The sequence below is a fragment of the Perna viridis genome, chromosome 3 (genome assembly GCF_037379345.1).
Source record: "Perna viridis isolate PV_CMFRI_1.1 ecotype Kerala chromosome 3, ASM3737934v1, whole genome shotgun sequence".
NCBI classification, from domain to species: Eukaryota; Metazoa; Mollusca; class Bivalvia; order Mytilida; family Mytilidae; genus Perna; species Perna viridis.
The window spans coordinates 10,905,984-10,978,072 of NC_142447.1; the positions used below are offsets into that span (position 1 = coordinate 10,905,984).

At 32.6% G+C, this 72,089-nt stretch overlaps 2 protein-coding genes across 4 annotated transcripts; one reads left to right on the forward strand and one right to left on the reverse strand.

The window, feature by feature from the left end:
* The first annotated feature begins 3,607 nt into the window (after positions 1–3,607).
* LOC148620985 (BTB/POZ domain-containing protein 16-like) lies at positions 3,608–46,238 on the forward strand. 3 transcript variants are annotated; one of them, XR_015921050.1, is made up of 19 exons: positions 3,608–3,899; positions 5,334–5,400; positions 10,425–10,581; positions 12,688–12,841; positions 15,704–15,816; positions 19,425–19,626; positions 20,729–20,859; positions 21,932–22,046; positions 22,823–22,892; positions 23,366–23,428; positions 25,926–25,993; positions 26,400–26,519; positions 31,006–31,097; positions 32,421–32,503; positions 34,921–34,998; positions 37,004–37,102; positions 40,085–40,267; positions 41,090–41,294; positions 44,956–46,238. XR_015921050.1 is itself a non-coding variant. In XM_088574941.1 (18 exons), the coding sequence occupies exons 1-18, from the start codon at positions 3,787–3,789 to the stop codon at positions 45,022–45,024; spliced, it is 1,977 nt and encodes a 658-aa protein (XP_088431067.1). In that variant the 5' UTR covers positions 3,610–3,786; the 3' UTR covers positions 45,025–46,238. The 3 variants fall into 3 exon arrangements, 1 of the variants encoding a protein (XP_088431067.1); XR_015921051.1 differs by lacking the exons at positions 41,090–41,294; positions 44,956–46,238 and adding an exon at positions 37,561–37,658 and having other exon boundaries at positions 3,609–3,899; positions 40,085–40,224; XM_088574941.1 differs by lacking the exon at positions 41,090–41,294 and having other exon boundaries at positions 3,610–3,899.
* A 9,876-nt stretch (positions 46,239–56,114) lies between these two features.
* Positions 56,115–58,014, reverse strand: LOC148620986 (putative G protein-coupled receptor No9). The gene has a single exon (XM_088573951.1). The coding sequence runs from the start codon at positions 57,887–57,889 to the stop codon at positions 56,372–56,374; it is 1,518 nt and encodes a 505-aa protein (XP_088430077.1). The 5' UTR covers positions 57,890–58,014; the 3' UTR covers positions 56,115–56,371.
* Positions 58,015–72,089: the final 14,075 nt, after the last annotated feature.

A 72,089-nucleotide genomic window follows, 5' to 3' on the forward strand; every position in this document is an offset into this window, starting at 1 on the left:
TCATTATTATATTACTCCTATGTCTAATTTCCCAAAACGTGTTTGATATACTAGAAATAAACAAATTAATAAAGGAAAGACTTTTAATGTAACTTTATTATAACAATTTTATAGGAATAAATAGATAAATGAATACATTTGTAATAAATTGATAAAAAGATATAAATGAACATTCCTTGTACCACATGTACATATACAATGTAAAATGCTACCATCTGTTACATGCATCTCAAGTGATGGCATGTTGACGAGGTATGACTGTCGGGTTGCACAAAATGCACAAGTTGTCTGCCATTAGGACATATCAATATGCGAGTTCATAAATGATAATGTCATTTCAAAAATTCTGGAAGATCAAAAGACTACAAGCTGAGTTCAAGTTGAAAATAACATCTATTGTTAGTTTCTGTTTGAAAATATTACTGTTATAACAAAGTTGGTAATTTTCTATCAATTGATAAAACAATCACAATATTTCAAATAAATATAGATAATTAATACTTATAACTTGTTTATTTAACGATTTCCTTTAATTTATTTAATAAAGAGTAATCAAGAGAACCAAGGTTATTATAGCAGTAATCAAAAGAATGTAATCCAGGGACAAAGACCAGACATGGAAAACAGACATACACAACAAAGAACATAAAGTAACTAAAATCATACATACAAATTAACCAAGGCAAATGAGCAACTCGGCCTCCACTAAAAACTGGGAGCATGGACCAGGTGCACTGGTAGGGTAAGCGTCTTCTCCTTTTCTAGAAACACTAGCCAAGCAGCTCATAAAAAAGTCAAGTCCAGGGTAGACGAAAGAGGAAAGGAAAGCTATGACACGTTGAACAAAATTGGCTTTCATGACGCAGATGGATACAACCGTAACGATCCACGAGTTCATGATGACGACCGTAAAACTTCTGTAGTGATGACTTCAATCTTGTAGCAACATAGACCTGTTCCAGAAGCCTATTTGTTAGAATTCTAGCGCGATACAAAAAGTCTGCGTAGTTTCGGCAAGTTCTATCATTTACCTAATAATATACTGGGGCGAATCCCACCGACAAGTGCGAAACCACTCGGGCGAAACAACCTAGGCGAAACCACCCGTTACCCTAACCCTAACTCAATTGAGCGAATATTTTGATATCATTTTCACTCTTATTTGTGTGCTTTTTTGTAGGGGCCATGGGTGACAAACTGCTACAAAAATGTTAAGAGATCAGTACTATATAAATACAAAAATGCTGCTGTAGTTTTGATGGATCTGTCTAAGGCATTCGACTGCCTCCCCATGAAATTTTGCTTGATAAATTACCAGCATATATGTAGTTTCCAAGCTCCCAGTATCTCTCGTTTATTCCTACTTAACTAATCGAAAACAGAAAATCAAAATAAGTAGTTTTCTAAGTAGTTGGGCTGACGTCCGTAAGTGCGTGCCTAAAGGATCTATCATTGGCCTCGTCATCTCAATGTATTTATCAATGATATGTTTTACTTCGTCAAACTTGGCACACTATATAATTACGCAGATGATAACATCTGATCTTTTTGTTCACCTGGTTATGATGTATTAATATCCACTTAAGAAACTGACTAATTGATTGAATGGTTTAGAATACTGGTAATTAAAATGCAGGCTAATCCTGAAAAATTCCAGGCCCTAGCTAGAAACAGTTTGAAAAGCAACCATCGACATGTCTATATATTAAAATGCAAATTTATCAAATGAAAATACTGTGAAATTATTAGGTATTAAAAGTGAACTTAATTTTGATATTCATATTGGTAATTTAGTGTAGGAAGGTATCTCAGCAGCTTAATATACGAAAACGTTTGGGTCCATTTTTGAATAGACTCACAAGATTCACAATTTTCCATACTTTTATTCTTAGCAATTCTAATGTTTGCCCTTTGGCATGGCATTTCTGTACTGACAAAATTTCTAAAAACTGGGAAAAGTGCAAGAAAGAACACTCCGTTTTGTGTATGATGATATGTCTACCTTGAACGAGGAACCTATGGATCGTGATAGGATGCCTTCTCTGCATATTAGACACAATGACTGCATGTTAAAACCTTTAAACCTTGAATAATTTATCACCTATATGCCTACGTCATCTCTTATAAATATACCTGCAGGTACAAAAATATACTTGATATCCCACAGGTCAAAAGCAGTACATTTTCTTTTAGCTGCAGCTACAGTATGAAACGGTTTTCCAAACCATTTCAGAACAGAAATTAATTTTTTTTTTCATTTTAAGAGTTTAGTTCTGTCATGGAATAGCTTGGAATGCCCAATTATTGCATGCAAATAGATTCTATCATCATGAACTCGTGGATCGTTACGATGTTTCCATCTACACAATGAAAACTGAATTGTTGAATGGGTCGTAGTTTTCCTTTCATCTTTCGTCTACCATGGACTTAACTTTTTTATGAGTGACTCGGCGGGCGTTTCTAGAAAAGCAGAGGACACTTACCCTACCAGTACACCTGGTCCATGCTCCCAGTTTTTAGTGGAATCAGAGTTGCTAATTTACTTTTGTTACTTTGTATTGTATTATTCAGTATTTTATGTTCTTTGTTGTGTATGTCTGTTTCCATGTCTGGGTTTGTTCCTGGATAACATTCTTTTGATTTCGTTAGAATCTTGGTTCCTTTTATTACTCCTCCTTCAAACTGTATTTTTCGTGGTCAGAGATTTTGAGTTAAGTCATGCAGATGAAATATTTTTAGAAGGAACATGTAAATACAATGTTTAATTATATTTACTATTTTAAACTAAGTGTATTTGCACTTAAGTAGCACTCCAGCTAAGAATCATGCGGAATGTGATTCATGGATAAAAAGCCTACATATTTTTATTTTTGATATTTCGTTTGAATTGCCATAGTAAATAGAAATTAACATTCAGTTTTTCATACAACCCATGTCCTTAGAAGATAAAAATTGTATAGAATGCACCGTAGATTTCAAAATTAAGGGAGATAACTCTTCAAAATGACACTCAAAAACAATAAAATTATTGGATTTTAATGTTGAATATCTCCTAAGAGCAAACAGTTTGGAATGAATAATTACATATTTCTTAATATAAACCCACAAAACAACTTAATTACAAATATAGAAATATATAGCCTTTTTGGAGATGTATCACATTTTGTCAGATTTTGCATGATTCTTACAAAAACCGATACTTAAAAGTTTTTTCAAAATTTTAAAACATTTCTGTTGTGAAATTTAGAAGACATTCCATGTCACTTGGAATTCATTTGGAAGTTAGTCAAAGTAAGCATATGAAGAATTATTCGTTTTGAAATTAAACTTACAAGTTGATTATGGAATTTCCAAGACGCATTTGAAAGTTCTACGTACGGGCGGCACTTCTGTGAATTTACTCGTCTGAATATAGCTGAAATATTGCTACTCGGACGTTAAACCCCAACAAACAAAAATCTGTGAATTTATGGTAATGTCTAGGACTATTTACATTAAAATATAGTACGAAACACGTGGTAGTGTTTATAAAAAAGGTCTATTTTTGGGCACCACTAAACTTTGTGCATAGTTACCGAACAAAGCATTTCATATTCATACGCTTAATTAATAGGAATGTGGATTAACACCTAGTGTCCCAAACACGCTACGTGGTACATTAAAAAATAAAGGTATTTTAAATGTTGATAAAGCAACACACCGCATGATCAAAGTGAGATATACACGTTTAAAACTATATCGTCTGGCGCAACTTCATTCAGTTTAACAATTGACCGGCTGCTTGTTATGGCGGAGGTTATGAACAACGTTTATCTACCAATGTCGGGCAGACCCAGAACATCTTTGTACTTTCCAACGATTCCAAGGACGATTCCGAAAAATTCCATATCATACGTCAAGTAAGTGTCTCCATATGATTCAGCATAATATCCGAGTGAAAATGTATATTATTTTTTGTTGATAGTCCAGTGTACTCAGTAATTTGACGTTTAATAATAAACATAGTGAAAACTAACAATAAAAACGATCTTTTAGTAACGAAACCGTTTAATTTTTCTTCACCCGTTTTGTCAAAATACTTCAATAGGCGAAAATTTGATACATTATAAATACCCTTTTTCTGTAGTTTTTTTTTTTTTTTTTAAGAAACGACTAATTTTATCATCTTCAACGGGCTTTGAATAATTATAATTGCACTAAGGAAATTGTGTTATTGAAATTATCTAAAGAAAAACATATGTCTCCTAAATGGTACCTATAGACTAAATGAATAAAGTAGCTCTAAAAATACAAGCTTGTATTTAAGTAGCCAGTGAGCTAAAAATAGGATGGGGATTCCCCAACATTTAACACATTGAAGCGACAATTTGAGAAGGCTCTCCGCTAGAACAGGATTTACTTTTGCATAATTTATTGAAATGAAAATAAAGTTGTTTTTGCAATAAGTAAGGCGTATTTTCCATCTTCATAGAAGTCATGGAAGTACACTAACGCACTAAACTTGTGTGATTGACCGGGATACATGTATTTTTAAATTGTACATGTACATATAAATATAGTCAAGCAGGAGTTAACACCACAGATCTGTAGTGGACACAATTTGAAATGCATGCTATAGCAAGTTGTTGAAATTATAAATTACAGTAAATGAAAACAAAACATGGTCCTCTCTCCATCTAACGGAAGCCTGGCCGCACGCATGTACCTAAAAAAGCATAAAAAAAGAAAGCTTCATAGCTTCAGTTTGTGGTCTATAATATTATAATATTTATACTGTGTTTGTAGTCACGGAAGTGATGTTGAATTATTGTAACTTGCATGTAACAGTACGTACATTATTGTTCATTCTGATGTGGATAATTTTGGCGTAGACTGTTATGCATGGTTAAAATAACTAAAATGTACTGTACAAAAGAAATTGTAGCATGAAATATTCCATATCTCAATGCCTAAATTGATATTTGTTTTAGAAATACAAATGTATGTGAAAAGGCATTCATGTAGTTTTTTTACATGCTTTTATGCCTGTTTTTGAAGTTTTGTATAGGCACAATTTTTTGTGTTTTCAAAATTACAAAGCCCAGTAAATACAGATTTTGAAAATACTGTATGTTGTTAAACACCATTTTTCAGGGAAATGACATAAAATCGTCTATTTCAAACAATTTTTTAAAATATTCACGCACTTATGGATAAAATTACGACGTTGTTTAACACTACCAATTATTGATTACTTTAGACCAGTCATGGCGTGTACAATGTAAACATACTTACTGTTTTTTTTATTTCGTTTGTTTGGTTGGTATAAATAAGAATTTTAATTTTCATTGCAGATCTATAAACGATGCTCCTCACACTGCTTTGATGGGTGTGATTGTGAATGGAAAGCATCCAGAAAGGGTATGTAATTGACTATTTAATTTAGTAAAAATGTTTAGGTGATTTTGTGACGAATTGAATTGTCTAGATAGGCATTATTTCATAGAAAAACCTTACCGGTTGTGATGTAAACACCTATTTTTGCACATTAAAAATAATTTTCTTTTCTTCATGAAAACGACAACGTGTAAGCTGCACATTTTAAACAATCGCAAAACATTATAGTATAGTATAAATATGAGTACATTATATTTGTTCTCATTGTGGAGCTATGGTTAATACATTGTACCAGTTCTAACCTCTCCACTGATCTGTCATCCAGGACATTTATTCAGTAGTGGGGTGTTAGCATTATTTTTCTTGCTCAGGGAAACTTCTGACCTTGTCAAAAATCGTTCTGACCTGGAGTCGTCACAGATCGGTTTGACTTCGATCCGTCAGGAATCGTTCTAAGACTCGACGCATTAGTTGTCAAAAATCGCACTAAATTTGTCAGCAAGATAGTATATATATATAATGATCAACATCCTGACAATTTATGACAATTATGGAGAAAGGTTAGAAGTAATATCCTCCGGTATGTGCACTTCTGATGCTGTCTTGCATGTAAAACCAAGGTAACCAAGATTCGAGCGGAAATTTAAACTATAAACAGAGAAAACAGATACACACAACAAAGAATATGAACTGAAATAACACCTACAAAGAAACAGAAGTAAAAGAGCAACCCGGATTCAATTAAAAAAAAACTATGGTTTTCTTATAATAACTACCGAGATTCTCATAACATGTAACATGTACGTCCGGATAGACGATACTCTAGCAATTCTAGAGGTTGTCTGGCGAACTAATTTCTAGCTGCCTTGGTGCCTAGGGTAGACGAAAATTGAAAGACACGGTGAACAAATCGATTATTATGGTCAGATGTATACACCATAACGATTGACGAGTTCATGATGACAACCATAAGTTCTTTGGGGTGCTATGTATAAAATCTCCGAAACTAAGATTTTTTTATTTGACAATACGTCATCTATATGGCGGAAACTGAGATCAAGGGATCTTGCTAATAATATTCTTTCTCTTGGATGTATTACCGAACTACATAGATCTGGCACAAGATAACTGCATCTTTTTCTTTTTTTTTGGATAGGCCTTAGCGGTAAAAAAGTCTACTGAACAATGATTTGTTGTCCATTGATTTAAGTCATCACCCAAAACGTTCTATGTTCGTTACCATGACTTGATTGACCAAGTTGAATTGTCCGTTGTGTTGACATTACGACGGATGACAAATGATTCATCATCTTTCGATAGTCGCCTTTTATGAAGCAGGAACTACTCATCTTATGGGAACATCTGAACTCACACATTATATTTAATGTGGATTGTGCGTTTTCTCCTATGTGTGCGCACGCACGCCGTTTGTGTTGTGCGACTTGTTCAACGTATGTTGTAAAGTCAGTGTCCCAGGGCTAACTTGGTTCCTGCTATCCTGTCATTGTCCAAGGGCTATGCTGCTGATTTCCACTGGTTTGAACCATTGGTTTAATCAATGTCCCATGACTACCAATGGTTTGAACCATTGGCGTAGTCAGCGTACTATGAATGTCGTTACTTTTTCCTGGTTTAAACCGGCGGTCAAATCTATATCCCAGGACTATCCCTTGTTTGAACCATCAGTCTAATCGATATCAAAGGACAACTCACGGTTCGTTGCATTGGTCGGTCTAGTAAATGTCCATGGGCTATTTGTTGTTTATTTCCTCTGGTTTGTGCCTGACAGTGCTATCTTTTCAATTTCGAAGTGCCATGCTCACATTTTTACCCCGGTTTATAACCATTGGTCAAATCAATCGTAAAGTTTAAGGAGTGTCACTAGTTTGTACCATCGGTGTAGTCAGTATCCAAAGACTGTGTTGTTTATATCGCCTTGTTTGTGTCTGTTATCCTGTCAATGTTTCAGTGCTGCGCTTTGAACCCTCGGTCCTTTCGATGTCACAGGACTATCATTGGTTTGTACCATCTGTCTAGTTAATGTTCCAGGATTATTCAAGTTTGAACCACTGGTCTAGTCAATGTCCACTAAATAGACTAACCCTTCTTTGAACCATTGGTCTACTTTTCATGTCTCGGGAGTATTCCTGGTATGTTCCATCGGTCTAGTCAATGTCCATTGACTACCTCAGATTTGTCCAATCTGCCCAGTCAGTGTCCAAGGCTATCTATGGTTTGTGCCTTGGTCTACTCAATGCTCCGGGAGTATCCCTGGTTTATTCCTTCGGTCAAGTCAATGTCCTAGCACTATCTCTGGTTTGAATAATCGTTCTAGGCAACGTGCAAGGACTACCTCAGATTTAAACCATGGGTCTAGATAATGACCAAGGACTAGCTCTGGGATGTACCTTGCTCTAGTCAATGTCCAAGGACTTCCCATATTTTGCAACACCAGTCTTGTAAATGTTCCAGGACTATACCTGGTTTGTACCAGCGGTCTAGTTTATGTCCCATGATTACCTCTGGTATAGTAAATGTTTTAGAGATATACCTGGTTTGTATCATCGAACAAGAGTCCTGAATCATTAAATAGAACGTTGGTACAAACCTTATATAGTCCTGGTACATTGATTAGAACGACGGATCAAACTAGGAATAGTTCCTGGATATTGTCTAGACCGATGGTACAACGAAGGATAGTACTGGGACATTTACTAGACCGATGATACAAACCAGGTATATGTAGTTCTGGAACATTTACTAGACCGATGGACCAGAGGTAGACTTGGTACATTGACTAGACCGATAGTACAAATAAGGGATAGTAATTGAACAATGACTAGATAGACCGATTTAACAAACTAGGAATAGTCTTTGGACATTGACTAGAACGATGGTACAACTAATGATAGTCCTTGGACATTGACTAGAACGATGGTACAACCAATGATAGTCCTTGGACATTGACTAGAACGATGGTACAACCAATGATAGTCCTTGGACATTGACTAGACCGTTTGTACAATACATTCTCATGTACAAATACTATGCATCTATTGTATATTTTGGAAAAGCAAACAAAAAACAAAAAAAAAAAAAAACATTGCAATGTAGCTACAATTTGTCCGTTACAATGTACTCTAACAATACGACTTAAAATGTAATATGTTTATATATTACATTAGTGTGTGTGAATGATGTGGCAGAAAAATTCGGGGCCGCACACCCGTACTCTATTACCTGTTAAGTTACCCCCCCCCCCCACCCCGTGACTAAATTACTCATCACATTTCAGCGTTTTTTACACGAACGATCGAAAATTGAAAAGTGTTTCTCCTTTTGTGCCTAAAACTGTTCACATGTTGCCCAACGACATGAAAACCACCCGAAAGATTTTACCCAAACTTAAGAAAACATGGGTGTCAATGTTTTGTATCTTGATAAGGGTGTTGACTTGCTGTGAATGCTCTCAACAAGTGGTTCTTTTTATGGGTTGCTCATGTGACTACAGCTACACGAAGTTGCCATTGAAACTGTGTGGGGAAACACATTTGTACACAATTCTTTTCTAATGCTTTGGAAATCAAACATAGACTGATGTAAATATGAACCTCAAATAACTTTTAGTTACAGTTTTTCCAAAAAAAAAAAAAAAAAAAAAAAAAATTATATCACCACTCAGTTTCAAAATTTCTAGTTGCCAATGGGCGATAAAAGCCTCTAATTTCTTCAAACTTGTCTTCGTTGAATTCTATTTAATGGTGTGGCATCGTTTATGTAATTGACCTAACCACGCTGAGAAATTATCGGACAGATGATATGATAACTTAAATTTATTTGAATATTTCTAGCTCTATTTTTCTGTTTTCGCCTTAATATCATGTTTGTTTGTTAAAGTGGGTTACATGGTTGAAATCGGGATAGTAATTAGGACTATCGTATGACACAATAACTAAATGCTAGTCGTTTTTAGTACGACGTAACACCATCACGTTCCCTCACGAACCCCGGCTTGCGTGGATGGATATAAAACAAAACAAACTTAACATGTAATACCAGTAACACAAAATTATGCACAATCACGAAATACGCTGATCAAATATACTCAAACAATTATATATATTACTTCTTGGTGTATTTTTACTGTTTTATATTAACATCTAGGGCCACCTACCCCTTTTCATCCGCCTATGGGAACTTTTGTTGCACGGGTTACAGTCTTCATTCAGTTTGTTTACGGCATAAGTGCAATGATTGCAGAGTTCCAGCGCACCTCATGAACGGATCGTAAAAATCATGTGTGCAGTTTGCACATTAGGATCCGTTTCGGTGTACTCGTCTGCACAATGAGAACCGATTTGTTCAATGATTCAGTTTTCCCTTTCTCTTTCGCCTGCCCTGGACTCGACTTTTTATGAGCAACTCGGGGGGTTTATAGAAAGCGGAGGGCGCTTACCCTACCGGGTGTAACTGGTCGATGCTTCCAGTTTTTAGTGGAGTCCAAGTTGCTTATTTACTTTAGTTACTTTGTATGTATTATTTTGGTTATTTTATGTTCTTTGTTGTGTGTGTCTGTTTTCCACGTTTGGTCTTCACCCTTGGATTACATTCTTTTGATTTCGGTAGAATCTTTGTTCCCTTTATAACTCATTGACAAATATACTCCTCAGCTCTACGAAGAAAGGGATTATCAGGAGATTAAAGAACAAATAGGCGAGCAAAGTTAATTTCATGGAATATAAATGTTAAATACATGTAATAAAATAAAAAAAATGTGCAGCATTTAAAGTTTACGCGACTAATAAATATTAGGTTTTCGATAAAATATTCATTAGTTTCGGACTGTCAATTGTCTATCGGTGTTTAGTAAGGCGTAAAACATAACGAAATATGGTAGAAATGTATTCTGTCACAGTTGCATCGCTTATGCCGATCTTAGAAATTTTAACCCATTATGAAGAAGGAATGTTCATGATTTTTACCTTTAAACTTTTCGAATGATATTTCTTTCACTTTTCAAATAAAATTTCATTCATTTTCATATTTAGCATGTTGTGACACCAAGATGTCGCGTCAGAAAACAAGTTGGTGGCACTAACAGATGGCGCTTACCAGAGTCCCTTGGAAGTGATTTATTGGGAAGTCGGCAAGCCATCAAGTCCACTAATGTCACTTATAATACCAATATGATTAACATTTTAACTGGTAAGTAAGCAGCTAGGATAATCTACTGGAGCGGATACAGACAATTTGAAAGGGGGTGTGGTGCCAGCCGGAGTTCCTGCGAAAAAGGGTGTGCTAGAACATTTTTTGACATTTTTTTGTATTATACACAGGATAAGGCTTAACTGTATGGCTTGGGACATGCGCATAACGTTCAAACTTTATGAGGTTCTACTTATCAATATTACCGTGAGAAAATAATTTATTTCAAATTCATTCATTTTATTCATAGCTTCCATGTAATTGTGGACGTCTCATCAGAAAAAAAGATCCAATCGGGGTTTAACGTGATTTAGCACCTTCTCAACCAGCATAATTTATGGTTGTTAACGTTAAAGTAATCTTTCAATAAGCACAAGATGGTTGATATTATTGTTTTTTTTTTCAATATGTAAATGGAATCATTTGGAAACAATCCAAAGGACATGAACACGAGACCAAGTAGTTTTCTATATTGTATCCAGTATATATGATGCCAAATTTGTTCGTTTTTATCTGATTCATCACACAAACTTATCCACAAATTAAGTTGTACGATTTTGCGTTGTGTTGACCACTCGTAATTGGATAAAACCATTCATCCAAATTATGGTATCACACTGTTTGGTGATGAGGGTCAAACATTGAAGATATCAGATATTCAAAACTACTGTATTTATTCTCATAAAAATCTTGTACTGTAACAGTTCATTGAACATTTTTAGTTCAAGATCACAGCCAATATCTCGTTTAATCAAAAATATCGGCCTGGAAATAATGATCAACTGATGATCTCCAGTTGCTGAATGTTGTTTCATAATTCCACTCCCAAGAACAAATTAAAGTCCCAGATGGGTATATGTATGAATCACTCTTTCAGTCTTTCCACCCGTCTGTCTGTGCAGACTCGTTTCTGCAAACCATACCATATTCGGCACATGGGCGCATCTCCATGAGACGACGTTTGTGTTCATTCATGACCTCTTTATAACCCTGACTTTTGACATCAATGTCAAATTATAGGTTTTTAATTTGGATTCGTGTCCGAGCCTTAAATAAGTTCTTAGATATTGGCACACCATATTTGGTGCATCACTATGAGATGATGTATCGTTTACATTTATAACCTCTGTATGACATTGACCCTGGACTTAAGGACAAAATATAAGTATTTTAATGTGGATTGTATAGGCATACTAAATTTGACACATTTTTGCCTGGTACATTTGTTTTATGTAGGCTTTCCATTTTTGATGTTTTTGGGTGAATCACCATCAGACAATATGTCGGGTACATTTGTAACCTCTAAATGACCTTGACCAATGAACTCAAGTTAAAATTATTGGATTTTTGATAGTAATACCATATATCACCTGATTCTGTCCTTGAAAGTCCGCATATAAATAAGTTGTGCTGTTGGTGGAATATCCAATGTGAGTTCTATTCACAGTATTTCTAGATCATCTTGTAACGCTTACACTAGTTATTTGTAAAGACTTGTTATCATTGTCCCGATGCTGCATGCTTAAATGAATTGAGATCCGGAGATTTGATGGCCAAAGATGTTCCGAAACAATAGATTGGATTAATTTTTTTTGTTGATTTTACAGTGTTGGGCCGGACATTGTTGTGTCGAAATTTGACTCCATTTTATTGCATAAACGTAGAACATGGGGCATCGGTATTTCATCATAATACCACTGAGCTTTCAATTTCCCACATTTTTACACTTAACAATGACCTTTTGAATTTCAGTCCTCAGTAATTAAATGGATCAAGTGGTTACCCCCAAAAAATCTGTTATAGCATTGATGATATGAAATCTTGTAAAATATTAAGAGAGATTAAAGACGACGGGGATGCCGCTGACAATATAGTGTCGTAGCCATTGGTTCCAACAATAAACAGTTTACTGAACTGACAGATTATCAATTATACAGCATGACAACCAAACAAAACTGCAGTAATTATTTACATAATTAATACGTGCCAACACTTTACAGTTTCCAAATTAAAACTAGATACCGTGGTAAAGTTTACTCACCAAGTGTTTCATTCTATGCACGTTTAAGACTTTTCAAATAAGTTATATTCTTTGTCTGCTTTCAGCTGAAACTCCCCAATCTTGCTTACATCTTGATAGTGAAAAGCCGTATACTTTCAATCAAACAACAGATAGGACAAACACTGATTTTTTCAGTCCTCGCAGCAACAGAAGGAAAGAGTTGGATAATGTATCAAGTGTTACATCCAAAAACAAAAGGTATGCTATACGGTTCTGGCCTAAGTTTCATAAACAAAAATCTCAAGTTAAGAATTTCCTAAAATCCAGAGTTTGTTCCTCAAATTTTCAAATTCAAGTGTTCTAATTTGTCGAAATTTGAGTTGAGGAAGGAAAATCTCAATTTGAGATTTTTTTTATGAAATCGGGCACTGATCTCACGTACTCCTTGAGAGGTTTAGGTTCCCCACACGCACGATGCCTAAACGCACGAAAAATATTACCAAAGGCACGATAATCTAACGCTCTAAGGGCGCTTTAAACGCACGATGGACGAATTAAAAATGAAAAATTATAGCACTTACAATTTTCCTTTTTAGCTCACTTTGCCGAAGGCAAACTGAGCTATTGCCGTCACTTGGCGTCCGTCGTCGTCGTCGTTCACATTTTTTTCAAAACCCTTCTCGTCTGAAACTACTGGACTAATAAGAACTAAACTTGGAATGAATGTTCCTTAGGGTATTCTGCATAGAACTGATGTTGGGATTTGGGATCCACCGAATAACATGGCCACCGTTACTAAAAATAGAACATAGAAGTTTTTCTCATAAATCTTCAAAACAGTTAGGTCAAGTCAAATTCTTTCAATTGCCGAAACGATCCTTATAATACGACCTACAAAAGACGACATTGAATCAAAGATGTCGGACTACTCCTTGAAATGTGAAAAGTTACATTTCCAGCAGTTTTCATCCAGTATCTTGAAAGCGATATAGATAGAAAGAAACTTTCAAGAGATTAAATGATCCTTATGATATGTCCTACCTTAGTCTTCTTTTGAGACAAAATTGTCCAATCCCTCATTGTTAAGAGTTACTGCCATTGAAAGGCAAACAATGAACCTGGGAGCCTCTTTTTCATATTTTTCAAAGGGACGTAACCTTACAGCACACACAACAACCTTGTTGGCGGTCTCATTGTGGAAAGGAAGAGCATTAACACTTTTCTTTGAAACTTAAACCATTTACATTTCATTCGGTAAGTGTAGTTAAAAGGATTTAAAAGTATCCAAGTACTTACCGCAGCTACAATAAGTCAAATATTTGAATTTGAAGTCCATCGCTCTAATCGGACCATAAACCAGTCTATTGGGTTGGAGAGTTACTTCCCTTTGCTCAAAATTAAAAAAAAACTAAGTCGATATCGGGAATTTTGAAAAGGTCTCTTAATAAAGGAAGAAAGAAAAATTAAATAAATAAAATAAAGTAAAATAAAATAAAATAAATAAATAAATAAAATAAAATAAAATAAAATAAAATAAAATAACTTTTTTTAAAAAATTGTAAAAATAAAAAAAGCCTTTTTATTTAAAAATGGTAACCTAATTAGAATTACCCTTATTTTCACCGAGGCCCTCCTAAACACAAGTAAAATTTAAACAACTATTCAACACACATACGTGTATAATAATATACAATAATATAGGTTCTATACATGTAAGTGAATATACTATTTTCTAAATCATTACTATTTAAACTTTTGGGACATAGAAAAAAGTGTTGAAAACAGTATTTCGTAAATAATTCTTAAGATTTAGAACATTCTGTGGCTGCTAGTAGTTCATTCTAAAATTGTAACAGCCGAGAAATGGAAATATCTTTTATATTATGTGTAGGTAGAAATATGCAATTGCTTGATGAAGACTTTAGACTGTAATGTTGACATTGATCTTGTTACAGTAAGTAGTCGGACACTTATTCATAATGATTAACAATTCTGTACATCAATACATTAGATTTTTGGTAATTTATTCGATTAAGAAATGATAGTCATTTATGTAAAGAAAACACGAAAGAAGATGAAACAAAATAATCTCAATCCAATATAAATCTAGCGTCTCTTTTTGCGACTTTATAATTCTGTGAGAGTATTGTTTTGAAAAATATCCCCTAACTGTACTACAAAAATCAAATTTTATTAGATAAAACATAATTAAGAGTTGTAAAATAACAGTCGCATATGAGTTGGTTAATATACCTCTAATTTGTTTTAAATTGAAATTTTTGAGAAAATAATCTTAAAAATTGTGTTTACTTGCTAATTCCATTCTTGTTTTCATATATTTCTACACCAAGCAGTATATGGGAATGAAGATGTTTAATAACATTGTTATTGATTTTTAATTTCTATATTCGATAAGTTGCTACGTTTCTGTCTAGATCATAAATCTAAATGCTACAAGGTTCTTATCTAAGAATACTTATTTACAGTGTAGTGACACTGTCGTAGGTTGAATGGTTTACTATGTAGACACTGGGATATAATACAAGAATGAAAAGATACGAATAGAAAATGTAAATTAGTTTACGAATTTGATTATTGGGAGTACATTTTTTATTATTATTTGAAAATTAATTTTCTACTTACATCACTGTAATTCAAAAACAGTTGTGTCGTACGTTTTTTTTTACGTTTTTTTTAAAATTTTTTTTGCAAAATCAACAGACGTTTAATTTGAAACATCTACAAATTTGGTGAAAACTATGCTTTAATTTTGTGTAATGACACTGTCGTAGGTTTAGTGGTGGATTTACTCTGTACATGTAGACACTTGGACATAATAAACGTGTTCGTACATAAATGAAAAGATACAAATAGAAAAAAAATGCTGTGTATCGTTTACCACATATGCTGTGCGTAAACTATTTTACGAATTTGATTACTTACGGTTACCACTCTTGTCACCAGTATTAAAAACGTCCCAATGCTTCCTGAATTAACATCATAATTCACCACGAAGCAAATTGTAATTTTTTCACTCATATGAACTGTTTTTAGAATAATTTATAATGTTTTTTTCACTCATATGAACTGTTTTTAGAATAATTTATAATGTATCTACAGGTCAAACCTTACTACAACTTGCCCTGTACAGAAGTGTATTCCTACAATACCAGTTACTCCAAAAGATATACTCCTTTACCATTCACAAAAGAGCATGAGATTTATTGACCCAGGTAATTTATTTATTCAGAAATGTACTTATGCCTGAACCTTGTTGATTTAACGTAGATATCGTAACCTCAAACCGAAGCTGTGATGAATCTATTTATGTTCTTTACAATTTGATAACTGTAGAATCATAATAATTTTGTAATGACATCACTGCAAATAAAAAAGAGTTGTGTCGTGCGTTGTTTTTCAACTGCCGACAGTTGAGGTGTTTTATCTTTTATATTTTAAGCAAAATCAACAGACGATTCATTTGAAACATGTAAAATTTTGATGATTAATTTGCAAAATAAACAGATGATTCATTTGAAACATCTACAGTTTTGATGAAAACTGTACTTTAATTTTGTCTTATGTAAGTGTCGCTCTCTTTATATTTCTGAATAAAAAAATCAAACAAAAATGCATACATAAATAATACCTAAAGCAAAAGAAATTAGCTCATTTATACCTGTTTAATCACTAGGTATTCCAGAAAGTAAAAGAATGGTTCAGTACGAATGGTCAAAAATTGTTTATCATAAATTTATCTTTGTGTAGATCCTCAAATGTATGGTCCATTTTGAAAAACAGTCCAAAGAAAGCACGTTTGTCTTCATTCTTTAGTTTGTGGGGATACTCTATTCTATGGTCAACAGTTGTTTGTAATAAGGGAGATATATTCAATTATATATATATAATTTATAGAAACGTTTAACAATAAATACAACACAAAAGGTAAACGCCTCAAAAGAGCTGAGATAATGTGCATAATGTAACGAGAATAGGTATGGTGTATATATCAAAGAGACAACAACCCCACCTGAGTGAAAATATCAACCCAAGGCAACCCTTTGATCTTCAATGAACGACGTAAAAATTCTCATACCACAAAGTAGGTTGCAGTTGGTCCCAAAACATCATTATACACAGGTACAGGTAAGAGTTGCCCTATATAATCAAGTAACATAAAAATTAAACTGATGAAAACGAAAAAAAGAAATTCAGAGGCCAAAAATTCTTGACTTGGGACAAGCGCATACAATTGTATCCATGAAATTCCATAACAGTGATATCATCCTTTTGAATATACTCGTCACATTTTTTGTAACATTAATGCATATTCATAAAAGTATCTTACAATCTAAATATATGATGTATTGAAATCACTTTTCGGAAATTCTTACTATAGAAAAAAAAAACAAACAAAAGTATATAACCATGATGATTAAACGCATTGTAACATTACTTTGTGCCGTAGTCCGCCGGTTTTCTATGGCAGTTCGTATTTTAGAAAAAAATTACCATCCTACGAACAGTCCCGTTCTAAGTAAAAACTATCGTAGGGAAAGAGAGGAGTACTTGATACGCAGACTAGGTACTGCAATACCTTACGGAAGCAATGACAACATCAAAAGTATAGGAAACCTTTCAAGCAAATATAACAATAGCATAAATGTGATGAATTTATTTGACAAAAATCCACGACGGGAAAGGAGTCATGGTCATCGCCACTGTACATCACCTAAGTTACATGATGTCTCGATAGATGGTCTCTTTCCTTTCATACAAAAACCTCTTAGACTTCATCACATTAGAACCAAACTTTATTCTATACCTCTCACTCTACTTCACTTCCTTTACAAAACAAGTCTTGACACTTCTTTTTCTGACCCCACCTCATCATTATACAGACTTGTTGCCATCATTTTGGATATTGGTTTCCACAGACTCTTTGAACCAGTTTGTGTGAAAAGTCAAGATGAATAAAAACGATCATTTCTTCCACTACAGTTTGTCAACAAAGGTATAGATGCAATTAATTAGGCTAACATCCTCCATCACAAAGACGTCACCAACAAAATTCCCCCATATTTCAGAGACAAATCCATACCAATTATTTCATATTCCTATACTTCACCCATTGCATCTAAAATTTTCAATTATAAAAGACTATTGCAGAACCTCGAGATTGAGGATTTCAAGGCTAAACCGCCTGACTGTTCATGCAAAAACTCTCCATTCAAATATGGTCCTTCTGGTCACGTCTTTACGGGAGATTTAACCATCATCGAAAACGAATCTCTGCGTAATATCCTTTCTAAAGGTCCCAAGTGCCGTGAACCACGTTCCATAAATTGGAATTATAGCTTTAAAGTTCTTATGGATGCCGTCGAGGACTATGCAAGAAAATGGATAAAACGAGAACAAGAAGACATTGATTCTCTTTCAGAGTGGTTAAAGGCCGCGAGGTCTTTAATTTTGAAACGAATGAAAGTTTTAAGTAGGTCAATGAGTGCCAAAGCTACATCAGTTTTCAAAGACCCCAGTGTAGCAAAAACATTGTCTACTATACATGACACATATGTTGTCGCACCAGCAGACAAAGCCCAAAACAACATTGTTTTTGTCTGCAAAATGTTCTGCATCAAATGTTTATTATCAGAGCTATACGTAGAAAATAATAGCAGTGGTAAGACATATACTGCTACCACACTCTCCAAAGAAGAGATTGTGGAAAACCATAAATCTGTGCTGTCCTCTTTTAGTCTCTCTACCAAGGATGATGATTGTGCTTTACCGTTTATGTACTGGATTCCTAAACTCCACAAGAATGCAAACGAACAACCAACGTTTCATTACCACCAAACCTCTTTCAAAACTTTTAACTTCTTTTCTCCCAACTGTCAAAGATGGTCTGCAGTCCTACCACAACACTTGTTACTCCCGTAGTGGTATTAATTCAATGTGGATCCTGAACAATTCGAAAGATCTTATGGAGACAATCAGTTCAAGACTATTATCTGAATATAATAGCATTGAAACCTATGGTTTTTCAACACTGTATATTTCTATTCCACATACTCAGTTAAAATCCCGTCTTAAAAACATTATACATCGTTGTTTTTCCAAAAAAAAAAGATGGTGCACCTAAATACAAATTTATAGTTCTTGGTAGAGATTCCTCATACTTTGTAAGAAATAATTCCAAATCATCTTCCAAATGTACAGAGGAAGATGTTTACAAAATGCTGGAATTTTTAATCGACAACATATTTGTCCAGTGTGGTGGACGTAATAAATTGTGCTCCTTTACTTGCTGACCTATTTCTTCACTCTTATGAGGCTGACTTTATAGCTGATTTGATCCGATAGGAAGAATATCATTTGGCTAGATCCTTTAATCTCAGTTTCCGCTATATAGATGACGTATTATCTCTAAACAATCCTAATTTCTGGGATTTGATATATCGCATCTAGTTATTGTCATTATTTATTTGAAAACCAATCAAGAAATAAATTAAATGAAATGTAACTAAGACACTTGCTTACCCGTGTATCGGTTATTGTTATTTTTTTTTAACCAAAGTAAAGTCCTGTCGGCAATCTTCGGAAATAGCCGAAAAATAATTAGATCAGAGCTATCGATTTTCTTCGATTAAAAAAAACCCCAAAACACCGTTGTTATGGTACATATTATCTTTTTTGACCTAAGATCAAGCTTTAAAACATTCTTCTGGCTTTACAAAAAATCAAGATTAATATCTTATAAAGTTGATAATTGTGAGTTAATCTTTTTTTCTACTTAACATGATATAAACAAAAAAAAATCAAGATTTTTTTTGTGTTTTAGATGTAGTGTTGACATGTCTGGGTATAGACTGGGAATTACATCGCCCATACTTGAAAAAAGCTCAGGTGTTATCACAGCTTCTTCAATCAGCTGATCGTCCAAAGATGCAGAAGTATTATAGAAACTCAGCGTCAAAAACACTTGACACCTACATCAAGAAGAACAATGTCTATAGTAACGAGTATAAAGATATTAGTAATAGGTAACAGTTTTTGCATCATTTACTGCCAATCTCTAGCTCCCCAAAAAACGAATGAACGTAGTTTTGTAATTTTTGCCACTGCTTCCGCTCCTAAATATCATCATTACTGCTATTTGGTGGCAGTTTTCTGCATATAAAGCATATTTTCAAAATTTGAATACAGTTCGATTGTAAAATAAATTTGAGTTCTTCGGTAAACTTTACATTCTAAATTCAATAGCGGCATGTGATGTAGGCGTAAAGCGACACTTTTGCTTGTGTTACTGATTTCTGTGTTGGCATCCTAATACAACATTTCTTGTTATTATCCTTCTTTTGCCTAATAACCCGAAGTTGGCCGCAAGTGTCCTCTACAATGACTTAATGGACCAAATACACTTGGCACAAACGGAGAGCACTTTTTGAAGTTTTTTTTAACGGCATATTTAGAAAACTAGATAACTATTTCAAGATGGCAGTTTTAAAAAAAATGTAAAAAAGATAAAATAAAATCAATTGAAAGATGCTTGTTACATAAAATGTTTTAAAATAGAACTTGACAAGAGTTTACGATTCGTCATACTGGAAATCAAAGTTGACTCTTCTTGAAATTCAAATAAATAAAAGAATCTTTGAGGCTTTGAAATTATTATTGAAAGTTAGTATTATACTTGAGAGATTGGATAAACATTTGTGTGTATTAACTTATGTTACCACAATAGCATAGAGAAGATATGGTTTAATTTACTCCGTTTCTTATCATTAAAAGCATTCGTTATAAATTGGCAAAAAGGCATAAACTTGATACATGGTTTAAAATATGCCTAAACAAGGGCTCGCAAAATTAAGAAAATATGATGTGGTCTCATGTGGAAAAAGCATTTAGGCATAGAAAATCAATAATTTTCAATGATCTTGTGGCAACGAACAGTGCGAGCGAACATTTATTACTCTTTGTGTATATGTAACAGTTAAGTCTAGTTATGTTTCTAAACAAGACAGAATTTGGCTAGGTCCTTGAAAGTCTAACAAAAAACCGATGTTCAACTTTCATACGAACTTCTAAATTTATATTTGACGTTGTTGATAACTCTGAAAAGCAGTTATATCTATTTTTTGGCAGACTGAGTATAGACGAACTTGTAGAAGATAAACTTGAGAAGAAAGATAATTTGTCTCAATTTTCAGAAAAGAGTGTTTACAGTTTAGCAACGATCAAATTAGATGTTAGAGATCCTCTTCTTACAAAACGAGGTGTGTATAGTAACTTATATTTACAATAATACCCACTAAGTGTAATTTGTAGTTCCATAATGTCCTTTTCAAACACATTGTTTGTATCATGCAGAAAAAAACATTTATAATATGAAGTACTCTGAATTTGATGTTATAATATTGAAGTAACTGGTGGACAAAATCAGCGCTGTTATTGGCGGTATTTTTAACAAATCGTAAGGAGATAAGACTTTACAAAGTCTACTACAGAAAAAAATAGTTAATTGCTAAGTTCTTCAATTTCAATACCCGTTGTGTAGAAAATGCATTATCGGTAAATTGTCCTAATTCCAAGGATTATGTAAATTTGTCCTACCGACGACTGAATTTTAAATGAAAGAAACGACTATTCACTAGTACATATTCTGCTTACCTCATAAATTTATCCTTACAAAGATGACACTGGAAGTTTGAAATCAGAATGTTATAAAAAGCATGATGATTTAGACTTTTTAATTGAAAACTTCCCCTTATCACAATCGATGATCAAAAAAAGCTTTCCATTTATATTTAAATACATACATGTAACGTAGATTATTTTATTTCGGAAATTAAATCATCACAAAACGAATGCCTGTTTTCCAGCAATTACGATATCATATAACAGCATAACCAATATAATTTCAAAAGTTTAGTTAAAAGTACAATGTTTAAGTTCGATAAGAATGGCGCTTGCTTTAAGGAATTTTACGATTTTTGGCGATCTTGAATACAAAAAATTATACCAGGTTAAAGATTAATCATGTTCAGTAAGTAGCAAAATTTCGGCTACTTAATTAAAGTTGTTCCTGTTTTTAACTTTGCAGCATGACTTCATACAGCCGAATGGACAAAATTTGGCATTTGACTTTACAGTAACGTCTCTATTTTTGTCGGGAATAGCTTAAAGTCATAGCACTCAACTTGGCACAAACATAGGATATCAGAATTGAAGCTAAGAGGACTTGCATTTAAAGAAAATCTTAGAAAAAAGGACATGATCAAAATGTTATTAATGGTTTTAAAAGAAGATCGGCTTTGTTGAAAATAAAAAAAATGCCTTTTTTTTTAGGTATGGCTGTTGCCCTTGGTAGTTTGTACTGTGATGACATTTTTGTTTCCCTTGACGAAGTTACACAAGTTATGACTGCTGCTGCTTGTATTGGATACCAACCTCTTGTTGATGAGTATGTCAAGATTTCATCATATAAATTAAACTTACATTAAAGGCTTACGTAACACATCTTTTGCATCTTCCAACATGTTAACTCCAATATGATTTTATGTACTCTTATTTTTCTTATTGATTAAGCATAAAAATCCGAAGCATTATTGAGAAAAAAATAAGCAAAAACAGTGTTTCTCAACATTTTTACGAACCGAAGACAGTAAAGGTCCATATATAGAAATCAACATATTGCCTAACATTTCAGCTAATTTTAAATGTCTTAAGGTGATTTTCATTTATTGTCAAAACCAATCAAATGTTGCTTAACGCTTTTTTCGAGATTTCTATAAAACGTCGCGTAAATTAGCCATTAAAACCTATTGCACATCGATTGTGTCTTAAATGTGGTATCATTAGTTAGATATTTTAATTTTCCATTAACATGATAACTTCATTGTACTTTTATATTAGAATTGTCCTGATTACTGAAATACTACCCCTTCAACTGTACACCATGTTTCAGTGTGGATTACAATGCTAATCCACAGCGTGTCTGCACCGCAAAATAAATTTATATTTTGGTGATGGACAGCATCCAGTATGAGTATTTTTCTGTTGAAATACATTTTATAGGGCATTTATCAACCAACTGATATCATTGTAAAAAATCAAAAGCATTTTTGATTTATTGGTTCATTTTTATAATTTATTAAATATATCTTTTTATAGTTTTCTAGTTGTATATTGTACATTGTCACTGTACATATATTTCCTTCAATATTGTTCTTTTTTTAGATGTACAAAAATGATGTTGATGAATATAACCTGTATGACTGTTTGTAGATATTACAATGTATGCTCAAAGGTATGTAAAATACAAAGACATCAATCATACATACTGCAAAGTTCGATATGTTGTACACGTGTTTCAATGAGTACCACCATCAGTAGAATTAGAGTCAAAAATATAGAAAGATTTAAATTAAAAAATAATAATTGTATACAAGAAGTACTTAAAACAATTGAAAATAGAAATGAGGGTCAATGAGTTCTTCTAGGACATTATTTTTATATGGTATTATATGATGCTCTCCAAAAAGTTGCGTGTCCAACCGTCTATCCGTACCCGACGGTTTCATGATGATGACTTTGAAACTGCACATTTGTTTAGTGTCATAAAACACAGGTAAAGTAAAGTATTCAGCAAACTCTAAATTGTAGTTTTCACGGAAGGCCATTTTAAACATTTTGTCATCCCCCTTTCACTATTACCTGTCGGGGTATCTCTAAATGCCACACTTTTGCAGAATTTTACTTTCTTTGTTTCTTTTTTGTTAGATTCGCCAAATTGAAGTTGTCAAAGCATGTGAAAGATGGCTGGAACTGAATTTGTTAAAAGAGGTTATGCTCGTTTCAATCGTATATGTCGTATCATACATCATCCTCATACCTCTCATATTAGCTATACTAACATTCTTTAATTTTAATGTTAGTACATTAATGTTTATAATCGCATATAACTTCTTTTATACTAGTTCTTGAACAAAAGAACTAAAATTATAACCCCAAATTAAGGATGCATCGTCTCAAATTTTCATATAACGCCTGTAGTAATGTATTAATTGTTATTGCTTATGGGTTTGGCTGTGAATAACTCAAGACGTCTGATATTAATATTTTTCATAGTTATGTAGTGAAAAAAAGCCGTATATGTATTTAAGGATAAATTCATCCTACCCAATGCGATTATGCTACCTTGTAACATTTTACCGAAGAATGAAAACAGAATAATTAGCGACAGATGCAAACGTCCGTCAGTTTGTTACACATTATCAATGAAATTTCTAAATACCAAAGCTAGCGTTTCCACTGCACACTGTCGATAATACAACTTTTATTTTGTATTATTCCTGTACAGTTGAGATCTGGATATTCGGTAATAAATATCTTTTCACACTTACCGATATTATATAATCAATGCCATTCGGGTACATGTATGCATCATTTTCTTTTCTGTTCTTCAAGATTCCTTCTACTAATTTTTAATGGAATAACGAATCTGATACTAACGTCAGATTTCCGGTGTTCATCATAAACACTAAGAGTATGAATTTTCGGTTGGTAACTAAATGTAACATATCTTGATAGGCGACGAAAAACCTTTTGTTACGGTCACGTACTCTTGTGACGGAAATGGGCATTAATCGAAAACTCATAGACCGTTCATCATTCTGTCGTGCTGTATTTCTTATGAAATCAGTACATGATTTTTTTTTCAAATCCAAATGTGAAACAGGTATCCTTTCCTGAAGGAACATATTTAGGAATATTTGCTAGGAAAGTTGCATCCAACCATATTGACATAAAATTTTCCTTTTTGAGTTGCTTATCATTGTGAATTGTCCAATGAAATTTTGATATCAACGTTATAATGTTTGGATCCATTGCGTACATTAAAGCTGCATTAGCTGCCAAATTTGTTTAGTTCTGATTCTACTGAAATTTGCTGATTTAATAAAATAAGTTTGTAGTAATGCAGTTGATGCAATAAATGTCAATAATACCTACAGAATATTGTGAAAACAACGTTTTTATATTCAGAGAAGATCGATAGCTCTGATCTAATTATTTTTCGCCATTACTGCCGAAGATTGCCGACAAGACATTCACCTGGGTTAAAAATACGTTAACCTTGGTAAAAAATAACAATTTTTGGGTACACAAGTAAGCACGTGTCTTCATTTCATTTCATTTCATTTATTTTTTATATTAGTTTTCTAATAAATAATTACCATATGTAAGCCACATTATATCACAATACGTAATTTTCAAAAGGATCTTTGCGTTATATTCGAAGTTTTTTCCTTTATGGCTTGGGTCCGTCGGTCTTTCTTACCCGTTTTGCAGTCAGATTTGTTATTAAAGAAGCGACCCTTACCAGAAGTCACATGCATACGAATTTATCTAGGTCGATTGTTTTTGTCTTGCAAGACAATAAATATATGGGCACCTATTGCATGTATTTAATGCATTTTATTTGTGGATATCAAATAAAATTATACAGGAACAGTACAATTTAGTAGAAATGATTCAAAGTTAAGATATATTTCAACAGAAACAAATAATTACGAAAATGACAGCTAATGCAGCTTTAAATATTGAATGAAGTACATGCCACATTAAATCCAAGGTTTTGTTTCTCGTACATCTCCCGATATTCTAGATTGTCTTTCTAAATACTAAGATCAGATATTTATTTTAACTTGCATCTTTATTGTACCATGAATGCCTTACTAAATAATTGAATACATCATAAGTAAACTGTCGCTTCACATTTTCTCCACAAATGTGACAAAAATATGAAAAAAAACAACTTCACATAATTTTTGTTCAGATTTTTCATTCTTATCTTCTATAGAACCTTTTGGCTTTATGTCAGTAGAAATAACATTATATCACACATTAACATGATCGATTGAAGATATTCGTTCGTTGGGTTATTTTGTTTTTATAAACATAATAGTTGTAAATTTGATATGCAGCTTTCAATGTCTCGAGATTCCTCGCGGTAAACATCTGATTTTGATGACTATTCAATGTAAATTAAGCACAAACTTTACTGAAATGATTTTGATTTGGTATACTGTATACCATCATAAATTGAGCGATGTGACAGACTAAATCATAGACACATACCAACTACCCACTAACCATTACAAAAGCTTCCATTGTTTGGAATTGTAGTGCGTGTATCGAATGTTTTAAGTTTATTCAGTTGTACAGTATCAGTGTCAAACACATTTCAGTTTTTATTGAGAATTTCGGAGACAATTTCAAACCTTCTTGTTAGATTAATGTCGCTTTAAAATGATTATGATTTGTCTTTTTTCTTAATTAGTTGAACAACCAAATTCAAATTAGAGAAATCAGCTTGGATCTTCTGCAGAAAATTTTAAAATCAGATAGGTATCAGCAGTTATGTAAACTTCTTAAATGTATGGTTTTCATTTATTATTTCGGTAATTGCTGCATTCCAAAATCATGCAATGGCACCTTTCTATCCGTTATTCGTAATAATATGTCGCTTTTTCATCGATATGTGACATTTTTGATCCAACAATAAACGCAATGTAATTTTTCAAACAAATACGATGTAAAGTATTTTTATTGTTGGAATAAATGTTAATTCATAGAGTTGCCAAAGTAAAGCCAAGCGTTAATATATATTTATGCATACATAGTCACCAAGATAAAATACAATTTGCACAGAAAAACATTTTTTTAGATGACAAATAATCTTTGATTGTTATAATTGAAAAGTGTAATTAATTTTTAAGTTGTAATACTAAACAAGATTCCATCTTCATTTCAGATTGTTTGTGCCAACAGAATACAGTATATATAAGACTTTGTCCATTTGGCTTTTCCTTGTTTTGAATCCGGGAATTCAACTAATGCCGTCACATTGCACTGTCCTATCTTATTTCAACAGGTAAACAAAGACGGTCTTAATAGTTTATAAAGGATTGGTCTTTGATACATCAAGTTCATGGCAATATGATTCGTATTTTTTTTTTAAAATATGGAATAAATCTCAACTTTTACCTTTATTCCAAACAAATATATGTCTAGATATAGTATGTACCGTATATGATTCGTGGGGAAATGGTGGTTGACTTGTTTTACTCTGTAAATAAGTCTTTTGTCAAGTCTTGCACTTCAAAGTGTCGGGTGGCTATCGTTTTACTGCGGGCTTATGAAATAAAGCCCCTTTGAAAATACATCGTTTTTTTGTTCTGTGTCTTTCCTCTATATTACCCAATGAAGAGACTTCAATTGCGTGGGTTCCAAATTAATTGAAAAATATTCTTTTAAAACAAATATGTAAAAACGGCAAGTACAGTTGATCACTGCGAATTTCAAAAACCGTCTTTAGGGTGTTATAGGTTAAAAACGGTAAAAAAATTTCGACGGTCTATTGTAAGTAATGTATATAATAACAAAACCCCCTACTTAAAGTAAGTGTTCACAAATGTTCAATCAGACAGTCAGCTGTCTATCGGTTGTAAAGCATAAATGTAATAATGGGTCTTTGTCTTATTATCTGCCTTTTGAAAACATTTTCCCCGATCTAAACCGTATTATGAATGTGATACATCATTTGAAGCATATGTAATATAATATATTATTGTTTATTTCTGTTTAAATAAAAAAAAAGATATTTTTCTAAAAAAAATGTTCGTTTTAATGGTACAAAAGTAAATGTATGTAAATTGCAAACACTTTCTCCTCAATTCCGGGGTACGAAATATAGAAGTTTCAATATAGCTTTGGTAACTACAAATTTCATTTCCTTAGAGTAAAGCGATCTAATTTTCTGAAAGCTTATAGAATTTGTTTTGAGATCATTGTGAACCTTTAATCTATATTCAATGGTGTAAAAAACAAAAAGTAAAATAGCTTAGGGTTCGTTATTTTCGGTTTTGCAGATACAGAATTTGTCAGTATTATTATTATTTGCCGTAACCCGAAATATTTGGGGAATAAATATTCGGCGAATGCTATCGGAAATGGCTATATTGGATGACCCCAAATGCAAAATAAAAATAGAGCGCATTGTGGAGCTGCTGAACGTTGTATTACAAAATTTAACAATACGGCATGTTTGCACAGAAGAAGTGATATACTTATGTGTATGACTTACATTATAGAGACCCATAGAATTAAAAAGGAAATAAAATAAGCACACGAATCTTATACTGTTATCATTTAAAGATAACCGCTTGTCCAAAAGTAAACCAAAACATCCAAAATTAAATAATTTGTTACATGACGTGCTAAAAACGGACAATTTGGATACAAAAAAAAACGTGGAGCATGAATGATATCGAAATTACAAAGCTTCCTAGAGAATATTTACCAACATTCGGGAAAGTGCATATTGAAAATATCAAGAAAATGTTAGGAAGCATTTAGACAAAGTGGCCAATTGCGAGCAGTGTTTGCTGGAAAAGTATTGAATACGCTATCAAAAAGGAAATGTACACTTTATTGTGAAATTCGGGAAAGTGCATATTGAAAATAGCAAGCATTTAGTCATACAGACAGGTCTGTCCGATACCTTCAATTACTTATAAGTGCTTTGCTAATTTTATAAGGAAATTTTCGATATAACTGTTACATGTTATAATGACTTATACGATACTAACCTGTCAAAAAAGTACCTTGGATGGAGAATTAGACGTTTTGAACTTGTCAATGCCGGATTAATTTTGGTTTTGGAATATACGCAAGTCATGCATTATGACCAAAGAGTTTTGCGTTGCGATTTTCGGTTGATATTCTAAGACGATGAAGAAAAAAGTAATGTTTAAATTTCTTAGTCGTTTCTTTGTGCAGCCTCAGGATTTTATCCTGAGGATAGAAGGAACATATGGTACTAACCACCTTACCAAAGTACATGATCAACGTTGACTTATGTCAACTTTCAGGTACCAAAAGTGAATAAAAGGTTAGAAATTGAAAAGCTACAGGACAAAACGCAAATTGGTATGTTCAAAAAATTTATGAAAGAAATACTCAATTTTCAGAACTTTTTTTTATTAAAATAACATCATACGAAATGCAGAAGAACGTAAGATCTGACAGTATCATAAAGAATTTAAAATTGTCAAAAAGTCTATATAAAAAGTCCGATTTTGAACAGGACCAGGGTTACCAATATATGGACGTTTACAGCATGGTCCTTTCCATTAGGAGTTAGGGAAACTAATCACGGAAACTCCATTTTATTATTGTTTTGCCTCAGACTGACCGTTTATGTGGCATCGTTTCACCCGTAGCGATAGCCAGGGGTTAAAGAACGACAAAAAAATCATATATATATTGCAAATTTCGATATGCTGTACACGTGTTTCAAGGAGTGTCGTCAGCAATATTTATATAGAAATATTTAATCATGATTCTTTGCTGCATAGAATGGTGATGAGGACAAAAGGCAATGGTGGAAGGTAAAGGATGTTAAGTTGAAATACATACCATCCAGGAGCTTTGGTTTCTCTGTTAGGCATGCATGCCAATCAAGCCATACCGAACATTAATACACTTTACGTCATCAACTTTCTCTTGTTACCGTGACGAAGGATGTGTTTGAATTATCTACTCTTTGGTATGGTTCATTCCTGAAATTGCTACCATTTTCTTCAATTTGGAGGAGTAGTAATGACTCGTTCGCGTGGTTGCAACAGCGTTGTTGTTTCAAAAAAAGTCCTTGTTACATCGCATAAACTATTTATTTTTAAATCTTAATGGAATAATTTAAAACTGAACAAATGGTATTAAGTATCAGTCATCCCTGTAAGAATCAGGCAATGGGTGAAACATGGTATTAGAAATACCACTATTTGACTATTTGAACCATTTGAAAGAATCAACGAAAACCGACTGAACTTTCCATATCATTTTGGTAAATATGTTATAATTTCATTGCAATGCACTGAAAACGAACTTTTCAAGGGTGGATAACTGTAGAAAACTTCTAACATTCTTTAGAACATTTCTGAGCAAATCAATTTTAATAAACCAGCTTTGACAGTCTTTTCTATTGAGACATTTTTTGACAAATTATTTTGTGTCAAAGCATGTAGCCAATGTGTCCAGATCGACAACCCAACAGCAAACCGTCATATTTCGTGAGAAACGTTTGAAAGTTGCATAGAACGATACTTTGAAAGACTGTTTTGTCGGGTTAAGTTATCTTGTTAACAATTAGTAGTGCAAAGAACCGGAAACTGGGATAAATAAATGTTTCCTTTTTTCTGCAGGACTCGAACTCGTTCCGCAGTGCCATCTAGGAGAACACTGCCTGTACTAAGGCCAACACCTTAGTCCCTGCAGCCAGCTAAGCTGTATAAAGCAATAAAACTACAATTAATTTTGATAATTAGATATTAGTTGAATTGATATGCAGGATTAATGTAATATAAAAAAGAAAGGAAAAAACACTTCTAAAGAATTTCGAAGCATGCGATTTTTAAGTCGCTAATATTGTTAGCGACTTCTTGCATTTGTAGTTTCAGTACTTTATACTGCATACATTTTGCATAAGTATATATTTATAATCCATGTAATGATGCAGGTCTGTGCCGTGTTTACCACCATTGCGTCATAGTTCTAGCTTCATACGAGAAAAAAAATGTTCCTCTAAAATATCATACATGTATGTTCTACGTGTGTTTCTTGCTTGTATGAGAACGGAAAGTTTACGAATGATCGGTTAGCATTGAACATTACTCAGTTTCCGATTCAGGCACAGGGGCTCGTTACATACGAGGTCATATGCACTAGCACGGCCCCGATATCTATGAATATTAATTGCCAGTTGTTTAATCTGGTTCCTAATCTGGTTACATGGTCAATATCATAAGCGACCCAAAGGTCGCTCCAACGTTTATATTAAAAGATGAAATGACCGGTCAGCATTGAATTTATGTAATATTAACCAGTTTCCGATTCACACACAGGGGCTCGTTACAATCGACTATATATAGGTCATATATATTATCAGGACTCCGATATCTATATATAGCCATTGCCAATTTTTGATTAATCTGGTTCCGGGTCATTGAAACATTCGAGTCATTGCGGTTGCAAAAGAGTACGCAGTCATGTCAAGGGAACCAAGATTTTAGTGTTGAAAGTAAGCAAAAATCAGTGACAGAGATTTTTGACGATAAGCGGCTATAAGGATTTTGGTCTTTGATTTTTATAGTTTTTTTAATACAAAGTGTTAATTGCATTGTGGGTAATGATCGCCTGTTGAATAGGATATCGCACATCGTACATCGGAATCATGAATCGTACATTTTGTGTCATATGCCGTAACAGATGTATCATAAATGGTATATGTAGTGTCGTTTATTTATTTTGCCATGTCTTTATAGCAGTGATTATCTGATTTAATTTATGTTTTTTTCCAGTCTACCAAAAGGTGGATCCTTCTTAGAAAGAGGAGATGGAAAGATATATGCACCGTTATTCTCAATTGTTAGGCTTCAAGGAATTACAGATAGTATGTTGTATTTAAAGTTAGATATTAAAATATTTAGATATCGTGCTTAGTTGAAATTAAGAGATCTAATCCAACTGTGTTGACAATTATTAGAAAATTTGGCTCTACGTCAAAATACGTCCACAAAAGTGTAAGCACCAACCATTTTGTTTTACTATTATGTTTTTAGATGCAGAGTAATTAAAAAAAACCCAAAGGAGACATATTTACAAATATAGGGGTTTCGCATATCAAAACATGTACTTTGTCATTTGTAAATATGGGGACATGCAGGGGACATCTCTTATCCGTTACTCCTCTTACACAACTGAATGGAATTGAATGAAACTTTCATAGAATTGTTACGACATATTCTTACTTTGCATCTCCTATTTAAGATTTTGATCCGAATTGATTTGGGAGTTTCACATATCAAGGCATTGACCATTATTTGTGAATATAGGGAAGAGTAATCAAGGGAACCAAAGTTATAGCAGTAATCTAAACAATGTAATCCAGGGACAAAGACCAGACATAGAAAACAGACTTACACAACAAAGAACATTAAGTAACCGAAATCGTACATACAAAGTAACAAAAGCAAATGAGCAGCTCGGTCTCCACTAAAAACGGGGAGCATGGACCATGTGCACCGATAGGGTAAGCGTCCTCTGCTTTTCTAGAAACACCCGCAGAGTTGCTCACAAAAAAGGCAAGTCCGTGGTAGACGAAAGAGGAAAGGAACTATGAATATAAATATTTAAGAACAAGGGACAAGGGAGACCCGTCTCTCATCCGTTACTACTCCTACATCACTGAATGGAATGAATAAATCCTGCACAGAATCGTTATTCCATGTTCCTACTGTACATTTCCTATTTCATATTTTGATATGAATCAATTTTCACAAAGCAAAATATGAACTTTGTCATTTGTGAATATGGTGACATGGGTTATCTCTTTTCAATTACCTCTCCAATACCACTGAATGGAACTGAATGAAACTTCACAGAATTTTTCCATTGTGCACTTTCTATTTTATATTTAGATCTAAAGGTGTACGTTATCAAATGTGGGAGAGGGTGATTAAGTTAGTGAGCATTGCTAGCAGTTTTCTAGTTTCGATATTGTAGATTTATCACTCATTTTTGTTGTTATTTTTTGTTTTTTATGCCATACATGGATTAAGAAGGTATCAACACAGATATAACGTCATACAATGTCAGACCAGCCACTGAGTCCACAATTATCATTTTACATGTTTTGTATTCTAAAGCGGATGATATCATCTGTATCAACAATTCTTTAGTTATTTTGTCATTATTTTATTATCGTATTATTCAGCAAATCAGATAAAGGACATGCAGCTTATGAATATCCTGCCTCAGTATGACCTGATGAATCTGCTGACACATCATTATCAATCTGTAAGTTATATTCTATATACTAGATTTCTTAAAGAAGACATTTTGAATCACTGAAATATCTGCATTTGTCATAAGTTTGAAAAATATACATGTAGCCATGTCAACAGGGAAATTCTACAAATTGCTGCATTTATTTATAGCAATACAAAGAAAATTTACAGTGCTAACATACACGTTGAATTAAAATATACTGACTATACATACTACTTGTGCGTATCATAGATCATTTTGTGTTTGGTGATAATTGTAGATTAATACATGGCCTTTTGAAAATTGCGCTTGCTATCGGCCCGAGATCTTGATCTTACCTCTAAAGCTTTAGGAATATCTAAAAGGCATGTACTAATCTATCAATATAATACTTTTACACAAGGAGTGAATAAGTGTCAATTTTTTCTGTTGAGACAAAATTCGCACAAGACAAACGAATAGTGAAATGTGTATGGTCTGTTCTGCTTATTTCTTATGTTTCCATTGCTCAGTGATTATATGAGCATGGCTGACCATTTAAACAGGAGATGATTTATAATTGACGTTTTTTTTTCTTCATTTTTACATTGTTCTTACTACCTGGTATTATGTTACTAATGTAATACTAAAACATATCGGCAATTTAAAAAATTAATAGAAATTCCATGTAGAAAACAAGCCGTTCTTATGATATTGGTGGCACATGGTAAATTTTATTCCACTGATTCTTTCGGTTAAATGTTATGTTTATATCAAATATATGTCAAATAAGAAAAAGATGTTTTTAAATCGACAATGAATGACCCAGAAAATGATTGTAAAGTGCCCTAACAACCTATGCTACCAAATTTGCACAAAATTAAAGAGTTATCTCACTTTTTCAATGAATTTCAATGTTTTCTGTGTAATTTATTTTGCTCTTACCATTGCAGTTTATCAGAAACCAATTTTCAAGAGAAAGGATGCATTTGTAATATGAACTGGTTGAATTTTTTTAAAACAGAATTTTGTCATGTAAAACCCCCGTATGTGACATTTTAACTTATTGCAACATTAAAATCGATTGTAGTACCGTCTAATTTGTTCCTAGGTAATTCATAGGAAAAAATTACGTCTATAAACTTCATATATGACTCGCTTTAAATCAATACTTTCAAAACTGTAAACCGAACATTAAACAATACCGAACTCAAGTGCTCAATACAAACACTTAAATCTTTGTTTTGGCTGCTACAATTACAAAATACTATTAAAATAATAATAAATAGTGTACACACGAAAATAATTGAAATCCTCCCAATATAAAAAAAAATATCCTCTGAAGCAAATTGTATGCGATGGTAGTCTCCAGATCAATCAAATGAATGTTTCTCAGTGAGATGATAACGCAATATTATCCAGGCAATTGACCCAAACCTTCAACTAATTGCAACAGAAGTTTTTGTATCAGGGTGGGGTAATAATAGGTAAACCATAAATAAACAACGTCATGAAATGACGGAAGACAAAGGGAGATAACTTTTAATTAACGAAATGCAAAAATTTTGGTCAAGTTCAAGTTTTTTTCTTGTACAAAATATGTCACACAATTACATGTTCAGAATAGTAATATATGTATAGAGTAAATACAGTTGTTTCAATAGATATACAAATTTTCAATTCAAGGTTTGAATCTCACTTTTCTCTTTGTTTTAGTCACCGTTTCCTAATATAAAGTTATAGGATATAAAATGTATTGATGAAATATGTTTCTTTGTTTTACTAAGGACACATAGCAAGAATGAACACATTTTTTATTTATATTATAGTATGTTAAAAATGATTCCTGTAATTTATTTGTAGTTACACATAATTGACAAAACACTTATTTTAATCATAGAAAGCAGCATGTAATACGGCTTTAATCTAAAGCGGTTAGAAATATTTAAAAAAAAAATTGACAAGGTCATAGGTTTTGAGCAAGAAATATATATCCCTAGTTTAATAGCAATGTCATAAGAAATTTTAGTCTTCTATATACGTTTTGATTTTGAAGTTCTTTTTACATTGCAATGTGGATATTTAATTAAAAAAACTAATTAAACATCCCGATATTTTCATTAAAATCTTTACAAAATATAAAATCTTACTTATACAAAAATGCAAGATATCGAAAAACGTGAGCGAGGAAAAGTACGAACATTTCCGGAAATATTTTTTCACGTTCTGTGATCTACAAAAAATATCCGGATAGTTGGCATTAAATGGAAAATATCTTCTGTTGCAATTACCTTAAGATCAATCTTTATTTTGACAGAAATAAAAGATCGCTTGGTTTGATATGACATCAAACGGTAAAAACCATTATGGATGGGGAAACATTTTAATATATAAAACGCACATCTGTTGTTTAGGATCTTCTTTAAATAACATCTTGCCGTAGCAAAGCTTTGAATGATTTTTTTTAGCTCCAAGGAGGTGGTGACATGGCGATTTTCACACATTTTAATACAGACTCTATTAGGCATGGCTTTGTTATCGATGACGTAAGTAGCACGGAAAGCTCGATACTCCCCCAAGAAGTTAACAAACCGTCGAATAGGCTCATTCGTAAGGAATATATTTATGATATTGTTGTCAGACGGTTAAGGATATCATTTTGTTTGGTATTAATATTGATTCGATGGAAGGGTCTTTACAGATAAATTAAAATACTACATGTATATTTAAAAGCAGTTTTTGGCAGGACATGGGTTGTTTCCTTATTGTATGACTTATGATTTACGGTGATCCTAGGTTTCGCATGGGAAGAATTCGGACTGATTTTACATACGATGGGGATATAACTTTTTGAAGGTTTGAACTGGCCTGGAGCTGGTATGTCAGTTAACTGCTAGTAGTCCTTAGTTTGTACATGTGTGTAATTCATATTCAGTTCCTTTGTTGCCGTTTTAACAAGGTATTCAAATCTTTTTGAACTGAATTTTAGGTGCGTCTAATTGTGCAATACTTTTTGCACAGTAGCCAAATTTTAAACGGAGAGGTTGTGGTCACACCAAAGTACTTTAACCCCGTCGCATTTTTTGCGCCTGTCCAAAGTCGGGGATTTGTGGCATCTGTATATCTTGTTTCGGGTTCTCCTTTAGTCTTTAGTTTAATTTTATGTTACTTGAATATATAGGGGCTACCATTTGCTGTACCTGTGTACAATGGTGTTCTGGGGCAGCTGCAGCCTGCCCTGTGGTGTAAGATTTGTTCGTCGTTCATTGAAAACCAATGGATGGCCTTGGTCTGACATTTTCATCTCGGTGTGGTTGTCTCTTTGACATATTCATCATACCTATTCTCGTAATATTACTATTTTTATTGCTAATGTAACAAATGCATATGCATTTGCCTTTGAATTTAAATCCTTAATATATTTTAAGTGTCACCGCTTTACGGGCTTGTTGGAGGGTAAATTTTGAGCGTCCAACAAAAAAGTTCAAATATCGGATACATACTGCTTTGGTTTTGATTGACATTAAGCAATCAATGTCTAATGTTGTTTTTTTAATGACTGCGGATATAGTCCATTTGATTTCGATATTATAATGGAAAAATTATTAAAAATCAGATTTTTGTCAAAACTCAAAATAAATATGGCTAACACATGTTTAATATCATACAATATTACACATTTAAACACACCTAAAATAAGTTCAAAAAAGGGTCTTAGTCTGTTGTTAAATTATGAAATAAAGAAATTGATTATACGTTACACACATGTAAAAATACTAGCAATTATGTGATGTACTAGTTTTATACCAGTTTAAACATACAAAAAGGGATGTCCTCATTGTTTGTAATATCAATTCAGTTCTTCCCATGCGGAGTTGAGAACCACGGCAAATCAGAAGAATCATAAAAAATACAAGGACAGATCCCATGTTATACCGAGAACTGGTTTTAAATATAGTGTGTTAGTAACCATGTAAAAACCATATGAACCAATCAATGTTAATACCAGAATGCCATCTTTAACGATTTAATAATACCATAACTTTATCCCTTACGAATTTGCCTTTTTAACGGTTTAGTCAACTCACTGGGTGAGTATTTATCTTTTATTGACTTAATGAAGATATTGACTATAAAATGTAAGGTGGATGAGAGATAGCGAACGTATTCATTGTTTGCAAGTACATCTGTATTTGATGATGAGTTCCTTGTATCAATTGAAAACAAATTTGTTAATGTTTTTACGAGCTTTTGATATCGAAAATTCTTGATGTTGTAATTTCTCGGTTACTTGGTATATAGAGATTTCGTTCCTTAAAGTTCGAGACATTGTTACAAGTACGAGCTAATCGAACCAATTACGATTTATAAACATTGTGCACATTATAGTAAAGTACTTTTTTTTATTACTAACGTCTTATGTTACATAAGTATATATGCACATATGTATATTATACGACATACATCTCACCCTTTCTAAACTTAGAAAGTGAAACTTTGATATAGGTATTTCTGATATGACTTGAAATTTCTAATTATTTTATATTGTAGGAACCATTCCATCATTCAGAGGTACTATCATTATTTGGATTTCACTTTGAACTTAAAGCTGCTAAAAATGCTGTTGGCCAGATCTCTATATTTATGCAGGTATAGCAGTTTCGAATGTTTAATTATGTGCCAAATTTATTTCTTGTTCTATGGACTATTTTTTGGAAATATCATACGAGTTTGCTATTGAAGAAATTAGTGTTTGCAAGTAAAAGCTTATATGCTTAAGTTTTTACAACAATTCATGAATTTGCATAATTGTCTTATTTTTTTATTTTTCTTAACTGTATGATTAATGAAAAATATGTAGATAGGCTCAGATACCTTCCATACTTTTTAAACGAAATCTCATTAAAAAAGAAAATTTAAATTTGTCGGTAAAATAAATAAAAGTTATATAACTCTTTATAATATTATAACTAATATGTCTATAGAACAAGACAGCTAAATGTATATTTGCACCTTTTTTTCATCAGGGAATCATTTATTCTTTAAGGTCATCCTAAAGTATGTCATTTTTGGCCGTTCTTTGTGTGCTTGTTTTCTTTATTTCACAGGATCACAAATCCATGTAAAGAATATTGAGTAGTAATGGAAAAACTACGAAGTTCATTATCAGCTTTCTATACTCAAAACAAGTTCATGATTTGTATATGTAGGTATTGAACAGTCCTATTTACACACTGCATATTTAATTTATTCCGATACTTTGTGTGTACAATTAAAACCGCCTTTCTGATAACAACCAATGTAGTCCGGGACCATATAACGAATGACCAACCCCTTACTTCGGTTTATTTGTATTTGTTTTTAACATTGTCTTATGATGTTCATTAATGCAAAAGGGCTTATAACCCCTTAGGATATTTCTATAAAATAAGCGCAATAGTAATTGCTGCTCATATAGAGGTCATTGTTGCATATTATACGCGTTTTTCGTTTGATCTTGTAATTCAGCACCAACTTAGAATGTGCAGTTTTAACATTAGCTAACATGACGATTTGCATTTGACGTCACAAAGAAGTAGATCGTGAATTTTCTATACGTATAACATGCAACAATGAACTCTACATAACTCAACATTTACTATTGTTATACCTTACATAATAAAGGATTAATTGTATTGGATGAAATATAATCACGTGACATAGACTAATTTGGATATTTTTTGTTGTAACCGCCAGAAAAGTTGAAAACCCCCAAAATCCATGCCATCGTTGAATAACTCAATTATTCACCGATGAATAACGCATCAAAATACCAGAGCAGGTGAATAAACCATCTTTGCAAATTACGACTGAGCGCGGCCATTTTCTTCCCCACTTCAGAATTAAAATTATAGAAAAAATATAACGTCTATCGATCGGCAGTCTTATCTCTATGAGCCTCTAGTTTTGTGATCTTCCATTCTGATAATTATGATAATTACGTCATTGTCGTCTGCACACAGTTTTGGCGTCCAGCAGGTTCTGCTAATAAAATCAAAAAAAAGGAAAAAAATGTTCACCTACATGTGCAAAAATTCAAATTTTCAGTCAATAAACAGCAAACAAAACATTTTTCAAGGATGGCCTAGCGAATTTGAAACCATGCATTTTTTGTCAGTCCTTTGTTGTACGGTATTAAAGAGTAATCAAGGGAACCAAGGTTATAGCGGTAATCAAAAGAATGTAATCCAGGGACAAAGACCTCTGGAAAACAGACATACACAACAAAAAACATAAAGAAACTAAAATTGTACATACAAAGTAACAAATGCAAATGAGCAACTTTACTCCACCAAAAATGGGAGCATGGACCAGGTACACCGGTAAGGTAAGCTATGCCTAGCATAGTTCTGTATGTTTTAGAGCTCTAGATTTACACGACCACATCCAATTTCAGTTACTGTCACAAAATAAATGTACCCCGCCTTACACATTAACATATTTGAACATACTTACCCCGTGGATTCGTTGTTATAACATGTTTTTTTTTTCGTAAAACGTTCTGTATATATAACACTTATCGATAAACTGACTTTCCTTGGAAGGACAATTTATCATAACAATGGCTTCTACACAAGCATAGAAGTAATAAAGGTGAGCGTTGCAATGAAAACTATAGTTCAAAAGTAGAACACTGTGATTTTCGATAATTATTATATATATATTACTATAATTATGTATACCACTGATAAAAAAAATCTCACTACTATGAAGATAGAGAAACAACCAACAACCTACATAGATCTTTGCTCTGAGTTTCTTTTGAATTCCCGGTCAGATCAAAACAGTTTGATTTGAAAGCTTTTAATCGTATATGGCTTATTTGTTAAATAAATCAATTTTTCTGTTTAAAATGTATTTTACTGTCTACTGGAACAGCAAGTAGGTGACTTGTAAATGACGAAATAAAAGGGCAAAATTGCTAATGTCTCGCTTGTGGCAGTATTTATAATCTGACTTAATTGAAGAAAAAGTATTTCAATTACAAACAGCATTCAGTTGATTTATATAAAATGATAATAATTACTAGTACACTTTGTGTCCAGTAAAAAAATTAAAAAGAAATAAAGTATGAAGCGAACAAAGGAGTCTTAAATTTTCCCCTTATTCAAATGTTGGTTTAAAAAAGTGGCAAAAAACTTGCAGCAAAGTGTAGATCATAACATCTTGTATTAAATAGTAGAACATTTGATTTTATCCTATTTTCCACTGCCCTCCTCTATTTACATGTACTACCATTTAATTTGCCACAGCGTATGGAGGTTTTAAGTATGCATTAATGAAGTTAATGTTATTTGTCTTTCGCGGAAGATAATACCGATGTGTGATTAACGAAGATTCTAATTTTTGATGATGCTGTAGGTAACATGTTGCCTCGTGTAGCTCGACATTATTTCATCAAGCTACTTATCAGACTATAACCATCATTGGTTGAATTATTATCTACATTTCTGTTATATTTTTCCCTTTTTTATACATGCTTCATCGTTTTATCATGTTTTTCTAACATTTATATCAACCTAACACCTCATTTAAAGACTACCAATTGTATACACATATAACACAATTTAATAAAATATGTTTATATTTTAGAGACTTAAACCTGGAGATCCTATCTTGAGTGTTCGTCAAAATGAAAAACATACATTTTCAATTCGATCAGACCGAAAAGTTAGATATCGTATTCTGGCACAAGGCTCTAGGGAAGATTGTGAAAAGTCAACTGGAATTATAACTCAGCAGTTTGGAGTTGGTGAAAAGACAAGCAGGAGTGAGGTAAGCATCTTATACTTTCTCATGTTTCAGTTTCATGTCAGTAAATTGGATTGGTGTGTGTGTGTGTGAGAGAGAGAGAGAGAGAGAGAGAGAGAGAGAGAGAGAGAGAGAGAGAGTAAAATCAGTTATTAACTGCCAGTCAAACTGTCAAGCGAGAGTAGTGATCGTGAACATAACAGTTTATATATGTCAATTATTGTAGATTGATCGTGAATGGTATAAGTTAAGGGTTTATTACTTTTTGACATTTTGGCAGTTTCTGCAAAACTTGAATTTTTACAATCAAATCAAATGATTACCATTTGTAAAGGATATGTAGTAATGGGTCTTTTACTTTGATATTCCCTTTTGTTACATTTATATCAAAGTGCAACGAGCAACATTTCTACTATTTATATGTTAACAACTTATTTCACACTTTATATTAATAGTGAGCAGTACAACATATTGAATGTTATGGATCAGCATAAATTAGATAGCGATTCCTGAAGCGGTGAAAAAGTCGAAATCGTGATATGATGCATCTATCAACATTCTATAATATTTAGAGCGAAAGAAATGTGCCTTTTGCATTTTCCAAAAATAACTAATTAATACAACAGACACGTTACTCTATGGTTTGGAAAAGATTTTTAGTGGAGTGGAGTTGCTCATTTACTTTTGTTACTTTGTATGTATGATTTTAGTTACTTTATGTTCTTAATTGTGTATGTCTGTTTTCCATGTCTGGTCTTTGTCCCTGGATTACATTCTTTTGATTACCGCTATAACCTTGGTTCCCTTGATTACTTTTTAATTTTAAATACATCTTTCATTTGTCAGAAAAGGTTGCAGTTGTTATAAAATTGTCGAAAAAGTAACAAAGTTTGGGTTCACGATCCTGAAGTTGTTCATGATCAAGCTGCAGTACTAGACATATATATTCGACCTATTCGCAATCATTTCTCTCGCCGGGCATTGTGATGGGGATGATAATATTCATATTGGTGATTTTTTTATTAGTCCCGTTAGTCGTTTTACGAATTAGGTAAGATTCAATATACAAGCATACTAAAAATATAAGATATAACAAATCGAGAATTGACTTTAGGTTGAACAATTTGCAAAACAGCGTAAGCTGAAAAATTATGAAAGCAGTTGAAGGGCTTTTCTTGATAAAGTTGTCATAGTTGTCATTTTTATTCATATGAAAGCTAGTTTTTTGTCCATTTGCCTGTGCAAAAACTTCATTTATCAATCTGGTGACAAAAGCAAATTTAAGCTGTAATCGCAGATTAATGTATAGTCGCGTCCAATTTATTATAATGGCAGCTTCGTTGAATATAACGAGAATGAATGGATATAGTGAATATATCAAAGAGACAACAATCCCACTAACATGACAAGGACAAATAAAAGACAGACGGTAAATGTTTCATTTGAACAATTAGATTTCATTTTCTGTTTGATCAACAATGTAGTGCTCTTTAGGTATCATATCATGATTTATTACAATGCTACAAAATCATGAAAACGCTATTTGGTACATTTGGTCTAATAAAAATATTCAAACGAAAAACATTTGTGTTAATTCTTGTCTTCGAATTAATCATGGAAAATAAATATAACTATTTCATTTAGATTGTCACATATAATAATTAGGAAGATGAAATTTACCAAGAGAGAAAACACACTAGCGGAAGCTAAAAATGTCTAAAATTCAGATAATTTTTGAAATTATAGCTTTTTACTGAAAAACGAAATGTTTTAAACAAATCAAATCCCTTTTTAACATATAAAGTAAAAACTTATTTATTTGAAAAACATTCGTTAAGGGTAAAATAAATTAAATAATGCTAAAATGTGCCATCCTATAAATTGCAACTTTATGCACCAATCCAAAAAGACTCATGATACATATGTATGAACACAGAGCTTAATTTGATGTTCAAAAATTTAATTTCCCATTTATTTTTTATTTTTACAAAAACATTATAGTTCTGAATAAAATATTTAGCAATCTATGTTAAGATGTAGACAAGTGCTCATCAAGTTCTCAAAACAATATCATTTTTTTCAAAATTCAAACAATGCATTGGTGTAAAGGTATTGCATCGCTATGTTTAATGATCTAATACATGTGTTCAATAGACAGTAACTCCATTGAGTATTGTATTGTTTCCTAAATTATTATGTGTAGAAATGTTTGATATTAAATATAATTATTTTTAAAATTTGAAGCAAAAGAAAATAACAAAATTCCATTTTTTGCTCTCATTTACATTGAGTTCTAAGTTTTGTGTTTCTAACTTCTGTGTTTGTTCCTTTGTCTGCTGTATTAATGGTGTTCCCTGTTTTTCAATGGATTCCCTTGATTTTATCGGTATTTTAACCTTTTTGGTTACTAAATTTGCGCTTGTATATAAACTACTCTTGCAAATAACTTCGTGTTTATCCGTGACTGTGTACATAATAAATTTACTTATATCTGGGAGAGATAACATTAATTCTTACTGTGTATCGTTATCGTTTATACATATCTGTAAAAAAGTGGATTTAGATGTTTTCATGTAGTTAGAAAGGCACAAGAAAGCATTTTATATATGCACCACTGTTGTGGCAGACAAAAATCACGAAAAAGTACCTGGAAGTATCTTATTGTTCATAAATGTTTGCAAACAGCAATTATTGATACACAAATTCATTTTAAAAAATTCTAGACAAGTCTTTTATGAAATTCAAAAAGGATACAGAAAAGTTTATATACAACTATGTTTTTGTATTGCAACAGCTTTTACGAAAGTCTTCATTAGGTTACATTTATACTGTATACATCTTGATCTTTTGAAGTTTTGTATTAGGATTTATTACTTTCAAACAGTTGAGAGTATCACTTTGCTTCTGTTATGCGTTTGAAAGTACTCAAAAGTTTAGATCCTAAATCCAGGCAAATTCTCGTTGAGGATATAAGGGTCGTGGACAAGCTCTGATCTGGGTTGATTTTGCTGTCTCTGTCTACGTCCTAATCTCCAAACTCTCCCTCTTTCTTTCAGTTGTTCCCCGCTAGGTTTCTTTTGGCCTATCTCGTTTTCTTTACCCCTCAGGTGTCCATGCCAGATTAATTCTTGGATGTGTGTTGTTGTCCATCCTCAGAACATGGCCTAACCATTACCATCTTCGGATTATAATTTAATGACTGGTGGTTTTTATACGCCCGTCAATAACGGGAAGTATTATGGTATACCATTGTCCGTCCGTCCGTTCGTCATCCATACTTCGGACAATATCTCAAAAACGCTTTCACAAACTTTAATGAAACTTTGGTAAATTGTTTATATTTATTGACGTAAGCTCCCTTTCGATTTTTTTATAAATTTCAGAATTTTCGTTTCCGTATTATGATTTTTTTTCCTTAAAAAAGGGGGGATTTTCAATTTTTCGGACAATAATTCAAAACAGCTTTCACCAACATTAATGAAACTTAGGTGAATTGTTCATATCTATTGACGTAAGCCCCTTTTCGATTTTTATAAATTTAAGATTTTTCGTTTCCATGTTATGATTTTTTATACTTAAAAAAAGGGAGATTTTCAAGTTTTCGCACAATAATTCAAACAAGCTTTCACCAACTTTAATGAAACTTAGGTGAATTATTCATATCTATTGAAGTATGCTCCCATCCAATTTGTATAAATGCCAAATTTTACGTTTCCATGTTATGAAGCTTTACTCTTTAAAAAAATGCCAGAAACGGCAAAGGAAATTTTATGCGTTGAAAAATCGCTTAAAACAGGCAATTTGTTATGATCATCGACTATTAAATATAAAAAGTACTTGGTGACCTGTAAGAAAAGTGTGTTTTAAACAAGATAGAAATGTATGAGTGGAAAATCAAGCCAACAAACTTAGCTAAAATTGAGGTAGCATTGATAGTGCCAAATGTTTTGTGCATTTTTTATTTATCGTGTTGTTTTTTTTTTTTTTTTTTTTGGGGGGGGAGGGTGTATTCACAGTATTTCTATTTGATCATATAAATATATTAAAAGCATAAGGACAAGTTAAAGGGTAAACGGGCGTATCATGCGCTTGAAGCGCAGCTGTTTATTAACCTTTGCCATTTCCTGCATATTTTCGTTCGTGATCTTTTGTGGCAAATAGATTTTAAATACTGTTAGCGTACTTAGTATTTTTTTTTTTGCGGTTTCAAAAAAAAATGATGAGCGCTGGATAGTTTTAAAATCATTTTGATTGGTAATATATTTTGCGGTGTTCTGCCTACAGCGATTATAGCGCCAATTAGTACATCACGAAAACAACTACGTATACAATATTCTTCTGACATTTGTGTTTGAAAGTGTATAATTTTTTCTCATCATCCTTTGCCATCTTCAATGTTTAACGACCATATGGATATAACATTGGATTTAAAGAGTTTTTTCTTGATGTTTCTGTTATTTGGCTGCTGCTCCTTGAAGAAGGCCGTTTTTGCACGTCCAAGTCTCCTCTGTATGTATTCGTTGGTGCCTCCTGTATTATTGACAGTTGCGCCTAGACAGCTGAAGTTGTTGACATGTTTTGTTCGTTACATGTATCAGTAAATACAACCATTTAGTAAATGTATAAATTCTTTATAGGCTGATTTGTATTTTCATTATAAGTCAAAACCTAAACACTCGATTCTTCTAATTACCAAAGTCGATTTTTTACAGGTATTACAGATAGACAAAATATATCTTCCACTGTATGTCAACTTCTTCGTGTTGTTTCCTGCCTCATAGCATTGGAAATGAACTGATACATGATTAATATGTAGTTTTACCTGTGTAAGCAAGCCGATTTGTTTTCCTTATTTCATTGTCAGGTATCAGGTATTGTTTTTACAAGTTATATGCACACATCTGATTCAACTAGTTTTATGAACACGTGTTTTTATTCATGTCTTCTTTATACAATGCTGTGAACTTACATTTTAGTATTATTTTACATGTTCATACTATAACAGTGACCAAGACCACATTTTACAATTTAAGCCGCAATAAATAGCAAACGATTTTATCATTACACTTTCGATTCGTGCAAATCACATCTTTATCTTCAGGTAATAGTGGTCGTAAAAATAAACAATGATATAGCAGTTTCCAAAAATTGACTTTTTTTTTATTGATTTGTTGTTGTATCTGTCCATGGAAGAAAATATTTTCGTTATTTCTAATGCTAAATAAACAGAATATAATACAAGTTTCTCTTTTAATACACAAAGATAATAATATAGCACATACAATCTACAAAAAAACATTCCGGGCGATGAGATATTAACGATGCAACTGACAGTTCAAAAGGGGAGTGTTTCAATTGGACAGTTTAAATTTCCTCTTACACAACAACACTCCATTTTTTAAACACTGACATTCCTTACAATATCCGTATACAAACAAAGGGCAATTGTTTCTGTCAATTACTGGTTACTACCGAATGTGAATCCAAGCAAGCTGATAGTAGTAGATTATTGATAGAAACAATGACATGTTAAAATTTCTGGATGAAGCAAAAGTGGGCTGTCTCCAAAATGGGGCATTTGACACTACGAGTAGGTTTATGTAGTCTTGATCATCATGCATACATTTACTTATGTTGCGACCGCGTTTGCTGACTCAAGTAACATAGTTTTGAAAGGGGAAATTTAATATTGAGGCCCCGGTATGGCATATTCATAAAATGGATTATTTTAATCCTTTTGATTTTATTAGTGAATATCGTGTCATATGATTGGAAGGATTCGAAAAAGGAAAAACAAATAACGCAACATAATTTCTGGATGTATTTGTACACTGGAGATTTTTTGTCCCTTTCTAGGCCAAGCTAAATTTATGTTTTGATTGATGTTTGTTTTTTTTAAGATCTGTGTTAATATTTACATGTTTTCTAATTGTTTGTATGTTTTTTATGTTATAAATTTTAATTTTTACCGTTGAAAAAAACATTTGGCAATTTCTTTAGTGTTTGTTGTATATATGCCCTTGTTTATATATATAGCTTACCCCTTACAAGGGGGGCACTTACTACCAGGGTTAATGTCTACAAATAGTATAAAACCGAACTGTGTACATGTAAACATTTTCAAACACATTTGTTCATAGAAAACAAAATTCAATAAAATGACAATACATCAATTACATATATCGTTATCGGACTGATTAATTCTGTATAAATACATCCTTAATGGAATTGTTTGTACGTGCTAAAAACTTTAGGTTAGAGGCTCTGAAGTCGTTATCATATAAGTATGATTGCCCCCTGTCCCTTCATAAGTTTGTCTCCAAGAAAAAAAGAAGGCTTGTAAAAAATCATGAATTCATCTTTTTTTGCCTGGCACAACATTCGAAACAATAAAGTAATAGGCGAAAATGGTACACCTTGTTTTCCGAGCGCTTATTACTCTTAAAGCATTTGCTTTTCCAAGTTGGGAGCACAAAAATAGTTCGACAGAAGATAAACATTAACATAACGAATAAATGGATGTTTTAATAATCGTTTACTTCCCCGAGTTGCCACCAATTGCACCCTCCCCGTAGGCTATGATGTGATTAATAAAAGAACACAATCCTAAAAACCCTGTGATAAAGTGAAAAAATCAAGTCTCCTCTCACCGCAATCCCACACCAAATTAAAATTTCTCGTTCGTCTTTCAACCAAAGGAAACACATTGGGAACTTTGATCACGTTATTCTAACTACGATATTTGTTTGAAAATTTGCTTATCTTATATTCGACTAACTCGTTTATAGTCGGCGTCACATAAATAACATACTGTTAAAATTTGAATAAAAATATTTTCTACGACTTTATTGACACCTACCGTCGTTTAAATTATCTTAAATGACTTGCTCATTCGTTTAGCCAAACGGCTTCTCCCTAAACATTGAATCGTTTCCGGTCAGATTTTAATTCTAGGTGCCAATATTTACATTGTAAAAAGTCGGCCATGTTTACAGTGATCGGGTTGCTAGGAGATGTTGTTCACGTTTAAATGGTTTGTCCAAAAACCGAAGAACCCAGAATGCACTTCGGCGTTTTTCGGATATCTCGGATTTATTTTACGCGAACAACGTACAATACCGAGAAGTTGATCAAGCAGACGATTGTCACCGGAGTTCGACGGGAACTTACGAACTTCGTTTGTGAACAAATCGTCCCGTAAAAACCAACATTGCGGATATTAGTATGGGATTTTCCCGTAAGGATTTGTTACGCATGATTTAAGCTAATAAGCGACTTGTTTTTGAGAAGCTGTTTGGCTAAACGAATGAGCAAGTCATTTAAGACAATTTAAACGACGGTTGGTGTCAATAAAGTCGTAGAAAATATTTTTATTCAAATTTTAACAGTATGTTATTTATGTGACGCCGAGTATAGTTTGATATTTCATTCATTTATCTCATGTGATTATTCAAATACTATTTAAATGGGGAAAACCAATTTACTGAAAGGTAATAAATATTAAAGGAAGAAATATTCTGATTTCAAAAATAGTAAATTGAACATTTAGTAGCAGATTTTTTTACCCCTCGATTCGGCTTTTTTTTTTGTGGAACTCATCGATTATTTTCGCTCCTTTTAAATAACCCCTTAAATCACTACAAACAAAACAAAATATATTTGTAACATTCAAGTTAGTAAATACAATTTTAGTATTTGATTGTTTAGAAAAAAATTGACAAAGTTATTCAGCTGCTTCCAAGCGATGGTTATTTATTAAATGAAAGAAAATATTAAATGCGCTATTAAAGCTACACACCCTTTTCGAGTCTATTTTATACATAAATAATACAAAATCAACGAAAAAAAAACACATCTTTAACCTTGCCAAATGCACCATTTTGCACATAAATCCCCATGCATGTAAGCTACCTGAGCAAAACAGCATCATGCCATTGACCGCGTGACCATGCAAAACGACGAGAAGGCCACATAATACACCTTATCTTGCAAATGCGATTGCAATTATATATGAATGCCAGATTGCTATAGAAGAGATTTAAGAATTTCAGGACGTTAAAAAATCGTTTTGAATTACAACTGCTAATTTTGGGGAGAATACACCTTTGTATATGTTTTAACATGTTGTTTATATAATGTTTAACGGATGTGAAGTTTTTGAAAATATATTGTGAAGAACTACTGATTTACAAAATTTAAAAGTACAAAAAGTATGCATTTTATTTTTGAATGTCTCAAAATATAAGTATTTAAAAAAGAACTTTTTCCAGTCCCTACAGTAAAGATTGTGATACAAATGTACACACGTCGTTCTTTTTTCTAAATAAACAAGTGTGGACACAGATTGGTATTGCCCGATGGGCAAATATGGACACAGACTGGTATTGCCCAAAGTGCAGATTTGAACATACTTAAGTTTTATCTTGAACGTGTTTGCATTGTCTAGAAAACTCCTCAACTTGTTGCTATCAATAATTGAATTATACACATGCTGATAAATATCCATTAATATATGTTACCAAATATCTACTGATATCAATAAATGGGAAATGACCTCCACAATGGCTCACCATAACCATTAGACAAGTCATATACATATTACAATGCTTCTTTTTAGGTGCACTTGCACGTGTTGAACTTGCCCATTATACTTTATGGAAGTTAGCTTGGTAAAATTTGTTGTTCTAATTCTGGACTCTCCGTTTTTGTTTAGATTAACAGAAACTAACAAAGCGTATCTATCAGTTACATGTCCTGTTTTAAAATGGTTGGGCCATGACTACAAATTAAATATTAGCCTTCATTTAGTAGTTATGATATAAATTTCATAAAAAAATTCATAACAATTATCAACCATTACTAAAGTCATCGCACGAAAACCAACTGAATATGGACGACGACGACACGGACTTCGCTGTCAGCACCATATTAATTTACATGTACGATCGCATTTTTTTACGGTGACACTATTATATTTAATATATACATATATTTCGGCAGAATCACGGTTTGGACATGCTCCATTTCCAATTCCTTAAAAAGCCTGCCAATTACTCTTCCTTAGGACCAAATTAGTAGTGTGTGATTTGCTAAGAATTTACATCTATAAGGTCTTTGTTTTTACATTTGTCCTAGTTAAAACAGTTCTCTAGCGAAAGACAATAAAACTTCTCAATTACAGTCATGTACTCAACAGAAACATTCGAAATTCGTATGTAACAAAATTACAATACCGGTATAGGAAGGACTTTAAGGCTAAATCCATCGATACTGGCTCACAGCTAACACTTCAAAATCAATATTTCAACTAAATCTTTTATAAAACAATTTCATCAACTTCTAAATGATTCTATACATTTGTAGGCTGAAAAAATGTTTCCTTGAACAAAATCTCTATACTACAATACTTGTTTTGCTGCTGTATATAATATATCAAGAGGCACTGCCAGTATCATTTGGTTTCAGAAACAACATAACCTGTATGTACATTCAGCACTTTACAACACTGTCATTAACTTTAGAATCTATTTCATTAAATCCTGTAAATCGTTTCACAATTTGACAAAACTTAGTTATTTTTACGTGTACAATATTTAAGTATGAAGGAGACTAAATTATATTTTATGTACTGTACAAACCTTACTTTATTGGCACGAAGTCATAAACAGAAAATGGTTAAATGGTTAAATTAAAAATCATATAAAGAGTTGTCAGTACATGGAGTCTGACATGTACATATATAGCAAAACTAAAAATCGTTGGGAATGTACTTACATGTGCACTGTACTTTCACGTGTACATAACCTCAATATGTATAATGTAGAGTCCCCGAAACTTCATGTTACAGTAATGGGCAGCTAATGGAATTACCCGAACTTGCCAGATTCATCAATGCCATGTGTTTTGCAACAAAACGTCAAAAAGTTCATATGCATGATATACGCGTACGTGTATGGAACATAAACTTATAAAAGGTATGTAAAAGGAAGGCCCTATTTAACCTTGGACCTCAAATTTTTCCTCCAGCAATATGTGAAGAAATATGGACCATATTCAACTCAATAAAATGCAATTTTGAAGAGGAAAATATAATCAAAGATTTTTTCTATCCTAGATGGAAACAAAGAGTTAGAAATACTGGTTCTTTATATTTATAATTGATTGTAAACACAAATGCCGGCAGTGGATTATCCCTTTTTAGGATTCGGCGCTTGAGATAATTGTTTTTGACCAACACCGTCAAAACAAACAAAAAAATTCTCCAGGGCCGAATCCCCAAAGGGATTAGGCCTTGGACTAAATCTATTACATGTTTAGTCTTTACAGATTTTGTTTTCATTGTATTCTGATTTGGTGACACTATGACTTATATCGTTTCAAAATTTAAATAAAAATGAAAATAAATCCCTTCCGTCCGACTCTACAAAATTTTAGAATGGTGATCGGAAACATAACGTCATTTTTTTTGCACTGAAAAGTTGATTTTGTCCCAAATGGTATTTCGTTGGGTCAAAGATTTAGCAAATGTTGTAGGCTGTACAGCGTGCAGATCACAAATTGGATCACTAGGTCACGGATTGACATTAAATCACGTGTGATGCTTTTAATGAATTCAATGAATGAACGTGGTGACATGACAACTAATTTCCCTGAATACACCATGACCCACATTCACGGGTATGACTATGCCGGGGGGCTGTGTAAACGCTTTGACTTTAAGAAACCCCTCCGTCCGTCGTGTATTACAAATACCACATATAAGTGCAAATCGGGTCTAACAATATTGAGTATATATGTTTGCACGAAAACGATAATTAAACCAAGTATAGGAACAGTCAGCTGATGGTCAGTGACACTCACATCGTGCAGTTGATTGGCTAACACTGTCTTACGAAAGATTTTGGGGGATTTTAGTGGTTTATATTTAAAAGGACAGTCAAATTATCTGCTCGAAGCCACGATATCCTGGCTTTATAACGCACGAAATGAAGGGTGTAATGGATATACAAAAGTGCTATTATTTTCAACTTTATTGTTATTTTGTTATTTAACAAGTGTGGACAAAGACGTTAATTGTCCGAGGGTTCATATGGAAGAAAACATGACTCTCTTAAGTTTCTTATTTGCGGACCTATGAATCTTAAGAGCTTCGACTCAGCAGCTATATCTGGACACCATACATGATACATTTATAAAAAGACGAAATTATATCAAAGATTGGTTACGCATTATTATCGATATTAATTAGGTATCTTAAATGCAATTTGCATAAAAAAACGAACTTGTCTTTATTCTTTAGTCGTGTCTTCTACAGACTAGTATAAGATTATGGATATCCATCTTTCATTAAATGCCACTAAGACGTTCCACCCAAATTTCACGGTGTACATTACTGTCATACAGTTTTATAGTGCAATAGAACACTAAAAGAAGCAAAACAATGTCTTAATTTTCTGAAATCCTTCCTTGTCAATTACATTTGTAAATTTCATTTTAAACCTCTGTAAACTTAACAAATCTCCAGTCATATAGGGACCTGGTGTTTGTTTGTTTGTTTTGTTTTTTATTTGCTTCATTATTAAATCTGGTACCGTCACATTGCTATGACAATATTTGTTAAGTTATTAAGTTATTGATAGAAGTGTCTTTCTTTGTGTAAGAACAACGAACATGCTATATGACTTTCAGTGAGATTAACCATTTGTAATTGAATTTTGTCATGAAAGGAAAAATTAAATTATTCTGTATTCTAGGTGGGTATATTTAAGAGTAACATCATGGCTCTCTATGATAGGTTTTATTGCTCTTTTTTGTTTAGATAACTTTATTGCAGTGTTGCTCTAAACATTACACCCTTCTCATTAAATTGTGTAACCAACATGTATATTGAATGAGTTCTTATTTTGTTGTAACGCTCAAATATGGTTTCCAGATGCAACCTATTTTCTATTCAGTTAGTCCAAACACAATATTTTACTGAAAGCTAAGGAAATATAATGCTTCGCAAACTCAATTTGATATGATCGCAGAGATTGTACCCTGAACAATTGGGGCAAGTATGGACACACCATACAAACTTTATACAGTTTGAATTTCGATTGTGATTAGATATTTGACAAATGAAAAGATATTGACTCATTTAAGCACCTATTTTCTAAATGATTCCAATCACAATCTCTAAAATTAATCCCAACCTTCATTTTGGGGTATGGTACGTGTATTTTGTGTTAAAATGTTAAAGAAATCCATTTACTTTTACTCAAGTTATCATTAAAAAATCAATAAAAATCACTTTAATGCCGCTTAATTCTTAATTAGCTCACATCACATATGGTCAAAGCTAAAACAATGTCTTCCATCAAAATTTGGTGCATTAAGTACTAATATATTGGATAAAATAATGTAATCATTACTGAGTCTGACAAAATAGCTGACTCTTTTAATTAATTCTTTTGTAGTATTGGTCGATGATACACTGCCAGATGTTACACAATTAATTGAAAATTAAAGACTCTTCTTTTGTAAAAATGTCAAATGATTTTGTTTGTAAAGAGATCAAAAGCATGTCAAATGCAAAAGCACCTGACTTCAGTAAAATTATTGAAAACGTCTTTAGATACTGTGTCAGATATTTTAACTTATATATTTATTTTTTTTTTCTATTTTAACCAATACTTTTGAAAACGACTGGAAGAAGTTACCCCAATTTTTAAATCAGGGGAAGATCAAATTGTCAGTAATTATCTTCCAGTCTCTGTTTTACCAATTGTAAGCAAAATTATAGAAAGACATGTTTTCAATACTTGTTTTTACAATTATTTGCCTGAAGACAGTCGTATAACTACTTGTCGATCAGGATTTAGACCACAACACTCATGTGAAACTGCATTGAATTTTCTCATAGGTAGATGGTTAACATGTTTATGAAGGTAAACTTACTGGTGTTTTATTCATTGATCTGAGCAAAGTGTTTGACACTGTTAATAATGTCTTACTGCATAAGCTTATGTCATTTGAAATATTTGAAAGTACTTATGATTGGTTAAAATCTTATAAGGATAACAGAGAACTGTGTATTGGTTGGAAAGGGGAATTATCTAAACTCCTAAAGAGGCTATTTGTACCCCAAGGTTCTATTTTATGTCTTTGTTTTTTTTTATACATTTGTAAATGATTATTCGTCATATCTTAAATATTGTCATCCAACTACATATTCAGAAGACACCTCTACTGATGTATATGACAAATCTGTACACATTATTGAAAATAAATTAATTTAAGATTTACTTAATTCTTTAAACTGAATGAATAAGAATAAAAAAGTGTGAACTGGAAAAAAAAATGCAATGTATGCTTATAGGAACAAGCCAAAAATTGAAAAAAGGTTAGTAATACTTGTATTAGAATAAATGATGTCGTATTAGAAAATGTTACTTCAGCCAAGTTTTTGGGTGTTACCATAGATAAATGTTTAACTCTGAAGCCACATCTTAATATACCAAGACATTGGTATACTTAGAAGACAGTTCATTTATGTAAATAAAACTTTATCAAAAGTTCATAACAGTATTAAATTTCCACATTTTAACGACTTTTGTACTGTATGGTGTAGTGCATAAATAAATGTAATATTGGCACATTTTTTAAAATTACAGAAAGCTGCTGCTCGCATTTTACTTAATGTCAGAAATATAATGACTCCATCATAAAGACTTATTTTATTTTTAGACAGCTTTGACTATGTAAAAGATTGCCAAATGTAAAACGTCAACAAATGACCACCACCAAAAAAGTTCACTTTAAGTTACCCATCGATACCTTAAGGAGATACATGCACTGAAAAGCGCTGATTTCACCCCAAAACGCAAATATTGAACAAAGTGTTTCCAAATGCAGCGAAGATCCGGTGTCTAGATTATTGAGGTCATATACATACGGCATAATTTGTTTACACACGCACACTTTGGATCAAGAGATAAGACATTTGTTTTAAAGGACGTGGTCATATGTTTGTTTGTTTGTTTGTTGGGGTTTAACGTCCGAGCAGCAATATTTCAGCTATATTCAGACAATGAACATGAAAAGGATGATAAAATAAAAAAAAGGATGGGACACAAGGATAATAGGGTCGACAAATGTTGATTGCCACTAGAAAAGGGGGAATGGGTAAGGTCGGGCAATTTCGCCTCCTGTGGCGGAGCGAAAGGGTTCCTACTTCTATCGAATACCACAACAGGGTTCTTTAACGTGCGAGGAACGTGACATCTTTCCCAACACGGTGCACCACTATGGTTTGCGGTCAGGTTTTCCGTATTATAGCCTGACAACCGCAGCATGTAACATGCCAGGGGCACCCCATTTCACCACCTGGGACACACATCCCAGTTGCTCTGTGGACAAAGCGCCTAGCCCCCGGCTAGGTTTATGAGCACTATTTAGTCGCCTTTTACGACAAGCTTAGTCTGCTGCAGGCCTATTTCTTTAACACCCGGACCTGCACGGGGCCGTGGTCATATGAGAACTAACTTCCTGACTAAACCATAACCTCATTCAACGAGTATGGCTGTACCAGGGGTCTCTGTAAAAATACTGATGTTTTATAACGTCCATGTGAGACCCAAATGATTGTCAAGACGTCAAAAAAAAACCCATCTCAGTCAGTCATATATTATAAAAAACCCGAGACGACTGCAAACCAGATCTAACAATATGAGACAGGTGTAACCAGAAACGCTCCCAAAAAAACAAATTCATGCCACCTTTCAACCCTGTTATTTTTCCAATGCGGTTAAAATCTTCTTGGTGTATATTTGATGTGTCCTAATAATGAATTGTTATGGTCCGAAATATCTTAAGAACGAATTGTCCGGGATTGGTAAAAAATTATGGTATCAATAAACTACGAATTTAAAGTTTTAACTTACTTCATTTCGTTTTTCATTCTGGTTGATTTATTTCGTTTTATTTCTATTTCATCTCGTTATGATTCATTTCGTATCGAATTGTTTTTTTTCCGTTTCGTTTTGTGTCATTATCGTTTCGCAGTTTGTAACAATCATGGGGGAAGGAAAATCAAGGAAATCATGGGAACCAGGATTCGAACGGGATTCAGAAAGAATATAATACAAGGATAACGACTAAGAAAGGAATACACACACACACACACACACACACACACACACACACACACACACACACACAGCAAACTACATGAAATAACAAAAATAATACACTCACATAGAAACAAGAGTAAATAAGCACCACGACTCCACTGAAAACTGGAAGCATATACATTTATGCACTAGGTGCGCTGGAGTTGCTGATAATTTGTCACCTCATTGGATGGTGAACTATATGACACGGTGAACAAATAATTTCATATCGTGCAGATAGATACAACATAATGCTCCACGTGTTCATGACGACCATAAAATTTATGTAGTGATTATTTCAATATTGTAATGACATAACCCCGTTATTTAAATATAGCTAGAATGAATAAACTTAAATCTAGTTTTGTAAGTCAATACTCTTGAGTTGTGACAAGACAGCCAATTTGAGTTGTATTTTTATTATATATTCCGAATTGTGAGTCATGTATGCTTAAATGATGTATATTTGTCAGACTAATTCATGAAATTCAGGTTACAATAATTATTATTTGAATATACATGTATATGTAATATGGTTCATCCAGATTATAAGTAATTTGGCGGTTTAGAGTGAAGTACGTATTGTTTGAGACTTTGGGGAGTTGCTCGCGATCTGACTGTTTCTTTAGCTCGTACAAATAAATTTGATATTTTAAAGCAATGTAGATGTGTGTTTGTACACATATATAGGCTTTAATAAGATATTTCTGTACATTATTTATTTCACGCCTCATATATTATTTGACAAGTTTCAAAACCATAAATCAAAATTTGTTAGTCATATTTTGCCTTTTACATTTAATTTCAACTACCATATTCTCACGGATTTGTTGAAGTCAGCCATTTGGGCTTGGCATAATCATATATAATGAATTTGGCCAGGTAGAACTTAGGGAAATAATACTTTTGCGTCAGTTGCCTATTTCCAGCCGTTGTACCATTAGTGCCAAATGCATTATAACTTTTTTTTTAATCTTTAAGAGTCTGATGAACTCTCAAAGTCAACAACTGGGTATCTTATATTTCGCCGTTTCATTCTGAAACCTTTGTGCCGATTGACATAAATACAATCTGTACGTTTGGTACAAACACGCCGAAATATTCTTCTGAAGGCCCAACGGAAATCCCTTGAAAACATACCATATATGAATGGATTTAGCATTGAATTGCAGTATCCTAACCAAAACATTACGGAAAATGCGAGAGAAGGAACTCGAGTGCCCCCAAACGCCTCTATTAAATATATGGTGAAAAAGGGAAACCAACAGGTTACGAAAACTCCTACAATTATTGCCACTGTTTTGGTTGCTTTGGTTTCTTTAAGCATTTTCGAAATATGGTTTCTATAACTTGGTCTACAGTTGTCCGATATTGTATTCAAATTGTTAGGACGTCTCTTTACATGGTAGATACATGTCATTTGAGCCGACCGCTTTCTGTTCATAAATGGACTGTCTTGAGATGATTTAATAACAGAGTTAGTAAAGCCTCCATTATACTGATTCATTTCAGAATGTTTTACATTTGCATCATATAAACAATTTCTGATCTTCACATTACTTGCCTCGTCTTTGACAATTACTTCATCAGACTTGCTGTCTGCAAAAAAGCAATGAAGTTTTCTAGAATTTTTGTCGCTGCAACTTTTAAGAGAACTAGAATCCATTCTGTGAATTTTACGCGTAGAAGCTGCTTGTCTTGATACAACAGAATTTCCCCTATGTACTCGCAAAATTATTGGGTCATTGTCACGCTTTACTTCATTATTTTGCTTTAATACTCCACTACGTATGGCTGATGTAGTTTTTACAGCGGCTTTGTATATCCGACAATAAAAAAACACCATCAAAAACATTGGTATATAAAAAGATCCAAGTGCAGAATATATTCTATATCCCTGTGTCGAAGTCAGTTCGCATTGAGGTGGCATAGAGTTGCATAGCAATTTTGTCTCATTGAAACTTGTAGTATTTAGAAGAGCAATTAATGTTACATTAGATACTGTAGAAGTCTTGTCATTCCAACCCAGCAATGGAGGAATGCAAATCAATACTGACAAAATCCAAACAGTTGCTACAAGTACTTTACTTCGACGCCGTGACATTGCGTTAGAGTACTGCATTGGTTTTGTCACTGCAAGATATCGATCAAAGCTTATAGCACACAAGTTTAGTATAGAAGCTGTGCATAAAAAAACATCGATTGATAGCCACATGCTGCACCATATATCACCAAATGGCCAGAACTTTAAGATTTCTAAAGATGCAGAAAACGGAATAACGAAAATTCCAAGTAGAATATCCGAACATGCAAGCGATACAATAAACGTGTTTGTATTCGTACGTAATTTTCGTGTTGTAATGACAGCTGCAATAACTAAACTGTTTCCACATAGTATCACCAAGTTAATTATAGCCAGTATTATAATTTCCGGTATCATCTCCATAGTAAATCTTATGTCGATATAGGCTACGCAACCCTTCGTTTTATCCATAGTCGGTTCTGTTTAAAGACGAGTAAGAACAACCCGTGAGTTTATAAATTATTCTAAAGCAATACAATCCGGTTTATATGTGTTCCTTTAATTCGAAGTCAGATACGATCTATGTCTTCCTAAAAATTCACTCTGTAAAAATAAAAATAATTTTTCATTACAGTAGAAAGCAAACTAGTAATACAAGAGATTCCGAATAAATGCTTCTCATTATATATAATTTGGCGTAACCAAAGGCAATTGCTTTCAATCAGTGTAAACCAATATGAATTTGTGAGTTGCACGAAGTTAATTGATCAGACGTATATTGCTTTTAAGATATTAGTACGTTTCATATTGCATTTTTTCACAAAATCACATCCTTTTAAGTATGTGGAAACTTCTTACATTTTGAAACACAAGAACAATCAATTGGTAAGAAAAAATGATAATGAAATTAAGAAAATATTTGAAGACCTTGTATATTAATGTTTAATGTGTGTTATTTATTAAAATACATTTTTTTTCGAGTAAAGTTTCAAGTAGGAACAATTTTACATTTTATTTTATTCTTCGTGGCTACGGCTATGCCCCATTATGGCGAAACAAAAACTTAATCACTATTCATATTTTCCTCTCAACGATCGACAGATAAAATTATTAGTAATTTGCTTTTTTTCTTGCCGGATGTTTGTGGTTTTTGTCATCTACAACGTACGTCGTATAGGGAGTTATTCTATGGGCCTTGAAAAAAAAATGGAGATGACCGAATGTATTCAGAATATCCTATAAGAAGACGTATTTGTATAAAACTGTATAAACTGTATTTGACAAGTTATCGAAGTCAATAATCTGTTTGAAGTGCTAGTTTTCAATCACGCAACACCCGGCCACTGGATGGCGAGTAAGGTTACTAGAATAATTTTTTACATTTTGCATTTAAAAATAAACAGCTAGTTTGTGCAGGAAAGAGAACCCACTCCGGCGAGGACCTGAATCTTCCCGGAAGGCTTAAAACATACATTTTACACCTCTCACAAGTATTGCATCTATTTATGTACGTATGCTCTACTAAAAACAATCAATACTTCCACAAAGTTTCACGTTTTGTTTTTTTGTTTGTTTTCGTTTTTTTTTTTTCAGTTTTACAAAATTCCCAGTAATATTTGTGTACGAAACAAAGCACCTCAACCCTATCTGTATAGTGTAACCGAAAGTTTGCTTCACACTGAATGTCAGTTTGGGAGGGCAGTATTGTCACTGTAAATGTTTTGCTACTATAATTACATTTAGCATCCCTGCTTAAGTTCATTGCTCGTATTTAAAAATAGGAACCGTAATAGTATCATCAATTAGAATAAAAAGAATAATGTTTATTATTCAAGTAAGGGCCCTCAACAGTAGCATACACACATACATGTTTAAAAAAGATAAATAAACTTGATTTATTTTTATATAATTTATATAATGTGCTTATTACATGTAAGTACCGTAAATAATTATATTTGTATTTGCTGAGTGTGATCAACATGGACCTATTAGGCATGAATATGCATCTATCCCATATTTAGATTTAAAAAAAACAACTTCGCTTTTAATGAAGACCATTATTTACAAATAACTAGTCCATCTATGGGCACCAAATGGCTTCATCTTATGTTGACATTTTCATGGGAAAGTTTGAAAAGCCTCTGTCCTGATTTATTGAGTACATGGATACAAAGTGGACCTATGACGAATAAGAGCTGAACAATTTCATCACCCGGGCCAACAACCAACACCCGTCTATAAAGTTCACTCATGAAACATCTACCTTAATCCTCTCATTTCTCGATTCTTCCAGTCCATTATCAGAGGATGAGCTTTCCAAAACCAACTGACACCCACCAATACCTTATGCCCAAGAGCTGTCATCCACCGTACATGAAGTTAGTTACATGTATTAGAACTTTTCTTACATTCTTGCGTAAAAAATCGAAGTAATAATGTTGGTGCCATTTTTCTAACATTTTTTGTCTTTAGGAGAAAGAACATAAAGAAACTTCTTGCAACAATAATTTATTTCAAGCACCAATTTCCTGTGCATTTCGTCAGTACTGGCTCTTCAGAGCCTGCAGAATAATTAATAAAATTATTGTAGTATCATATATTTGTTCTATAATAAATGAATGTGTAAACGTGGGGATCATCAATAAATATGTTGTAGTTTTGTATTGAGATTTTAAGACAGTTTTGTGTTATAAATTCCCCATACATTCGGTGCAAATTGGACTAGTAATATTACTACAAATATTTTGAAAGTAATACATGATGTATAATTACAAATATAATTTGGATTGTATTGTTAAATTTAGTTCAAAATGTACTTTAATTTAATTGATTGAGAATATGAAACTGCCTTGGTATAATACGAAACATACGACTGTAGGACTCTATGTCAGAATTAACTTCTAGTCAATGACCTGGTATTACAATGATAACTACACTGTAATTCCCTGCAAAACCTTACACATCTACACAGTGTATGGCATACAGTTGAATCTTTATAACCTAAAAAATAAAAATATGCAAAATGCAATAACCCAGTAAATTACGTCCTTTATGACAGCTTAAAATGGCTGCAGGGTTGAACCTCGAAAGCTGTATCCATCTTGAACACACTATTCAAGGTTGATACAGCTTTTAATTTTGATTGTATTGACACAGGATGAGAATTTCACTAGAATCAATGTGGCTTGTTTGGACCTTATTTGATTTAAATCAACCTGAACTTACCTTCGGATAAAAATAATTTCACCATGTATTGACAAAAGAAAACTGTGTCAAATCATTAAGTGACACAGTTAATCAAATTTTATTAAAATTGGAGAATAAGTTTTCAAGTAATTGTGTGTAGTGTGAAGAAAGACAGGGTTCTTCAACTTTTATCTTGAAAACCACGCATAATACTTGTATTACATGCTGTAGCTTCGTATATATATATATAGAAAAAACCCTTTCAGTTGATAATATGATTTCAATGATAGGGCAATATAGATATGGATAAAAAAATCCCGTTTATTAGGATAGGCCTCTGTAAATTAAAAAAAAAAAACCAGATATCTATTATTACCAATTGAGCAATTAAAGCTGTTCAGAGCTCTTTTTTTGTAGATACATATACATAAAGAAAAATAATCTTTTCAAATGCTGGTATTAATCAAAACTTGTGAATCTGGATTACTAAATTGCTTCTAATAAATTATACACATGTATCACAAATATGTGGAACATCTTTGGCATTTTATGTGTATCAAAATATCTGCTTGATAGGGCATGATTTTATAAGATGAATTAAATCCTTGTAATGACTAAACTAACATTTTGCCTAGTGGAACCATACAAAACCTAAAACTGTTATTTCTAGTAAAACTAAAAACATTTTGAATAATAAAATAACTTACATAATTTTCCGTAACATCTTCTTTTCAGACAATGGCGACACTAGTTTTCCAGCGCGATTTTGGGTTAGTCTAGCGTATAGGTGACCGATGACTTACAGTGATTAACAATCTAAACTGCTTTTGCACTGTTCGTTGAACACTTTATTGTTGATTTAATCTTGAAATTATTTTTTAATAAAAATTAAAAGAAATAAAATGAAATGAAACACACATAACCATCAATTTGATTGTAAGAAATAAAAAAAAACACGCATATTATTTTTTAGACTCATCTATATTGATGCGAAGAGACTAAATCCATCAGCTGAACGTGTAAAATAGGAGTTACTAATATGCAGGTGTCCGAGGAACTATAGTTAGATTTATATTTAACAGATTTAGTATCTCTCTTTAAATCGAACGTCACACGAAATATTAGAAGATTTAATACTAAAAAAATATTAAATGCATATAAATATAAATACCCATCTTCTTAAAAGATATTTACACAAAGTTCAAACATAAATAACCCCTCCGAAAAATTGTTTTAACAGCTTTCAACTGAGATGAACAGGGTTACCGCGGGGTTAAATTCCAACTTTTTATAATAAAAAAATTTGATTAACGTGTTGTAAATAGTACACAGATGTATAAACATTGAAAATTGTCAACTATTCTTTAAGGTAAATTATTCTCCTTGATGTCATGTTCAACTAAAGTATTAAAACGCAATTATAAAAAAATGTATAGAAGTCATCTTTTATACCCCTTTTACTTGCATAAGCTCTCATCCGAACATTGCTTTACAACGAAGAGCGAGGATACTGCGGGGGTACATACATTCCATCCATATTTTTGATTGCTACTGTGATCATTATATAAGGTTTCACTTACTTTTAAAAGTACAGACACGACAGTCATTAAAAAAACCGCTGTCGACTAAGGTATTGAAACAACAAAACTTCGCCATTGAAATAGCCTCTCTTCCGAATACTGTTTTACATAGAGAGAGAGAGAGGGTACTTTATTTTTTTAAAGTTGCTACTGTGATAATTACATAAAATGTTTCGCTTACTAAAGTACATTTATGAGTTTTGTGAACTATTAATAGCCCATGACGGTCATGATTACCACACGAGGGCAAAGTAATGAGTATATAACTTAACACGAAAACGGCAATTACACCAAGTATATGAACTGTCAGTTGATCGCCAGGGTCACTCATATCGTACGTTTGATTGGTTAACACTGCATTACGAAAGATTCTGGGGATTTGTGTGATTTATATTCACAAAGACATTAAAATTATAACCTCGAAGCTACGTTGCCTTAACTTTATAATGAACGAAATGAAGTGTGTAACGGGTATACGGAAAGTGTTTTCTTTTTCAACTATAATGTTATAGTGTTATTTAATAAACAACCAAATTTCTTAAAATTACCTCAACTTAAATTGAAATAAGACAACACACAATTATTGTCTTCCTGCTATTTTGAATATTCAAAACGAAGGCGAGTTTTGTCCTCAATTACACCAAAAAAAAAAAAAAAAAAAAAAAAAAAAAAAAAAAAAAAAAAAAAAAAAAAAAACACTTTGTACAAATTCAATTTGGACGGGGAATATCCTGGCATGTACCAGTTTCTATTTGTAGTCTATAAGTGGAATCACGCACTCTTACAAATCTTCACATTTCACATGTAACCAGTGTCAATTTTTTTTTCAAAGCAAAATTAGTTTTACACAAACTAGATACTTTTTATTAACAACCCGAAACTTGATTATTTTTTATGACATTCTGCAGTATATAATGATTTTAAGACAATCTGTGTTCTGTTTTTAATGTATATATTGGTTCATTTAAAACACAGCAGACATTTTATCTGTAAATGTTCTATTTTTTCTAACAAAACAATCTGTTATGAAGTCCATGATGATTTTTTGAAGAAAAAAAATGTAGTAATTAAGATTCATTGTATGCATCTTTAAGTAGAGGCAAGTTCGAAGGTTCTCTAAGCAATACCAATAAATTACACTATTTTAATGATGTTGAAATGAAATGGAAATCTTCCAACCTCTGATAAAACGGCAATATTGGTTGTCTTTTTGTGTACACCAAGAACAAAATTTGCTAAACTTCAAACGAAGTGTCAAAAAATAATCGAGGAGAATTTCTTGTTTTTCATTTTTGAATTTAGTAGTACATGGATGAAAAAAATGTAATTTTTGAAAAATCGTTGTTTATTTGTTCGAGTTAAGTTTATTCTTTTCTTAACTGGTGGCTGTTGTAAAAGTATGGTATTTTTTGTATTTGCTCTTAGAATGTTTCTCTCTTCTCGCTGTGCATGTTCTTCTGCATACTACTTCTCTGAAAATCGTTGACTTGTATTATTATATATTAACCCCAGTTGAAGTCAATCCTGTAACAGTCGACCTTGCAGTCGGCATTACATGTTACAACTTGAAAGCGGTTAATGATTAAACGGTTTAGAACATCAGGATTCATTTTATCTTATCACGAGACGGACTTATCTTAGAAAAAAAAACTAACAACGTGGTGGGTTTTACATTTCATAATTAGCCTAGTTAGGAAATGAAAACACAAGCATGAAGTGTTTTAAATATCATTCTTAAGCAGTATATCGGATATACACTTATATCCACGAGATAGGGTATAATGTTTGTGTCTATCTCTGCAGCCCTCGTTTGACCATAATATATTGTTGCCCGAATAGTACATTTTTATTTTTAAGTTTGTAGCAGTAAGATTTTAGATTTGATTTATTTTCTGAATTTATAATATTTGCCACTGATTGAAGGAAGGGAATGAAAACGACAATTTTTATATTAGTTTGAAAAAAATACAACAAAATGATAAGTTTTTTTTTCGATTTGGTGTTAATTATATATTTAGAATGTAGTTTCTCAAACAAATGTATGAGTACCTGTCCCGTGAAGGTCCGGTGTCAAATAAATAGGCCCGCAGCAGCGCTAAGCTTGTCGTAAAAGGCGACTAAATATTGCTCAGAATTGCTGCGATATTGCAGATCGGGCGTTAAATACCAACAATCATTCAATCAATCAATCATATGAGCACCAATTTAACGACCTTTAGTTTTGGAAAATTGAATTGGTGGTCAGTACGATTAGAAGGCGTAAAATTTCAGAAAACAAATATAGTTTCGTTTAAAAGTTTTTTCAAACTGCCATGTATCTTACCATTAACCCAATCTTGGTGACAGACTGGAAGCTATTTTGTGGCACTTATGCAGTAATATTGAGTATGGATAGTAATGTAATTTGTGTCGTATTTTCTTCATTAAAGGCAAAAAAAAATTTATAGAGAAGGAAGGATACCCATGACCTTAAAATCACAGAGGATCTTATTTGTCAGGAAGAGATAAGCTGAGCAAGTACGAAAGTTAAAGATATGGCAAAAATTAATCCGCAGACTCTATTAAAACAAGCAAAAATAAGTCGCTAGATATATTCGATTGGTGATCCATGAATCAAACTGGTTATTTTTTATCATGTTTACCGCTATTACGATTGCAATTTAAATTGCACTGAATATTCAAAATATTGTATGTATTTTTCCAATCAGGCTGTTCATGTTAATCAATCTTTAGGTGTAAATTTCAGTTTGTGTAGGAATAATATATGGTGAAGTTTATTTAATTGATGAAAATGCACACTATTCAGATCTTAGAAACATTTCCGGTTTTCAGATATTGCTTTCAAAATATGATTGCCTTTGGTGTGTTCCACACAAGCTATATTTTGAAGTTCGTATAAAAGTAAGCGTTAACAGGAATGATATAATTTAGCTTAATACGAATTAAAATTTTATAATTAATCAATGGTCAATACATAAATACTCTCAGGCTTATCCTTTGTAAGACCTTGGCATCTTTTAAATCACTTTCTTAAAGACACATTTCATTTTTAGACAAAAGGCCAAATTTTGGCCTTGGGCTGACATTTTCATCCCGGTGGAGTTGTTGTCTCTTTGAAATATTCGCCATTCCAATTCCTGTTATATTTATGGAAAAATTGTCATTCATCTGTTAGTGAAAAGAGTAAGTCGGCGCACAGATAACAACTATATGACAACTGATACTAACTATTCTAATCTATGTTTACATCTATTATTAACCAGCAACATTTATCAGCAATTGCCATCATATTCATCAACAAACTTTAGCCCAAAGCGCATTAATACAATTGCTGTAAAAAGATGTCAATGGACACTAGCAATGCTTAGTTGCAATGAAGTGTCTAACAAGGTTTTATATTTATTGTTAATCGATAGTAGATTAATTATAAAAACAACGTTTTTTGCCATTTGTGATCAAATTTCTATACGTTTTATATCTCGCGCATTTAACGAATTGGACGTTGTAGTTCAAACCTGAAAACAATAATAATGCATGCATAGATATCTATGAAAATTAAGATCGAATTTATAAAAATCAATTTCAAAGAATAGAATTTAGAAAGCAAACAGTCGAAAACGGCAGAGAATTCTTTGTTTTAAAATGTTATTTAACCGGTTTCAGTAATTTTATGAAATTGACCAATTCAGTAAAATTAATAAATGTAGAAAGGAAAAATATGGGAAGACATTAATCAACAAGGAACATTTTGTTTGTGATTTTTTCTGTCATATAAACATTCTTACGATTAATAAACATTTTATATGAAGAATAAGTCCATGTTATTAGATTAGTCACAATTAAGTTCTTTGTTTTTTTGTTTGTACTATTGATTCGCGGTTTGTTGATCGTGTATTGCAATTGCATGTTTAGTCATGTCAACGGTGTATGATGTATATATGTATTACTTGCTATCCTTTACACTCAGTACACACGTATTTGGTTTGTATGTACATGTGTAATTTGTAGTTTTACTGTCAATATTGAAAAAGAAAGACAAAGTAAAACAGTAAATTTTTAAACGTGTGATAATAATTCAAATTTGTGTCTGCAGAATAGACGCTTTGAAGTTACTTAGATCGCAATTTTCAACAGAACAAAATTTAGGTATGTTTACTTCGAATATACTCCGGGACGCTCAGAACATGCACTGCATTACCTCTATATAGTGCGCTGTAAAACCTAAATTTAACCTGCCATTTCATTTGAAATGCCTGTACCAAATCAAGACCATTGCAGTGCCAGCTCCGTCGGTTGTGTAATAATTACTTTGTCAGATTTGTTTTGGACTTGACTTTACAAATCGGATTATAAATCGGATTAGCATTAGGTAATTTTGTTGTTACCCTTATTTACATGTTTGCTCCTTGGGGTATATATGATTTTTAATAGATATGTATTTCAAAATTGTACATGTAACAAGATATTAAGCATAAAATGAATGCATTTTTCACATTATTCTCCAAATAACATACATTTAACTTAAAATATATCAATCTAAAACGGAGACAATGGAAGCATTGTGAATACATAACCATGCTGGAATATTCGATAAATTCATTGTGATTAATATTTTAAACTATATCATAAAACTCTTATATTTTGCAGACCACTTCTAACGATGATATACATCACATCCATTTAGCGATTTCTGATACTAACTTTGCTAACGTTATATGATTTAGTATTTATTAATCAATGCAATTAACATTAATAGCATAATTGCATAATTGAAATGCTAAAAGGTTTTCAGTTGTAAACAACTACATACCTTTAGTATTCTGATATATCCTTCAAACAGTTAGCTATCTGTTCGACTATTATAACATATGACAAAAAACAACCCAACAACAGGCAGATCCATCAATGACAACAAGTCTCTGATATTTATCACTTATACAGAGAAGTGAAATAGTTTTTCCAACTGTTCAATGATTATGTAGAAGATTATATATATACAGAGCAACCACTCACATTACTATATTGCATTCATCAATTTTCATACTTTACACTTGTCACTAGATTTTGATTATGCTGATCAGATTTTTTTTTCATAAAGAATTTAAAAATAATACAACATGTAGAATTGTAGTAAATTTAAATGTCCAAAATTTGCACTTGTAACAATTAAATTAAGAATTGATTAATACACAATCGCATGTAAATTATCATGCATCTTTCTGTGCATGTGCACATAATAAGATGTTAAAATCATCGAGTGACATAACAGTTCCTGCTCTATGCATTTTCAAATTCTTCATTTTGGTTTTGTTTGTTTTGTTTTGTTTCTGTTTTACCTGTTGGTGCCCCCTCTATTGGGACATCATTTACGATTTATTTGTGTTCGACTTTTAATTGATCAACACTCAGTGTTATTATTTCTAAGAAATTATTTATTACATTAAATGTTTATCAGGGTAGACGTAGAAAATAATAGCACGGATAAGATCTATACTACCACTACACTATCCAAAGAAGAGATTGTGGAAAACCATAAATATGTGCTATCCTCTTTTGGTCTCTCTACCAAGGACGATGATTTTGATTTACTATCTATGTACTGGATTCCTAAACTCCACAAGAATCCATATAAACAACGTTACATAGCTGGATCTGCTAACTGCACCACCAAACCTCTTCAAAAACATTTAACTTCTATACTCACATCTGTCAAAGAGGGTCTATAGTCCTACTGCAACACTTGTTACTCACGTAGTGGTATTAATTCAATGTGGATCTTGAAAAATTCTAAAGATCTTATGAAGACCCTTAATTTAAGATTATTATCAGAATATAATAGCATTAAAACCGATGATTTTTTCATCTCTGTATACTTCTATTCCCCATACATCCTCAGTTAAAATCCCGTCTTAAAAACATTATACATCGTTGTTTCTAAAAACAAAAATGGTACATAAATATATAGCTCTTGGTAGAGATTCCTCATACTTTGTAAAAAATAATTCCAAATCATCTTCCAAATGTATAGAAGAAGATGTATTCAAAATGATTGCATTCGTAATCGATAACATATTTGTCCAGTGTGGTGGACGCGTTTTTCAAAGAGTAATCAAGGGAACCAAGATTATAGCGGTAATAAAAAGAATGTAGACCAGACATGGAAAACAGACATACACAACAAAGAACATAAAGTAACTAAAATCATACATACAAAGCAAATGAGCAACTCGGACTACACTAAAAACTGGGAGCATGGACCAGGTGCACCGGTAGGGTAAGCGTTCTCTGAAACACCCGCCGAGGTGTTCATAAAAAGTCAAGTCCGGAGTAGACAAACGAAGAAAGGAAAACTATGACCCGTTGAATACATCAGTTTTCATGGTGCAGACAAACAAACAACATACAGTCGCATTCCAATGGGAAAAAAAATGGTGCTCCTCTACCTGCTGACCTATTCTTTCATTCTTATGATGATGACTTTATAACTGATCTGTTCAGAAAGACAGAATATCGTTTAGCTCTATCTTTTAATTTCAGTTTCCGCTATATAGATGACGTATTATCGCTAAACAATCCTGGTTTCGGTGATTTGATACATCGCATTTACCCCCGAACTAGAGAGATAAAGGATACAACACTGTGAAATCAGCCTCATATTTTGACCTACACGTAGAGATGGATGGTAAAGGAAAACTATTGACCAACCTTTACGACAAACGTGTTGACTTTTCGACTAACGACTCTTGAGTTATCTGTTAAGTCTACACCACTAACCCAAATCGATAATATCCATAAGTTGGAGGTACTATTTTCAAAATAGAAGCTCTATGTTTTTAATATTTCTTGTCACAAAGTTTGTGCTCTGTACGTTTTTATAAAGGAAATACCAAGCGATACTGTTAAACAATTGACCCAAACTACATGTATATGGGTGTCTTCTATATATGTTAAGCAAAATGTGTATACATTTAAAAAGACAATTCATGATAGATGAGTATGTAAAGAAAATATTTGAAGACTTAAAACTTTCATACATATGGCAAATTGGATTTCTATAAAACAGCTAAAAGTTAGACTAATTTATTCAAAATGGAGTTGACACACTAATGCAAAGGAATCTGTATATATTTTAACGGAAGAAGTTTTAAAACTGATTTTACGATAAAAAAAAATATTTGAACGTGTTATGTATTGCATATGCCAAATAGTTTGTAAATTTAGACCAGGAAATCAATATTTGCCAATCGAGACTGGCTGTAAGTGAAATGTTGCCTGAGAATGAACTACAATTCCTGCAATAAAAATAACCTGAGTAATGAATATATATTTTTATCGCTGTTCAAATGCAATGTTCATTTCAAAACTGTAAAGAAATTACATGTAAAACTCATAATATACCCCATAAGCTGGTTCGACCAAAATAATTATGGCTTAACTAATGGTTAAATTGTAGTTTTTTGTGTATTTAAACATTTTAAATAGTGTCTGGTGTGTATTAATTTCATAAAGCAATAAAATGTATTCCGCAGCATCAACTGGTATATTTACAGTTTGAGAATGTATAATCAATGGTTTTATTCGATGAGAAGAAATTTGCTGAAAACAATTCTGTATTTTGTGTATTTCAATAAAAGGACAAATTTTCAGCAATCTACTGCAAACAAAATATATTAAACAACATGAAGAAGCCCGCAAAGAATCAATTGACCTTAGATGTGGAATAAAGTCAACAGACCAAAAGTGAATGTCAACACTGGAAGAAAAAAAAGGATTATGCATGCTGAGTTTTCATAAAAAGTCAACGTTCACATGTAAAACGATTACAGCTTATGGAAACAAAGGTTAACATATTATAGAAAATAAACTATTGAAACGGCCTTTCTCTTGATTTGAATGGAACCAATATTTTTTAATGAAGTTTGGATTTTATGCTGTCATACTTTGATTCATTCTAAATCGAAAATTGTTCGCAAGTCTAATAACTGTATGTAGGAATTTCAAACGTAGTCAGTATAATTGATGATTTAATTTAACTTGTATCTTCATTGATTTATCTTCATTATAGTTTCGTGTACAATTTGTTAACTTTAATGTTAAGCTAAAGTAACAATATTGTTTAGAGTTATTGTATGAATATTGGTGAATATTGGCCAAGCGAGTGTGCCAGTGAAATATGGTACTCTGCGAAGGCCAACCTTTGTGTTATGTTGTGTTGAAGTATGTTGAATTAGGTTTCTAGCTAGTGTTCCGGAAGTATTATTTTTAGATGAGATGTGATTTTTACACATTGTTCTAATATTGCACTAGGTACAATAGAGTGGCATTAGCACTAGAGAAATATAACTTTAGTTTTCCGTTGACATGTTTATTTTCAATAAATATGTATAAAGAATGCTTAACCATTGTATTTTATTCTTTTAGCTGAAACATTATCAATAAACTTTGATTTTCACTCTTGTAAACTATCAGATGAGTCGATTTCCTTGTCGGTTATAATCATTACACGACTGGGACATTGACATAACTTTGAAATTTAAAGTTAGACGTACAGTAATTCAATATAGATCCTTGTGCGAAATAGTCGTTTAAGTTCGACAAATTATTCTTTGAGCAACATAGGTTAATATAATTTGATACTGTTACATCATTGAACGTCAATTGGTTTGCAGTCCGCAATTCAAATAATACAAACAAACAAAATGAAACAAACAAAATAATGATTCGATTAAGGATCAAATTATGATTTGAATGAACTGTACAATAACTTTTAAGGTTTATTTTTCAACTTTTGATCAAATTATGTTTGCATAGCAATTTGAGACAATTCACGCTTGCTCATGAAGCGTTAATTGTCCCAAAGTGAGTTGTATCGAATAACTTGGTACGAAAGTAAAAACAATCCTTAATTAAAATTTACGTTTCCACGAAACGTGTAGAAGTTGCCTCCCGTTTGCTTATCTGTGTTTTGAGAAACAAATCGTCAGATGAACTAGTTATTATCAATCGAGCGTAAAGAACCCGCATATCAAATTTCGTGGAAATCGAATAACTTTTAATTTTTCGTCGCGATAGCGGCTATTTTGGAAATGGCGGTCGATATACAGTTCAAATTTTCGATTAAGCCGTAGATTCTAAATCGGGGTGTATTAAAGAACCTAGATATTAATTTTCATCAAAATCGGACAACTTTGAAAGAGTAATCAAGGAAACCAAGGTTATAGCGGTAATCAAAAGAATATAATCCAGGGACAAAGACCAGACATGGAAAACAGACACATACAACAAAGAACATAAAGTAACTAAAACCATACATACAAAGTAACAAAAGTAAATGAGCAACTCGGTCTCCACTAAAAACGGGGAGCATGGACCAGGTACACCGGTAGGGTAAGCGTCCTCTGCTTTTCTAGAAACACCCGCCGAGTTGCTCATAAAAAGTCAAGTCCGGGGTAGACAAACGAGGAAAGGCAAACCATGAATGTTCGAACGCTGTGGCGACCATTTTAAAACTAGCGGCGATCCGTTGCTCAAATTACCAATTGAGCCTCAGATTATTACTCGAGACGGCTCAAAGAACCTAGATATCAATTTTCATCGAAATCGGACAAATTTTAATTTTCGACCGCGTTGGCGGCCGCTTTTTTTTTTCATAATTTTGTTTGCATTATTGAGCTTAATAATACACCAAGTTTTGTCAAATTCTTATCAACAGTTTTCGAGATATATGATGTTCCAATTTCCGGGGTAAAAAATGGGTACGTCCAGTACGGCCGCCATTTTGAAAAAAATTGCGGCATCTGGAAATTTTTTTTCCAAGTTCTGCATCCTTCGAAGAGTAGTTCTAACTTCTTTAAAAAAGTTTGATCTAAATCGGACCAGCAACTTTTGAGACAAAGGGCGGACAC

Coding starts and splice junctions, on each gene's coding strand:
- LOC148620985 (XM_088574941.1), top strand. CDS start 3,787: ATGGCGGAGGTTATGAACAACGTTTATCTACCAATGTCGGGCAGACCC. Junction 26,520..31,005: donor GTCCTATCTTATTTCAACAG/GTAAACAAAGAC, acceptor GTTTTTTTCCAG/TCTACCAAAAGGTGGATCCT. Junction 31,098..32,420: donor GCTTCAAGGAATTACAGATA/GTATGTTGTATT, acceptor CGTATTATTCAG/CAAATCAGATAAAGGACATG.
- LOC148620986 (XM_088573951.1), bottom strand. CDS start 57,889: ATGGATAAAACGAAGGGTTGCGTAGCCTATATCGACATAAGATTTACT.